Consider the following 71,299-nt stretch of genomic DNA (forward strand, 5'->3'; position numbering starts at 1 on the left):
CATCCAAAACCCAAGTAAATCTTGAAAAATCATCAACTATCACAAGAGGCATAATAGTTCCCTCCAAAACTAGCAATTCTAGAAGGGCCAAATAAGTCCATGTGTAATAGTTGAAGAGGTCTAGTTGTAGAGATTACATTTTTAGATTTGAAAGAGGACTTAGTTTGCTTACCCATTTGACAAGCATCACAAACTTTGTCTTTTTCAAATTTAAATTTGGGAAGACCTCTAACCAAAGAATTCTTGGAAAATTTGAAATTAAATGCATGCTAGCATGTCCTAGTCTTCTTTTCATAACCAAGAATCATTATGCAAAGCCGATAAACTTTATCATTAATAGGTCAATCATTAAAATCAATAGTATAAACATTTTCATCTCTATTTCCAACAAAATATAACTTTTCTATCACTAACATTAATGATGCAATTCTTTTTATCAAACACAACTCTAAAGCCTTTATCACACAATTGACTAATACTGAGTAAATCATGCTTCAAACCATCAACCAAAAGTACAATTTTCAATTAAAATAGAAGATTCATTACCTATACTACCTTTACCAATTATTTCACCTTTCTTGTTGTCACCAAAGGTTACAAGACCTCCATCTTTTTTGGAGAGAGAGACAAACTTGGATGGGTCTCCCGTCATGTGCCTCGAGCAACCACTATCCAAGTACCACTTGTTTTTCTTAAAGGCTTTCAAACAAACCTACAAACACAAATGTTCAAGTTTGATTCTTTGGTACCCACACTTGTTTGGGTCCTAGATGGTTAGCATTGACAAACTTGGAAATCCATTTCATTTTTGCATAGACATATAAGCATTGGATTTAGACAAGTAACAAGAATAAGTTGTATGTCCAAACTTGCCCTTGATGAGAAACAAACAACATTATGCAAAGATTTATCTCTTACAACAAATTTATGCACTCTACTTTTCTTGGAAAAATCATTCCTTGGAGCATTTTGTGAACTTTGCCCTTTGAGAAAATTTCTTATTGGAGAAGTAGTATGAGCATATTTCAATTTAAAACACTTAGTCTAATATGACCTTCAACACCACAATAATGACATATAGGCACAAAATTAGATTTAACATGGACACAACCTTAGGCATATTATGAGATGCTTTAACAAAGATAGTTTTTAGAACTTGAAGAGTAGAACATTCATCAATATAGCCTAAACCTCTTTTATCACCAAAAGGCTTGCCTACTTCAATTATCTTGTCTAATCTTTGAGCACCTATTGTCAACTTTTAATAGATTCTTTAGCCTTATCAAGTTCTTGCAAAGCACTAAATTCCTTTTCTTTGAGTAATTTAATCAAATTATTTTTTTCACAACTATCATGCTCAAGAAATTTAACTTTGTCAAGCAAGGCATTTTTCTTATCACAATCAAAAGCATGCTTGTCGCAAGATATATTCATTTCATCAATATGCATAGCATCATGCTCATTCTCTTTTAAGCAAGCAATTTCTCAAGTAAAAATTTATTTTTACTAGATAAAACATTGTATTTCTTTTTAAGCACAACATATTTAGAACTAAGTTTTTCTAAATTATTTTGCATATTTTCAAAAGCTTCGAACAATTCATTATAAGAAAGAGGTTCTAGAGTTACCTCATCATTTTGTCATCCTCTTTGTCACTATGAGCCATGAAGCAAAAATTGGACACTTCTTCATTATCACTCACACTTTCACTTTCATCACTATCATCCCAAGTAGCTTTCATTGCTTTCTTCTTGGATTTCTTGGATGATTTGAGAAAAAGGACAATCGGTTCTAATATGACCCGGCTTCTTGCATTCATAACATATTACCTCATCTTTTTTTGCTCTTTCATCTTTTGACTCTTTTTTGAGAGATGCTTCTTGAATTGCTTCTTTCTCTTGATGAAGTTCTTATACTTACATGAAAAATAAACAACATCATTTTCATCAAGGTCATCTTCATCTCAGGAGTCAACTTCTAAAGAGATGGTCTTTAAAGTTATACTCTTTTCTTTCTTTTTCTTCTCATTCTCTATGTTTTTCTTGATCTTTATCTCATGCGTCAACAACGAGCCCATGAGTTCATCAATGGAGAGAGATTTTAGATCTTTTGCCTCTTGAATGGCGGTGACTTTAGGCTCCCATTGTTTAGGCAAAGACCACAATAGCTTCTTTATCTTCTCAAGATTTGTAGTACTTTTTCCCAAGTTCTTCTAAAGCATCGACAATGTTAGTAAATCTAATAAACATATCGGAAATAGCTTCATTTTCATCAATTTTAAACATTTCGTATTGATGAACTAACATGTCAATCTTTGTTTCTTTTACTTAACTAGTTCCTTCATGAGTAATTTCTAATTTATCTCATACCTCTTTAGCGGTTTTGCAAATAGACACTCTATTATACTCAACTTCATTCAAAGCACAAAATAAACAATTAATAACTTTGGCATTTAAAAGAGATACTTTATTTTCATTTATTGACCATTCTTCCTTAGGTTTTATAGTGCTAACACCATCAACATCTTTTGTTGAAATTTTAAAACCTTCCTCAACAATATCCCATAAATCATAATCAATAGAAAGCAAGAAAAATCTCATTCTTTTTTTCAATAACTATAATTAGTATCATTAAAGAAAGGAGGCTTTGTAATAGATTGACTATCGGTAAAGGGATAAAACCTAAAGTTGCCATAGCTCAAAAAACAATTAAGTTTATCAAGAAATAAACATTTCAAGAAGAGCAATCCGCTCTGATACCAATTGTTGGATCGATATGGCAACCCTAGAGGGGTGAATAGGGTTTAATTAAACTTTTTTTTTTCTAAATTAGTCCAATTAAACTAATTAATACACTTTTTATAAATAATAAGAAAAATTCAATTTATGCAACAAATAAAATGACAAAAATGTGATAATTTAATTCTATCAAATTTTAGCAAATAAATATGAACAAACTAAAACATACAATAATTGCTTTAATTAATTACAAAAATAAAAATGAAAGAGTTAGAGAAGAGACACCGTAATTTTTATAGTGGTTCGGTAAAACTCGACCTACTTCACTCCCCAAACGCCTCTTGGGAATTTGAATAAAATCTTTCCGACTCTTTCCAAGGATTAGAGCCCAACCGTTACACCACCGCTTCTTTTACGGGTTCAAGAGCAAACCCGATCCTTTCCACGGTTTAGGATCAAACCATTACAAATGTTGGAATTTTTGAAGAACACAATATAACTCTCACTAGAGTGAATTTACAAGTTTAAGTACTCAACAAGTTTATCCTCACAATACAATAACACTCTCTCGAGAATAAGATGAAAAGAAAAAAATTTGGAAACTTAGAGAGAGCAACAATGGAACTTTTTTTTTGGAGAATTATGAAAGGTAAAATTTATTGGTTTAAAATTTGGAGAGGAAGATGATTTATACAGAGATGAAAATTTTTTAGAAACAACAATTAATTTGGACCATTGGATTTTGGAAAAGAAAAATCAATGGTGAGATTTTAAACCAAACTAGTCGTTAGATACAAACAAAATATAATATTAAATTTTTTTTCTTTTGAAATTCTTTTCTTTTTAAAATTAATAAAAAAAAACATACCATGTGTCAAAAAACTAGCCGTTAGACACAAACATAAAATAATATTAAATTCATTTTCCTTTTAATTCATTTTATTTTTAAATTCATTCTCTTTAAAGTCAATCCAAAAATAAAAACATAAAAAACTAGTCGTTAGACACAAACATAAAATAATATTAAATTTATTTTCCTTTTAAATTTCTTTTAAATTTCAATTTTTTATTTTAAATCAATCCAAAATCAAAAGTCATCATATGTTAATCTCTTAATGATCCACCATTCAACCAATATGCTGCCACATGTCTAATGCAAATGGTCTGGTTATGCCACATCATCCACGGTATTTTCTTTATAGACTTGTTTGGTCATATCGTCTTCGTTTTAGTTTCAATTTGAGTGATTCAAGAGGTGTTGGAATCGTTGTTCCGAGCTCTACGCTATGGACATATTAAAACACTAAGATGTTCAATAATTAAAAATTGAGTTTGTTATCATCAAAACATTGATTAATTAATTTGAGATTAAGGGCCAAAAGGCCAAACAGTATCCTATTGAGCGGATAAGAAAAAAAAAAATCATCTTTTATTCAAATTTGGGCATATCCCAAATTTTTCTTAAATCTAAATCAAATTAAATTGGAACAAAACTCAAAATTTTTCGTAAATTTGGCGATATTCCAAATTTATCCCAAATTCAAGTTAAACTTATGTACTAAATTCATAGTTTGACTGACACATCAATTGAGGTCAAATTCAAGAACAAATATATTTGGATTTTGATTCCAAATTATATTTTTCGAGATTCATCCACTCATGTATGTGCATAAATCTCGAAAGGGGGCATTTATTGAATGAGAAATTTTAGACCAATCACAAGTTGCCACGTCATTTACTAAATTAATGATGAAATTCCAAATCATTAAATTTGGGCTCAATTAGGAGTTGACATATGTCCTGAATTGAAGCTGAAGATAAATTTCGATGACGTCACGTGATTTTATCATGACCATTGAATCAAATAAGATTAATTGGACCCAATTTGACATTATTATTTAGGTCAAAGTCCAACTAAGTCCAAAAATATGTTGAATTTGACCCAAATGTCAAATCAGGCCTAAATCCGATTAATTGGGCCCAAAGGCCAACCCCATGGACCAACCAAGCTCAAGTCCAACTAATTGGGCCCAAAGACCAGGCTCATGGATCAACCAAGTCCAAGCCCACCTGTGAACTCTATAAATAGATAAGTTCTCCTCATTTTGAGGGGTCAGCAATTCTATACTTCAGAGAGCTTATAGAGAATTCTTTACAATCAGAAAACTCTTTGACTCCTGAAGCTGACCACATCTGAAGACTGAAGTCCTTCAAAGATACAAGCATCCTGAAGACTAAAGTCCTTTGAAGATACAAGCATCCTGAAGACTGGAGTCCTTTGAAGATGCAAGCATTCTGAAGACTGAAGTCCTTTGAAGATACAAGTAATTCTACATTTAGAGAGTCCAAAGAGAATTCATCAATAAGCAGAAGACTCCCAAGACTCTTAAAGTTGCACTCTTAGAAAATAGAAGACCCTTAAAGACTGAAGTCCTTCGGAGATACAAGTATTCTTCCAAAACTTCAACTCCACGATCATCACGTGCTTCTCTTCCTCAAATCAAACGTACGCATTCAACTGAGAGAAAATCAGAGGATCAAGTACTAGAGATCGAACCACATCGCATCAAATCAACTTCAACATCAACACCAACTCAAGTTCAATTCCATGAAACAAGTTTCTCCGGAAGCCTCGTGTGAACAGATATATTTTTGCTATTAATACACATTCAATTATTAATGTATAACCTTGTTAAAATATTAAGTTCTAGGGCCTCCTTGGTTCTTTTGTTACACTTTTTTTTTTTTTTGTTATAATCTATATACCTTAAAGAAATTAGACATTGTTTTTAACAGAATAAACAAATGTCAAAGAGTTATCAAGAAGAAGAGTAAGAGGGGAGAAAAAATAGAAAAGTATTGGATCATATATTGAAGTAAGAGGGAGAGGTGATGGGGGGAGGGGGAGAAAATTGCACAAAAAACCTATTTTAAGGCCCAAAATGGCAAATTATCCAAATTTTGAAAGAAAAAAAAATGTCAAATGACCTTTTGCTGATGTCATAGACACGTGAAGTTATACATTCGTCCTTTCTTCTTTCCACCTTCCCGGCACACAATTTCCTTCTTCTTCCTCCACAAATCTAGCTTTCGAGAAAACTCCGCCACGATTTTTTCTTCTTATCTACGACCGTGGAGCTCCGACCAACGATACTCCGCCTTGCATCTTCGACGAAATGTGCGACCAGCTTCAACCAATGATGTGTGAGAGAACAAAAGAGAGTGAGAGCTTATCCATGACATTGTAGCTTCGACTAATTGTATGATCAAAGCTAGAGCGAGACGGGCGAGAGAGGGGAAGAAGACGACCCATTGTTCTAATGATGTTCACAAATGGATCATTAGTGAAAGCAAGATGGGCTTTTCCACGTGCGTGAGTTTATTTTGGTAATTTCACTCAAACTTGACGTTAACAAGGGGTCATTTAACATTTTTTTTAGAATCCGGGTCATTTTACATTTTGAACCAAATTGTTGGGTCATCCGTACAAATCCTCGTGATGGGGTGTAGATAAATGGTAAGAGTATTTTTAACTTTTTTTTTTTTTAAGGTAAGAGTACTAATGCAACCTTTGAAAGTTTAGAAGTATTCTTGCAACGAGTTATTAATAATTTCTGTTCATATATTAACAGTAAGGATATTTTTAAACCTTTCTTTAAGTTTCATAATATTTTTTGAACTTTTGAAAGTTCATGAGTATTTTTGAAATAAAACATTGTATCTTCCATCCAAAACTAATAGTATGTGTATTTTTGGACTATTTTTAGAAGTTTAAAGGTATTTTGAAACTTTAGAAAATTCGGGATATTTTTTTTACATAAAGTACAAAGTTCAAGGGTATTTTGTATAATTTAACTTAATTTGACAAACGTCGACTCAATCCTTATATCCATATTGAATCTATAGATATGTGAAAATATCGATGAAAATGTCAATATCGTTGAAGTTTAATCATGGTTGCCCATAAGCTTAAATTAGTTCTTAAATTAAACCTTCCCAATAATTTTTTTCTTGAAAAATAAATATTTTTCAAAGTAATATTTGGGTGTAACTTTGCAACCCTTCGCTAAACAAAGCATAACTCAAATGACATTCCACCAAAAGATTTATGGTTCTAATCTCCCAACCACCTATTGTACTAAAAAAAAAAAAAAAAATGCAACATGGCAAACTATAATTGGACTATCGGTTGGGCTACACAAAAATTGGCATAGCCCAAGATGCACCAAATGTTTTTTTTTTTAATGTTTAAAACCACTCTGAAACAACATTGTATATTAGACAAAATGTACCTTTGATCCTTGTGATTGGAGATTGATATTTATTTGGTACCTAAGATTTCAAAAGTTACATTTTAGTTATTACAGTTCGGAAATAATTCTAAATGATTTTTTAGTCAAGTTGATTGTCAGTTGACTAACAGAAAAATGATGTGACATGTTATGTGTCAGATGAGATAAAGAATTTTAGTAATTATATATTATTTCTTTTAGATTACATGGCATTTATCTCTATGGGTAGCTTGCCAACTCAAGACCCATATGAGTATGGAGAAATGGGCTCCATTAGGTTGTTGGAAACTCAATGGCGACGCTTCTTGAAGTGAGTCAAAAAGCAGACAGGGTATAGGCTGGATTATCCGAGACCCCGTTGGTGCGGTCTTCAAGGTTGTTCATTGAAAATGGCCAATTAAAGTTCTGGAATGTTTGGCAATTCTTGGAAGCGTAAGATGCATAAATGATAGATTTGAAGACTCTACCTCCTTCTAGAGGTTGAATCTTATTCTAAGGAAATCATCAAAATCCTCAACAAGGATTGTTTGGATTTATCGATAAAACGGTGTGTTCTAAGGTGTGAAGTGAGAGAGAAAAGTGGGAGAGAAGGGGTTTTGAATAAGACGAACTTTTCATTTTTCATTTTTTTTTCCATATTGATAAATAGAATTCAAGTTCTGGATACGGGATCCCTTACTCTAGCTCGGGATGTACTGGAAAAAAGGACTCAATTATGTAATGAGAAAATTAAAAAATACTATTTACCAAAAACATATGATCCGTTGTTGAGCGCACCTTACCTCGAGAATTTTTATTATTATTTTTGTTTACCGAACCATGTATCATTTGGTTTGTTTGTGGATTATCCTTATTACTAGTTCTCTGTTTTTAAAAATACTCTTTAAATAAATAAAAAGTGCATTTTGCTGTTTTTGTTAAAGAAAAAAAGTTTTAAGTTCTGTTCAAGTGAGCTCGCCAACCTCACTAATCTGTGTGTTATGGATTTATCTACCGGACTCGCCGGTGGCGTCGGCCGTGGCTGCAATAGCTTCCCTCTGCTCGACGCAAGCCGCCACAGGAGTTCGCCCTGTTGTATGCTCGTTGATGCTGATATCCTGATCTCCCGAGACGCTGGTTCGCATCTTCTAGGGCTTTCTTTATGTATTATTTCGTTAGCGTATTGGATAACTAGTGATCGCTTCAATTCTTTGATTGCTTGTATCTTTATCACCGAAACAATGTGCCCAGAACATTCGTATCTAGATCTATGTTATTGAATTTCATTCAAGGCGACGGCTATAGCAACTACTAATCGCAGTTTTAATTCTACCTCACGGAAGCTTAATTCCTGCTAGATTATTGATATAAATGTAGTGTAGTGTAGGTCCTTATAGATTTCTATGGTTTTGACTTTTGATTCGAGGAAGGAGAGTAGGTTTTAGCATGTGTTGGAAGCCTGTAGAGGGAGGACCTTGGGAATTGTGCCATGATAATAGAGCGAGATTCTCGGAGTTCAGACAAGATAATTTGTACGGCTTACGGCGTGATTCTGTTGGTTTCTGATCTTGAAAATGGAGAGGAATCCATTGATGGGTCGGATAACTCAAGGTAAAGATTAGAAGATGGTTATCAAGCGAGAACATTTGGGAAAGTGTGGTTCTTCTTTATGTACTTGTCTAATTTTTGGAGGCATTCTTATGAACTGAGAACATTTTAGTTCTTTTTCAAAATTTTGAAGTTGATGGGGAAGTGTGGTTCTTCTTTATGTACTTGTCTACAATTTTTGGAGGCATTCTTATGGACTTCCATTGTCGTATGTACGTGTGTCATCAAGCATTTTGTATGTTTTCTTTCAGTACTGGGAACATATTTGAATCCTTCAGCCATATCCTTAAAGGCCGAACCATTACAAAATACTTTCATCAAGTTTTCTTGCTTTTGGTTGCAGCTGAAAACTTTTGATGTTTTGTGCTCTGCGTTCTAACATTTCTTTTGTTGTTTCTGTCTGCTGACTTGTTTCCATTGATAGAACAAATACATTGTGAAGCAAAAGATTGAGTTATTTCTCATTAATAAACATCACTACGTTGAATCCACTGGTTTTGAAACCAGATATTGCAAGACTGATATGATTAGAGTACTTGTTTGGGTCTGATAAAGTTGTTCTGCTTAAGATTTTGGTGTTCATGAGATTTTTCTTTTCCTTTAGACCAAAGCTGACTAGCATGATTTGTGCTAAAACAGCCTTCCCATGTGGACCTAATTGCTCTTTCACCATTATTCTTCTGTAATGAAATCGGCTCCACATCAATTCTGTTGCTTAAGTTTTTTTGTTCTTTAATTGATTGGGATAGTGCATTATTAGGCAGTCCTGAGTACTCTACTGGCTACCTCCACAATTGATCTTTTCCAATTTTCATATCGTTTTGATTCTCATCTACTCAGTTACCTTGTTTTGATCTGTAAACTTGTACAAAATTTTGTTGGTTTCATTTGTAGCTTGTTAAAAATAAACGCATTTGAAAAAGGATACCAATTGAACAAGAAACATCACATCATCACATCACTTATTGCAATTCAAAAGTGATTGTCTACAGCGAAAAAGGCAAGAGGGAGGATAGCAAATTTGCAGGAAATTACACTATGAAGTTCAGAGCTCTGAGAGCAGCCCCCCAAAGGAAAAATAGAAAAGAGAAAGAAAAACAAAAAGGTACATATTTTACAGTCTCCTATTCCTACTTACATCACATCAAATATATTACTGCCTCGTGTTTTTCCTCTCTTTCTTATCCTTTTCTCTCTCTCCTTGGATTTTCCCTTACAGGAATGATAAATGAAGCCTTTTTCAAGCTGCAGGTCACTCCCAACCCACCTAACAGTCATCATGTAACTCCCAACCTTCTACAGCTTCAATGGCAGCTTTTGCTAGAGAGAAAAAGTTTAGGCCTTGGTGGGCAGTCCCACCTATTTGTCTAAAACGAGTTGTGCCACTGCCACCATCTATGGATGCTTGATTGTTACTCACTTATCCACCGAAAGAAGAGTGAATCAATGTAGATTTTGTTGTACGGGCGACAACAATCCATAGGCCAGTATTTACTACCTAGATGCATCTAATACTAGATCTATTTTATGCATCCTACCAAATTGTCCGATAATAAAGTCTATATTTTATTTTTTATTTTTTTTTTGGGATGAAAATCGAATACATAAAGATAAATGCATCATCTTGGGATACACCCATATTTATACATTGGTTAAATTGTAAATTTGGTTATATGGTTTTTGGAAAGTTAAATTTTGGTATCTACAGTGTAGATTATTTATGAGAATTTTATCAAACTACATAGACTATTTATGAGGTTTTATCGTATTGTAAGGTAAAACTATTTTTAGAGTAACTGCTCAAGGCAGAGCATGCTGGATCTTTTTCCTGATTGATAATCTAAGTTGAAATGATTTGCAAAAGTTTAGTGGCTTCTTTTAAGTCCTTGTATTGCCAATCAAATTTTAAAAAGTAAATCTTGTACTTAATGTCGATCATTCCTTCCAAATCTGATGAGAAAAGTCTCTTTTGCTTTCTACTCTTTTCAAGTTTAAGAAACCAATGTAATGCTAAATATGTGGGCAAAGAACATTTGATTGGTGAGTTTAATGGTTAACTTAAAAATCAAATCATTTTGAAAGAAATTTGTGTATTTAACGACCATTTAAAATAGATCTTCAAGTGAATTTTAATCATTTTTTATCAAAAATGTTTAAAGTTTTTTTTAAGAATATATTTTTTCAATGGTCAATCCAAATAGGTCCAAAAAAAATTCCGTTGGTTGACCTCTCTCATATATATTTCAAACTTGGCATATGCTATTAAATATTTGGAAGTAATGTCTTTACTAGTTGAGTTATGTTCAGTCGGAGATGCTTAAATAACTTGTTACTTATTTCCATTATCTTTTATGAATGGTATGTATCATGGCTTAATTGAAGAGATAGGATTTGATTTGATATAAATATTAAAGAAATGGAACTCGTGTTTAAATATACTTGAACTAGTTAATATAAGTTAAACCCTTTTAATCCATGTACTCTTATTGAAATAACAATTTAGTTCTTGAGTTTTTGTATGTCGAAAGTTTTTTTTTTTTTTACTTTTAAATTTGTTATAAATTAGGTCTTATTTGATAATCATTTGGTTTTTTTATTTTTGATTTTTGAAAATTAAAATTTAAGTTGATAAACACTACTTCATGTTTACCTATTGATTTATATGTTTTATTATATATTTGTTGGGAGTGTTTTAAAAAAATAAACCCTAAGTTTGGAAAACTAAATAAAAATAGGGTTTTTTTTAAATAAAGAATTTAGCTAACTATTAAAATGTTTAGTTATAACAATTTAATTTTAAGGTCTTCTATAGTACTTCTGTACACTTGTTGATTTACTCTCTTGTTTGATAAATGTTCTAAAGCTAAATTTTGAAGATTAAAAAAGAATAATATTCTAAAACCTTTTTTGTTTTTTTGCATTTGACCAAAAACTCAAATATTTAGTAAGGAAATGTGAAAAGTATGGTAAAGATGTAGAAAATAAACAAACATAAATTTCATTAAAAAAAAAAAAAAAAAAAGATTATTAAACTACACATAAACTTTTAAAATCATAACAATTTAATCCCTTCGATGAAAAAAAGTAAAAGTGAAGTGTCACGTTTTTATTTTAGTTTTATTTGAATCACCATATGTAACCTACTAAATTTTTACAATAGAGATTAAATTACAACTAATTTAATAGTATAAAGTAGGGGTGCAAGCTAGTTGAGAAATTGAACCGTTGAATGAGAAATTTTAGACCGATCACAAGTTGTCACGTCACTTACTAAATTAATGATGGAATTTCAAATCATTAAATTTGGGTTCAATTAGGAGTTGACATATGTAAGTTGAAAACAAATTTCAATGACGCCACGTGGTTTATCATGACCGTTGATTAATTGGACCTAATTTGATATTATTATTTAAGTCAAAGTCTAACTAAGTCCAAAAATAGACTGAATTTGACCCAAATGTCAAATAAGACCTAAATTCGATTAATTGGGCCCAAAGGCCAATTCCATAGATCAACCAAGCCCAAGTCCAACTAATTGGGCCCAAAGGCCAAGCCCAAGCACACCCGTGAACTCTATAAATATATAAGCTCTCCTCATCTGAAGGGGTCAACAATTATGCACTCTGAAAACTCTTCCAGTGTCTTTTCTTCTTCAAATCAAGCACATTCACCCAACTGAAAGAGAATTAGAGGATCAAGTATTAGAGATCGAACCACATCGCATCAAATCAACACCAACTCAAGTTCAACTCCACGAAACAAATATCTCCGGAAGCCTCGTGTGAACACTGACCAAACCAGTTTGACTTTTTCGAATATAACTATGAGAATAGAGGTTGAACCTTCGATCTTTAGAGAGGAAAACCATCACTTTAGATTTTCCTTTTTTCATCCTCTCTTCTGCGTGCATTTTTTATTAACGAAGTTAAATTTAAAATGTTGCATTACTTCAAATTCAAACCACTTGGAAGTTACCAGACACCTCCTAGCCAACCTGACAAACTCACTCTTTGAAGTTAGAGATGACATTTATTATATTCATAGTATCGATTAGTTTGGTTTTCATTTTTTCCATCAACCTAAACCTGATCGAGACTTTTTCCTTTTTATATTTTTCAACATGAAACCAACCGAATTCAACCCGAACCAACAAGTAGTTTAGGGCGGTTTAAGCATTTTTTTTTTCCAATTTTTCCTTGTACTCCAATATAGAGATTAAAATATCAGATACTAAAGTCAAAGGAATAATTGTTATGAATTTAAAACCAATTAACCACACATACATGCATATATAGGAATAATACTGTTTCTTGTACATGAAATTCAAAAGATAGACCGATGGAAGTAAATCCCTTTAAGTAGCTATCACATGTACATTAAAGGAAAGCCAAATCATGATAGAAAAAAAAAAAAAACTAATACAACTTATACAATTTTGTTATTTTTTTAATTTATATACACTTTTGTTCTTTATTTTATTTTATCTGTAATAACATTATAAATGAAAAGTATATCTGAGATACTCTTTAAAAAGAAAACAAAAAATAAACCGTTGGGATATTTTTAGCCGTCTAATTAGATTTTTTTTAAAAAAATGATTTTTTTTCCAATGATGGTGGGTTCGACTTTTTTTTTTTCTTCATATTTTATTTTAGTTAAACTATATTCAGGTTGATATCTTTTTTATTTTTTAAACAATAAAAAACTCTAAGAGAGTATTTGGCTCACCAACATGGGTTGAGTTGGTATAATATATCAACTTAATATTTGGCTCACAAACTTTAAATGTTAGTGGAGTTGAGTTTAAAATACACCCCAATTCTCCATTCTTCCCCATGTTTTCGATAGCTCCACCCATTGGCTACTGTCACACTCCAAGAATTATCACACTCTGATAACTAACTCCGAGCTCCGACAACCAACTCAGATGACAACTCTGGCGACCAACTCCGGACTCCGACAACCATCTTCGATGACAACTCCGGCGACCGGCTCCGGGCTTTGATAACCACCTCCGTTGACAATTCCGACGACAAAATTTAGACTCTCACAACCATCTTCGATGACAGCTCCGACGACCAACTCCGTGCTCCGAAAAACTTCGCGCGACCAACTCCGACAACCACCTCCGGTAACTCAACTCTGACGACCACCTTCAATTCCGATGACCAATTCTAACAACTACCTTCATAGGCTCTAACAACCACCTCTAACTACAAACTCCGATGAAAATCATATTCGATGATCACCTTTGAGCGAGCAACTCTAATGACCAACTCAAGGCTTCGACAACCAACTCTAATACCACCTTCATGTGACTAACTTTGGGCTCCTAAAGTCACATTCGACTACAATCTCCAACTAAAATCATATTTGATGATTAACTTCGACGACCACTTTCGCTTGCCCAACTCTAGGATTCAAAAACTACTTCCGATGACAAACTTCGACAATCAACTCCAATATACCTTTATGTGACTAACTTCAAGCTCCAACAACCACCTCCCGCTCAAACTCCAGCAAAAATCATATTCGATAATCAACTTCGACAACCACTTAAAGTATATTGTAGGATTGTTGGTTATGAAAAATATTTTTTTGTCTACATTAAATGCAACATCTATATGTAATGAATTCATACATCAAATGAGTGTTGAGAATATTTAGACGAAAAGTACGTATGTAGTTGAAAATTATGCAACATATAACAAAAAAAACCATAAAATGAAAAAAAAAAATCTGGAACATTTTCGAGTAAAAATTAGTGAAAAATAGAGATATGATGCTCCAGATTCAGAGAAAATGAAAGTAAAACTGTTGAATAAATGTGGTGACATTCCATTAGCTTTTACGACGATGAGGGAGATTTAATTAAAAAAAAAAATACATGACATAGTAAAAATATAGAGCAACAGTAAGAAGAAAAATAAAAAGAAGAAGGTCATAATGAAATTCATGAAGAAAAATTGGCTAGAAAGTTTTGATTTCGCTTTAGTTCTCATTTTATTTAACATATTTGTATAAGAAATGTAATGAGTTAATGGTTGTTCAATACCCAGAAAAGAAAGAAATAAATAAAAATTCTAAAAAATTAAAAGAAAAAAATTACAATTTATATTTTATTCAAACAAAGATTGGTAGAATTATTGAATAAAAAAATTCAAAACAAAAATAGTAATCATAAAAGCATATTATTTAGTGTTAAAAAAATTGCATCAGATACCCAAACATATGAACTCAACTCTATACCTCAAACACAAACATATGAACTCAGATTAAATAACTTTGCACACTATACATATGAACTCCAGACATCCTATCTTAACTCAGCTCCAAACAGCCTCTAATTAGTGCTTAAAACATAGTATATTTTTTCACCTTTCGAGATATATTCTTTCAAAAAAAAAATATGAAATTTTAATATGTTATCGACCACATCAAATTTTAATAATAATTAATTTTGTATCAAAATAATTAATTAATTTTAGACCCTAGATTTTTATTTTAGTTTTTATTTAGTTTCTAAATTTTAAAATATTGTATTTTTATTCTTTAGTCTTGTTTTCATTTCGTCCGTTGAGTTTCAAAGTTTACATCTTTACTTTTGATATTTCAAAAAAAAAAAAAAAAAAAAAAAACCTCACTTTCCAACCATGGTATTAATGTCTAATAATTAATTTTAATGAAAGTAATTTTCACTAATATTCTATCACTATTAAAATTAATTTTAAAAAAATTCACCATAATTATTTTTAATCAATTACACAAAAAACCAAAATTAAGCATTAATAGAGACTCGAGGGTAATGTGTAAATATTGAAATCTAGAGACCAACTAAATATTAAACTCAAATTCAAAGGTAAGATTTAAGAATATAACATTTTGAAATCTATGAACCAAATAAAAATATAAATCAAAATTAAAATTGTAACATCTTGAAACTTAGAGACCAAATAAATGCTAGATTCAAAACCCATAAACAAAAATCGTATTTTATCCTTAAAAAAAGTTTAAATAAGAGACATATTATACACAAATATTGAATCTTCGTAAATCTATTAGATATTTTCAAAATTTAGTGACTTGTTAAAAAAAAATTGAAAGTTAATTGACACATTATAAACTTTCTAGATTTAGAGACAACCTATTGAATATAGAGATAGAAGTTTTTTTTAGGCAAAAATGTTTTAATTGAACCTAATCAAACTTTATTACTATTCTTTTGAGGAATAACCTAAATAAACTTTGAATTGGAATTTGGACACATTTATCATAATTTATTTTCTTAAAAGTTAAGTTGGAAGTATTGGAAATCTATAAACCTTGATGTGATGTCTAGACAAGTTAAACTCAATCTTGCAACTTTACAAGTGATGGATGTGAAGGCCAGTTTGGTCTTTTCATTTCTTTTGCTTGTTTAAAGAAAAGAAAGGACTTAAATTTAAGGTTGGTCTTTTGGTTAATTTAATTTTGTCTCTGTCCTAAAAAAATTAGTATCTCTATTTTCAGATTTTTATTTTTTTTTTCTACACACTCCTAATAAAAATCTTAAATTTTGTATCTCCAAATTATTTTAAAAAATAACAAAATGGGTTAAATCAGAATAAGAATTTTCATGTAAAAAAATTATGTTGCAAAGGATAATAGGTAATAAAAAGTTTTAAGAAAAATCAACACAAGCAATATAGACTAAATTTAAGTTTTATTAAAAGTAGAACTCAAATTCGATATTTCAAAGTACATAATTTAACATTCAACGAGTTTCAAAATACAAAAATCAAGGTGATATTTAAATCACAAATTTCTTGGTGGTCAAGAAGTATTTATGCTAGCTATGGTCATTCTGATATGTACAGATTTTTACTTTTCCAATATCAATATATATTTTTGAAAAACAATATCAAATAATCTAAAGCAAATATCAATTTATACTTTGAAGGTTGTATTAATTTAGATCATAAATTAATAATTGTATCAATTAAAACCCGAAATATAAGAGTTGTATTAGTTTAAACCTCAAACTAATAATTACATCAATTTAGACCTATCACTTAAACCCTTCATCATGTTTTATTTGGTTACACTTATGCAATTTCAAGGTTTAAATTGATACACTTGAATGTTCAGAGTTTAAATTTATATAATTATTATTTTATAGTTTAAATTGATAAAACTCCCAAAATTCAAATATATAAATTGATATTTGTGAGCATATTTTTAATAATAAAAAAAAAGTAATATAAAGTAAGCTTCAGGCTAATTATATTATATGCTACAAAGTGAACATAGCTCAATAGTAATGGACATTTTATTTTAATTTATTTATTTTTAGTTCTAACACTAATATCTTAATCCAACAACTTGTAAAAAAAGAAAAAAAGAAATAGAAAATTAGATCCTAATTTAACTAACTAATGCAAAATCTTAAAGTTGTACAACCCAATTTGCTTTCTTTGAAATAAGAGAGAGATTTTACAAACTTGTGAATAATTTTTTTGTAAAAGCAACTATAAAATTTGTGTATAAACTTGTAGATATTTTAAAATCTTAGAGTTGTAGACTACCTGTTCTAAGAGTTAATTATCACACATAGACTTGCTTGAATTTGTCTATAAACCATAGGTACTCCATACACTCTCTCTCAACATTATGTGTATTAATCACATCCCTTATTATCTTTATTCATAAGCTTGTAAAAGCAACTATTGAAATTAACAATCAATAAAAACTTGAAAATTTGATATATTGATCGAGTTAATGATATGTATGTCATAATTGAATAACACTAATAAGATGAATACATATACAATCATAGTTTAAAGGTATCGACACTGTATACAATAATGTTCAAACTCAAAAGTAAGCTAGTCCAAATGGAATGATGCTGGTTATTAATTAAAACAACAAAAAAACCTCAATATCTTGTGAAAATTCAGTAGGTAGTTGAGGCGCGATGACAACAACACTATCCTAAAAACAACTATTTGCTTTGTAAGGGTTGTAAGTCAACTATAATAATCGTCTCAACAGGATATATAGACTAATTCTGGTAGAACAACAACCACAAACTATTCAAATATGAGAAAACTTAAATACTTGTTCTCAAATAAACTTACGATCAAAAGCAAGAAGGAGAGGAGATGTGAACTTTTCAAATTGGTATGTGATGTCCCAAATGAAGAAGTAAGTTCATATTTATAGGCTAGCAAAAGTAATTTTCCAAAACAAAATAAATACAAGATTAAAATATATGTCAAACGTAACTCAATTGAGTTGTGACTTGACCAAATTCAAACATGACTCATCAAATGGAAGAAATTACTAATTTAACATATGCTAAATTTATAAATGAAATGTCATCTATTGTTTTAATCAAATTTGAATGTTAAGAATGAACTATATATATAATCCATCAATTTTTCACGTCATATATAATCCATCCATTCTTCACGTCTTTCACAGTATAGTAATATCCAACAATCTTAAGGTTGACCTGTATTTCTTACTTATAGTATATGGAGGTGTTTGACACACAAACTTCATAAATCGTTAACTCAATTTTACCAACTTTAACAATGTTTTTATTGAAATTTGCACATTAATCGATGAACTCCATATTCTATATTTTTTTCTCTCTAATGTTTCCTAACTTCATACTAAACAACTTTGCACCCTAAATTCAGACTTCCTAACTCTAAATTTCCGAACTCGACTAAGTGAGCCAAATAGCCTCTATGAATTTCAATGTACTTATCATTAAATAACATTTAGCTTAGATTATGTTTGAGTTAGACTATTAGGTGAGTGCAATATATATCTTGAGAGGTCTTTAATCCGACCAACACTTTGAGATGATTCGACGAAACGATGTGACTTGTGACATGCGACAACTTTTATACAAGTACAATATAGCTATTATATCTCAAAAAAAAGAAGAAACATCCTACCTCATGAAACCATTATCAATTCAAGATCTATTAACTCGCGATAGTAATATTTCGACTAAACTTAAGTCTCGACTCACTTTAAATATGTGAATGTATTTAAAAGGTATCATGTTGTATTTGAAAATTTTACTTTTTTAGAAAATTCGATGTCGCATTGTCTATCATATCATTTGGCACAGCTACCCTACTTAGACTAACACTATTAATCATATAAATTTATTATTTATTCAAAAGTCACATAATTGATTGCATGAGTGACCATTAAAGAGAAAAAAAAAGTGAGAAGATAAAACTATACAAATTAAGAGATTCCTTCAACAAAAAATAAAAACTTGTTAAACATCTTACGAGCAAAACATTTGAAGAACAATACAAAATGCTGTGTTCCTTCAATTTACCAAAGAAAACGTTAAAGTTAAAAGACAGTGGAATTGTCCAATTCTCGTCGCCTCCAATAATTTTGACGATACTGTCACTCACGCTTGATATCGTAACCCGACCCACCTATATAATTCCCTCTCTTTCTTCCCTCATCGGCCGCTTCCAACAAATTCTTTTATCATTGTTCTTCAATTTTCAATTCAATCAAATTGCGGCCCCTCTCGCCTGCGCCCCTTTGAACCCTTTACTTTGTTATCAATACGATTTCCAGTTTTAGTTCTTTATTGGGTTTGTTTTTCTTGGGTTTTAATCGATTGATATGGCGGCGAGTGCATCTTGGCATCCCCAGGAAAATGGGTTCAACGAGATCTGCGGCTTGCTGGAGCAGCAAATTTCTCCTTCTTCGAATCCTGACAAGTCCCAGATTTGGCAGCAACTTCAGCAATACTCTCAGTTCCCCGACTTCAATAATTACCTCGCTTTTATTCTTGCACGAGCCGAGGTTCTTCTAGTTCTCTCTTCTTTTGCGGTTTTGTTTGAATGGTCTGGCAATTTCGCTTATTGGGTTTTGATGGGGTTGGTTGGATTGGACTGTGAACTTCTTGAGACTTCTGGGTTTTAATTTGCGGGTTCGGGTTTGACAGAGTTTGTAGAGTTGGGATAAATTGGTTGATCAATTCTTGAGTACTTCTCTTGATGCGACCGGAATGCTTGTTTGCTCCCAAGATATTTGTTGAATGGAAGTTTGATTTTTGAGGATAAAGGGATTTCGTGAGTAAATTCTTGGTTAATCTTTTTACTATCTTTTGTGTATTACTTCCCTATAAATGGAGTCCCTTCTCATGTATTTGATACCACTGGATTCATAATAAATATTCTAAAGCTTGATTCTTGGAGGGTTATCTCCTTTAGTCACTTAGGCTACACCGGGTTTCTTTTAGATTTAGCCTGCTATTCACTTGATTATAGGTTTGGAATTTAGAAATTGAGTTGATATATTGGAGCTTTCTGCAGGGTAAATCAGTTGAGGTTCGACAGGCTGCTGGCTTGCTTTTAAAAAACAACCTCAGAACTGCATACAAGTCGATGACTCCTGCCTTTCAGCAATATATTAAATCCGAATTGTTGCCATGTATGGGAGCTGCAGACAGACATATTAGGTCTACAGTCGGGACCATCATCAGTGTCATTGTTCAACTAGGGGGAATATTGGGGTGGCCTGAGTTGTTGCAAGCACTTGTAAGATGCTTAGACAGTAAAGACCAGAATCACATGGAAGGTGCTATGGATGCTCTGTCCAAGGTTTTATTCTCTATCCTAGAATCTTACCTTGTCTAGTTTTAATAGGTTTAAATGTATGGAACAAAACTCTGGTCATATAATTGTTCAGTCTATATTCTATACAAGCATGGTGAAGTTCGATTAAGATTAGACTGCTCCTTGAGGGAGGGTTGTTTTGTTTGTAAATTGAATAATTTGATTCTGGCAGATTTAAACTTTGTGAGAATAAAATTTGATATTTTGGTCCATGCTAAAAATCATCGACCTCTCTCAATAAAGATCTGCAACATAGTTTTATTTTAAATTTATGTTGAAACAATTTGACATTTATTTATATGTATTTATAAATTTTCGCTTAGATTTGTGAAGATATACCTCAAGTGCTTGACTCAGATGTACCTGGATTGTCTGAACGCCCAATCAACATATTTCTTCCTAGATTATTTCAGGTATGGTCAACTTGTACCCTTCATATCTATTTTTTACTTGTATTTATCATCGACTCAATTGACATTGTAGGCAACTAGATTATCTACCTAGATTTGTTAAGTTTTTTCAGTTTATTTTTCACTTTTACCTGTTAAACCTCTGTTTCCTGATTCTTGCACTTGGGTATCTGTAAACAGTTTTTTCAGTCGCCACATACTGCATTGAGAAAACTTTCCTTGAGTTCTGTGAATCAATACATCATGCTGATGCCAACTGTAAGTAATAAGTATGTGATACACTTTGTCAATACTTATTTTGAACCTTGTTCTGGTCTTTGTATTGATAATGGTTGTTACAATATGTATGATTGCAGGCACTATATATATCCATGGACCAGTATCTTCAAGGTTTATTTGTTCTTGCTAATGACCCTACGCCAGATGTGCGAAAGCTGGTTAGTGCTCTAGTCTAAGTGCGTCTAGAGTTTGTGTTATCATAGCTGCTAAATCATGGAGTGGCCTGTTTTTCCTTTTTCCTCGAAGAGAAATTTAATACGTGGAGATTGATGCATTCTTGTCAATGTGTATATATATCTCTTGGGATAAATGGAAGTGGCTACTTGACCGTTAGTGGGAATTTTCGAGTCAGTTGCATTTTTCTTCTAAATATACAAGCGTATCCTCTCAGAAGGTAATTTAGTTTGAAGGGTATCCATCAAAGATATATTTTTGTTCACTAGGTTTTTAGTTAAATGTATACTTCATACTTGTGATCATGATGAAGCTCGCTGCTGTGGGCTAGGCCTGCTGAGGACAGGGTAATTTGATTACTGTAATGTTCTGTTTTTTTTCCCTGTTAGAAATCAGATAATTTTAATCTGATAGCAAAGGCTTTATGGCCAAACAAGGGAATTCCATCCTTTAGACGAGAGAAAACTCTCCAAAAAACAATGTTCTTCTAGTTCTATATTAAAAAATATTCAAAAGCCCCTATGACAACCTAAAAGTGATAGTTACAAGGAAACTAGACAATCAACTGATTAATCCTAAAATACTAATTAAACACTACTTAATCTAAAATAACAACTAAACAAATATTAAACTCAAATATAATAATTATTTTATAATTCTCCTCATCAAAAAGTCTATAGGGATTTCTGCAAATGTATTTGGTTGGTCTCAGGATGGAGTGGCGTTTGTAAAGTCTTCTGTAATTTTAGTAGCTTTTTGTTCCAGTTTGACTGGTGATGTCTTTTGTGAACTCTCTTGTTGGGATAGACTCCTCTTCCATTGGCATAAGGTTGTTTTCCTTTTCATGTTTCTTCTCCTGTATTACGTAAGTGTTGTAAAGACCATCCTTTCAAGTCAACAAAGAACACACTTTGCATACATCATAAAGGCGGTTATTTGGAAGATTTGGAATGGAAGGAGCTCTGGAATTTTTCAAGACAAGGAAAGATCCCCACAAGATGTCCTCTTGAGGCCTCTCTTTCCAGCTGGCCCTTTAAGCAATTACAACTTTAAATATATTGTCCTTTAAACAACTACGACTTCAACTCTCTCTTATCCAATTGGAAAAGTTTTCTGTAGTCTATTTGGATCAGTGTTCTCTTTTATTTAATTTTATAGATTGTTAGGTCACACATTGCTGACGCTCAGGCTCTCGGAAAAATTTGGTGTGTTTGTTTGTTTGTTTTTTTTTGTTTTTGTTTTTGTGTTTTTTGATGTCTACTCTATTGTCCAATGTCCATCTCTCTAGAGGAAAAGCTTAATGCATGCATGGTGCCATGCAAAAAACCTTGGTTTGAACAAAATTAGAGAATTTTTTAGGATGGGATAAAAACAACTTCTTTTGAAATAGCTAGTTGATTTTGGATCTGGAATATTTTGCATTTTGGGTTAATAATTGAATGTTTTTTTTTTCCCCATAGATCTTAAAGAATTTGGTTCGTCTCTCACCATTTTCCTTCCCCTAGTTTTCTATTCTTTTTAGTTCTGTGCGTGAGTATCTTATCTTCAAATATTTGTGTGTAAATACGTCTCATTGATTAATAAATCCTTTGGTTTCTTATAGAAGAAAGGTAATGAAGCCCTAGGATGTTGCAATAAATCATCTGTTTGGCACCTATAATGTGGGCTTAGAGTAGTTTAGTGTTAAGTATTGATACAACTAAATTTATGTTAATCCATCAGCTTAAGTTTTCGGGTTGATAGGTGATTTTATATGAAATAAGAGTAGAAAGTCATATGTTCTTCTAACCCCTATAATGTTGATTTCCAACCTAATTAATATTGATTTTCACTCGTTGGACCTTTTACAAATTTGTAAGTCTACCAGTGAGGGAGAGTTTTAAAGTATTGTTATAATTGAATTTATCGTAACACATCAATTTAAGCTTTTGGGTTGATTGTTGATTAACAAGTAGTTTTAATTCTTTTCTTTGCTTTGCATCTATGTCGAGCAGGTTTGTCAAGCATTTGTTCAGCTAATTGAAGTACGCCCAACTTTCTTGGAGGTTGGTTTCCTATTTGCTGCTTGTTTGGATTGTGTACCATATCTTAAAAATTTCCTGCCTTTTGTGCCTCGGACACAAAATTTGAGTTGGTTTCTATCTAACTCCTCCATTTTCTTGACTAATAATTTTATCATTCTTTATACTACATCAATATATTTTTTTGCTGCACGTTTTTGAAAAAACTTTTTATCATGTGATTTTGCAGCCACACCTGCGGAATGTAATTGAATACATGTTGCAAGTCAACAAGGATGCTGACGAGGAAGTTTCACTTGAAGCCTGTGAATTTTGGTAATCGTCATCTTGTAAACTATACACCTCTCTATCTGTCTTAACTGGTATATGTCTAGTACTTGTTTATACAACTTTAATTTTGTAGATGAGTTTGGTTATTGTTGTCATTTTTTCTAGTTTCATTTATTCCTTTATTTTCTCTTTAATTGTTTGCTTATTCTGCATAATTTTGGGGAAGGGGAAATTGTATTGATGGGCTTGTTATTACATGATTTTTTTTACTATTGGATATAATTCCATCTTTTATTATAAGAAGCAAATTTCATGATGAATTAAATATATGAATATGAAGGGGGCATACCTTTTAGAACACGAGGAATTGCAAAAGAGGTTTTATGATTAGCCTCTACCGAAGGAGATATAGAATAATTATGAAAAGATTTAGAGAGAGAACTCGAGAGGATGCTACAAATAAGGCAAGATCTAAAACTTCTACCAAGGAAGTCTCCCCTGTTGTAATTTTCTTATTTTGTTTCAAGCCATGCTTCCCGGAAGATGCCCACAATATAGCTAATTGACAACAAAATGCCATTTTCTTTAATATAATTGTATACCTTTTCTATCATTTTGTATTTTACTGTCTGTTATTCTGTGTGTCGTTAGGTTTAAGTTTAATATCATAATCTACATTCTTGGAAGGCTTCTAAACTTTTGAGCTTTGATAAAGCTCATTTCTCGAATGAGTTGAGAATTTGTGTTGTTTGGTTGTGTGCTCAATGCTCATACATGCACCTTTCTTCACTCTTTATTTTCTGTTTTATCTTGATCATGTTTGTTTGTGGTCTTGTCTCAATATCCCTGATTAACAAGTAGTTTTTGGCTTTGAGTTTATATGAAACTGGTTTTCTAGCTATTTTTACATTTTCTTCACTATCAACCCGGAGCAAGAATTCTGGTTTTTTTTCTTTAGAAATTAAGATGCTAAAAAAGAACCATCATGAGTTGGTCTAGTGGTAAATAAGGGAACATCTCATTAAAAAAAGGTTGAAAGAATTCATGGTGGCCACCTGCTTAGGATTTAATATCTTACGAGTTTTCTTAATACCCAAATGTTGTAGAGTCAGACAAATTGTCTATGAAAAAAATTAAGATACTCAAAAAGCATTTATGCCCATGGTATGCCTGTTTTTTGCTAGACTGTTTGAGAATCCATAATTAAGATGATTCAGTACATTGTTTGGTGGCATTGCCTAAGATATGAAAGAGACATTTAAGGTGTTTCCCTCCATTTGTCTTATTCCTCATAATATGTTTTGTGTGGAAAAGGTGGAGAAGAGTTGGACTTCATATTTAGTACGTTTTTGCTATAGATCTGTGGGGATATTTGGTCCAGATCATTACCTCTTTCAGTGAAAGGCCCTTATTATTCGGGAAATTGATTTCTTTCACCCAAGGAAACAACATTATTTATTTTATGGGGAGCATGTAGCACAGATGCTCCCTAACTCTTTAACTTATGTGGTAATATGTCTTCATTATTTTTGTACTGGAATTCAACCTGGGCACTGGAATTCCTCCTTACTGTACTTTCTTCTGGGCTGGAGTCTTTATCCCCTTTCCTTTGTAATTTCATAGCATAAGAGTGTTGCTACTATGTATTTTCTTCCCCTTGATAGGAAACAAAAATCATTTCATTGATTGATGAAAGTAGTTAGAAAAGAATATTCTTTCTATAGGTTGTACAACTGTGTCCTTGAGTTCTAAAGTTAGAAAAGAATATTCTATTATTGGATAATTACAAAAACACCTCCAATGTGAAATGAGGGTAGATAAGCTGTAATTACCAAAAGGAGAAGATATTTTGCTCCATGATAAAGCTTCTTTCCCTTATTGTCATTGGTAAATCATGCCCCTAATGAGTAGTCGTGTTCTTCCGCCCCTGGCCTTTTGAGACTGCTAATGGATGATGACTCTTTTTTAAAATTTTCCCCATCTAACCTGATGAATACTTTTGTTGGTTATTTTCTTTGTTAGATCTGTTTCATTTTAAGTTATGCTTGGCAGGTCAGCATATTGTGATGCCCAATTACCTCCTGAGAACTTAAGAGAGTTCTTGCCACGTTTAATTCCAGTATGGCACATGCTCAGATAAATATTTTCTTCCTTTTGATACCTTGCTGCTGAGATATTTGTAATGCTTTTTATGTGCATGTTTGAACTTCTGTAGGCATTATTATCAAATATGGTTTATGCCGATGACGATGAATCACTTCTTGAGGCTGAGGTGAACTGGCATACTTCAAATTTTTATATCTGTATAATTAGGATAGGATTGCCAATTAGTATGGTTCATGATGTGTCTTCCTTCTACTCGTTTTTACAGGAAGATGGATCTCTTCCAGACCGAGAGCAGGTACAATTATTTTTTCTTCAATGTTGATTTTGGAGAGTTTAAATGGAAAATACCAGCGTTTCACATTCACCACCTTGATGTCCATGATGAATACGTGCTATTTACGTAATAGTATCATATTTATTAATGTTTTGCCTGAATTGTTGCATTCCAGGATCTAAAACCCCGTTTCCATTCATCAAGGTTACATGGGTCAGAAAATGCAGAAGATGATGTACGTTATGTTAATATTTTCATTATTTTTGGTTTATTGGTTTTGATCAACAGATAAAGACATAGTATGTTTTATTTTCCTCTAGGATTAGGAAGTTAAGTTTATTTTCCTCTAATATCAACATCTTTGCATAATTCAGGATGATGACATTGTAAATATATGGAACTTGCGCAAATGCAGTGCTGCAGCTCTTGATATTCTCTCAAATGTGTTTGGGGATGAAATTCTTCCTATGTTGATGCCCATTGTTGAGGTAGGCAAAAGTTTCATACATCAATGAAATTTGTTTACTAGAAAAAAAAGAAAGAAAAGTCCAGGTAAGGCAAATAATTGGGCTAAAGAAGCAGAACCTTTGCTGTGTAATGTTTCACTGTTTTTGTTTCTATTATCTTTCTATTATCAGTCGGTCAGGACATCCACTGTGAACTTTATCTTGTATCTTCCTCTCTTCCAGTTATGTGCCCTTTTATTTATTTTCTTCCCCTCTACAGTTATCGTAGGCATGGTTGCTTTTGTGGTGTGTGCTTGTCCAAAACTGCTTTTGCTTAGCATTTTAGTCCCTTGAATGAATTTTAGATTTTTGTTTATTTACCGAAGTAAAGGTTTGATGTGTATATTCATTAAATGACGTTCTTGATTGATATTAGTCTTTATCTCGCTTCAATGCATCATAAACAATACCTGGTCTAAGGGAATTGTAAGTTTTATAGACTTATTTGGGTTTTATATATTATTGTGCCCAAGAATTCTTCATAGTTTCAATTTCTTTTTTGGTAGATGTTTTATTCTGATATAAAAACTTTGCCTGAGCTTCCTATTAGGTCAATTTGTCCGCTAATGGTGATGAAGCCTGGAAAGAAAGGGAAGCTGCTGTATTGGCTCTTGGTGCCATAGCTGAAGGTTGCATTAGTGGACTTTATCCCCATCTACCTGAGGTGATATGTTATATGATTTTAATCAGGCAATGTTCATGACTTGATTGATATGAGTTTCCATAATTAATCTTTTCAACAAAAGTTTGTTAATCCAATGCTGCTCTTTTTTTTTAGTAGATCCATTTCCCTTGGCAGGTTGTGATATATTATAACTTAATGTTGCTCGTGTTGCTTGCTTTCTCACCTATAAATTTAAATATTCAATAATTTGTGCTTTTTGCAGATTGTTACATTTCTCATTCCTCTTTTAGATGATAAATTTCCTCTAATAAGGAGTATATCTTGTTGGACACTTTCTCGTTTCAGCAAGTTCATTGTGCAGGTATGTGTTCGTGAGTGTTAAGTTTATTTTATTTTGAATATTTATGTAAATTTTGTACAAACTACCGTACTTCTTTGTCTAAATTATGTGGTATTATTAATCCTGTGGTTTGATTATGCCAAAGATAGAGAAGTTATAATAATATTTTTGGGGATGAAGTTGAAATGTTTAGAATGTTTGAGAAAACTTGTGGGGCTGTGGAACTCTGCTGGCGTAGTATACAAGAATGACCAAAACTAGGGCCCCTGAGAATATGAACAGTTTGATTATGTTTTCATGGGACTTTTACGAAGCATGTGTTTGATGTGTCATATTTCACTTTTTCCCCCATCTTAGGGCATTGGAAATCAGAAAGGTTACGAACAATTTGACAAGGTTCTCATGGGACTTTTACGAAGATTATTGGACAATAACAAGAGGGTGCAAGAAGCTGCTTGTTCAGCTTTCGCAACGCTGGAGGAGGTTCTTTTATTGAAACTTCATTTTCCTGCTAATGAATTATTCCCTATATAGTTCATGATGGGGTTTTAGTAACTTGCAGGAAGCTGCCGAGGAGTTGGCACCACATTTGAAAAATATATTGCAGCACCTAATATGTGCTTTTGGAAAATATCAGGTACCCTAATTACCTGCATAATTCCCCCTTTGAATGATTAGATAGAAAAAGAGACGTCTGCTACTGACATTTATTTTATATATGTATATAAAAACAGTAACTCTGTTTCTTTCTGGATTGAAAGATATCTTCGCTTAAAGCTTGTATATGACTTGTATATGTGTTATGCAGAGGCGGAATCTAAGGATAGTGTATGATGCTATTGGAACCTTAGCAGATGCTGTTGGAGGGGAGCTAAATCAGGTTACATATGATGCTTTCACCTCATCATCTCCTTTTCTTTTGATGCATTTATTGATCAACAACTTATTGATTGTACAATAATTTTGATATTCTGCATGTAGTACATATAAACTGATTTAATTTGATTTGTCATGATTGCAGCCTGTTTATCTTGATATTCTCATGCCACCATTAATTGCCAAATGGCAGCAACTTTCGAACTCAGACAAAGATCTTTTTCCACTGTTGGAGTGCTTCACATCTATAGCACAGGTCTCGACTTGTGTTTTGGCTTATTGGCTCTTTGTTTTTTTATGCATAGTCATATTTACTTTCAAGTCCCACAAAGCTCACTGAAGAAATTATTTGAAATGCTTTTAAGAACAGTGGGTAAAGCTGTGAAATACCAATTTATTTTACGAAAGATCTTCTAAGTTTTTCTCTCTCTCTCTCCCAAGAGTTTTGCTTTGTTTTATTGGCTCCTTGTTTTTATGCGTAGTCACATTTACTTTCAAGTCCCACAAAACTCATTTAAAGAAATTATTGAAGTGCTTTTAAGAACAGTGGGTAAAGCTGTGAAATACCAATTTATTTTACCAAAGTTCTTCTAAGTTTTGCTTCTTCTCTCTCAAATGTTCTATTCAGCAGTTAAGATTTTACATAGTTTTGGTGGTTGGTTTCTGTTCGAATGTTTTAGAAATTGTAGACAAACTTTCCAGCGTTTTGGACTAATGGCTTTTGGAATAAAAAAGAAAAGTGAGCTGGGTGATGGATGGTTCCTTAGGTCCTTTAGTTTTCTCTCTCTCTCTACTAGTTTTATGTGCCTACCACTACACGCACAAAACCAACTTACAGGGGTGGGAGAGAGTTTGAATGTCTTAAGCTGGTTACCGGACTTTCAATTTCTGTGCATTGAAATTCAATGGTTATGAATGTATAAATCTTGATTGGAGTTTGGAGGAAATGAGAGGATTCATTGTGTGAGGAAGCTTTGTTTCTTGCAATGTTTGTACTTCATGGATTCAGCCAGGAGTAGGTTTACATATCAGTCATAATAACAATAATTTTGAGAAAATGATTAATTTCCTTTCCATTTTCTAGGCTTTGGGGACTGGATTTGCCCAATTTGCTCAGCCTGTGTATCAGAGATGCATAAGCATCATCCAGACCCAACAAATGGCAAAGGTTTTTCCTGATTATTGATTTTCAATAAATACTTATTTAAATCCCATTAATGTATACTTTAGTTTGCTCTTCGTTTCTTTGTGATCTTTATGCTATAATATTACGAAGGTGGTTAAGCTTTATCTTATATTTGCGCTTAGGGTCAATCTTCTTTATTAATCAACAATATTATAATGTGAAAAACGTCCTCAGTGGTTTCAGAACTGTAAAAAACTTGTCTTCTGTCATACAATTTTTAATTTTAATTTTCTCACCTTTTCTTTTCATTGTTAGAAGTATTGTATGTTTATTTTTTTTAATTTTTTAATTTATTTTTTTGAGAAGAAAAACCTTTCATTGATGATTAGAAGTTTTAAAAAAGAAATTAGAAAGTTACAAATGGGTAAAAGTAAAGACATGAGGACTACATGAGGTCCTCCATAGAAGAAATCAAAGAATCTCTGTAAAAAAAATCCATAACATTACAAAATACCCCTAGCTTGAAGAAACTACGTGCTACATTATATGGTTATAAGAAGAAATACAAAAATGAACTTAAAAGTAGCACAACCAAACAAATATAAGTATATAAGCTTTGGCTCAATCCACCCTTGCTCTCCGCTTCTCTGACCTCCATTCAAGATTAATGGCAATGAACCATAAAAGCTTGGGTTTATTTTTAAATTTCCGTTCCACAAAATAGATATAAAAAATTTCTCCTTTGACCTATTATCTAATACCCAAGAAACACCAAAAATTTTGAATCTCTTTGCAACACTCAACACTATGAAGATTGGAACAGTAGACGTGCTTTGTGCTGCTTTAAAACATTGAAGACTGACTGAAGGATTTAACATCATATTAAGATATTATATCATTTGGATTTAACATCATATTAAGATATTATATCATTTGTAACCCATGCACTGTAACCCAGGTATCCAACTGACCAGCCATGCTAAAATGCGAATGTCTGTCCAAATTTTAAAGATAGAAATTGCTTTTACAAACAATGGAATGAGAAGTTACCACAATGTTCTTCCATCAAAATTATTTTATCAACTCTTGAGGAAAGAGATATATCTTCCAAGAAGTCCAGTAGGCCCCTAAACTCTTAAATTTCTATCTCCATTAGATTTTTTATTGCCAAAATTTTCCAAGATTGATATGTCAAGTCCAAAGCCTCCATAACTGATTTAGGTTTCTGCTGAATCATAGCAAATAACTTTAAATTGGACTAGTAACTTATTGATACTTTTTAGTTATTGAAAGAGATTAGCACCTGTCCCTTCGGGGACATCCGATAAAATTGGAAAGAGATTAGCACCTAAATGGTAGCAGCAAGATATTTGTTAGGGTTTGAATCTTAGTCTTATGAAAAAAAGATATCTCAGTAACAAAAACTATGGGGGCTTTATTAGTGAGATCCAATGGTGATCAGCTGCCCAAAAGAAAAACTGCTTGGAAGTCTGAGGACCTTCTTTTCTTTAGAATAGGACTTGCTATTGTCAGCGTAGGTTGTAGAAACTTTTCAATTTTGATTTGGAAATGACTTGAGTGTGCAATATGTTTGACTCCCGTGTTTGTATTTTCCGTCTTCATGGGTTTGTTCTTTTTTCTCTCTTTCCCACTCTTCTCATGTTACCTTGTACTAAGTTTCTGAAGTCTGGTTGCTCCTCGATGATATGTGCGGTTAAGTTTGAATTATAGCATTGATCACTGCTAGCCTGCTATTCCATTCTTGAATTGTTTTATTTCCTATTGCAGGTCGATCCTGTTTCTGCTGGGGTTCAGTATGATAAAGAGTTCATTGTGTGCTGTCTTGATCTTCTTTCAGGTCTCGCAGAAGGTCTTGGCAGTGGAATTGAGAGTTTGGTAATAAATTCTAAACCAAGCATTTTGCCTTTCTTTTTTTTTATGATCCATGATAATCCATCTATAAGAATTGAAAATGGAATGCTGTCAGATGTTGATACATTTTGTAGGTCTGTTTTATTATTGTTTTATCGTATATTTCTTGATGAAATGTGACTGCTCTCTTCTAGTAGTAATTGAACTACGACAATATATTCTGAACTTCCTTGCATGTGGCATTTCATGGAATTTCCATCAGGTTTCTCAAAGCAATCTGAGGGACTTGCTTTTGCAATGTTGCATGGATGAAGCTTCTGATGTCCGACAGAGTGCCTTTGCATTGCTTGGGGATCTTGGAAGAGTAAGTATTTGGATTGATCTCTTGGATTGTTTTCCCTTTGCTTCTTTATGTTTGATAAGTTATTCAAAATTTTTGACCTCAATGAACTCCTGGGCATCAAGTGTCTGCGTGTGTGTGTATTTTCTGTTGAGAAAGTAATGAATTGTTCTTCAGTAGAGGAGGGAGGTAGCACATGATTTTTACACAAGTCTACGTCGACTACTAGGAACTTTTGTTTCTTTATGTTTTTCTTCTGTGTTTATGGTTTATTTATATTTTGTGGTTAGGTATGCCACATCCATTTGCAACCGCGTTTATCAGAATTTCTTACTGCTGCAGCAAAGCAACTGGTAATTTAAGCTATTTTATGGTTTACATTTCTAATTTGAAGTTATTTTACTAGTCTTATACATTTACTGCACAGGATACTCCTAAGCTGAAGGAAATTGTTTCTGTTGCAAACAATGCCTGCTGGGCAATTGGAGAATTAGCTGTTAAGGTATGTGTAGACTTTTCACACACTCGCAGAGTGCCGGATATTGAGCTTGTCTTTACACATCCCTCTTATTAAGTATGAAATTCATGTATTTTAAAAAAGGTAGCCCCCCATGCAAGTTACTTTCAGTATATGATCTAATGCATCCGATGGTAAAATGTCTTTAACCTGAAAATTCAACACTGTTCCCTATTATAACGATAAAAGAAAGGATTCGTTAAGGAATTATTTCAGAGCAATAGCTTGAAGAAAAGCCAAAACTTCACCCTAACAAAGAGGTTCTTTGACCCTATTTGTAAGTTCTGTTTGCATAATTTCTAGGTTTCTGAATTCTGTTATCATATTATCTTATTGTTTAAGTGTTGATGTAATATTAGATTTACCTTCACTTTTGGGTCAATCAGTGATTTAATATGGTATCAAGGTAGGAGGTCCCGTGTTCAAACCCTTGCAAAGTTATTTCTTCCCCAATTAATACTGATTTTTACCTTTTGAATCTTCTACAAATTTCCAAGCCCACAAGTGAGGGAAAGTGTTAAAATATTTATATAATATTAAATTTACCTTCATCCATTAGCTTAAGCTTTTAGGTCAATCAGTGATTTAATATACTAGTTATTTTCCTTTATGGTGATATAGATTTAAAATTTCTATCACGACACAAACTACGTCAATCTTCTTGGTGGCAGATGGAATTTGTAAACAGTCATTTTACATTATTTGGAATCGTTATTGATTTAGGTGCGCCAAGAAATTTCTCCCGTTGTTATGACAGTGATTTCAAGCTTGGTCCCGATTCTTCAACATGCACAGGTGATGGTCCCTTTTTTTTGCACTAACATAGTAACATGTCTTATCATTTGTGTATTATGGCACCGATAAGCCTCTTGTTCATTAAGAACTAGAAACAGATGAGGGAAGAGGGCTATATATATATATGTATGTATGTATGTATATATAATAGATTCAGTTCGATGAGAGAAAAAGCGAGGTGTGTAAAGAGTGCTCATTGCATCCTGAGGAGGGATGTTGAATGTGTATGTATTTAACAGGATCATTATTATGTAATTTCATTTATTTGTGCTATGCAGGAGCTAAATAAATCTTTGGTAGAAAACAGTGCGATTACACTTGGAAGGATTGCATGGGTTTGTCCTCAGCTAGTGTCACCACATATGGAACATTTCATGCAACCATGGTGCACTGCTTTATCCATGTAAGGTTCTCTACTTTATAAATGTTGTGTTAAAAGGTTAAGGATGCTTATATACAAGATAGAGGATGCTTATATACTAGATATAGTTGCACCTAAGACATGACACCACGCCTCGTTATCAGAAGTCCAAATTTATGTTGGAATATTTTGCAAGTAGAAGTGGCTTATCGTATGCTCACTGCTATAAAGTTATAAACCATGTTTGTTGTGAACTTGGAGGATTGGGCATTCTGATTAATTGCTAGACCAAATTGTTAACTTCTGATTGTTTTTATTGAATCACATCTCTGTATCACTAAGAAAAGCAAAGCAAGTTTATTTATTTATTTTTAATCTTAAATCAGATGTATTTTTTAACATGGGTCGAGGTTTCTATTTTACTGGCAGGATACGTGATGATGTAGAAAAGGAGGATGCTTTCCGAGGTCTTTGTGCTCTGGTAAGTCTTGAGTTTGTAGCAAAAGTACTATATACGTTTTTGATTAATAATTATTATGTCTTCTTTGCTTTCAGGCTAAATCAAATCCTTCAGGGGCAGTAAATTCACTTGCTTATATGTGCAAAGCTATTGCCAGTTGGCATGTAAGCATGGAAACTTTGTTTATTAATTAATATCTATCATTGCTTGATCTTTCTTTTTAAGCTGAGCTTATTACCTGCAGGAAATAAGGAGTCAAGATCTTCATAATGAAGTATGCCAGGTTCTGCATGGTTATAAGCAGGTTTGTAGCTAAATTACTTCTGACCATTCCCCTTCTTCCCCTTTCTAAGGCAAATATTGTTTAAGGTAGTCGGTATCAAAAGAAAGACAGATTCCTGGAGTACATTATAAACTGGTGGAGTTCCTCTGTGATGTAATGTAAGAGTTAAGATGGAAGTGATGGTTTAGGCTGGAAAAGTTAAGCCTGTAGTTAAAATTATGAGGAAAAGAAAGAAGAGAAGAAAATAAGGACCGAATTTCCCATACCATTCCCAAGAAAAACGTCAATTTTTTTTGTACTCCCCATGTTTGGATTGACCCTTTTTGTAGGCTCTTTTGTAGTATTTTTATTGCGTAATTGCAATGGTTGCATTTTTAGGACTAATAATCAACTGCATAGCAACATTTTTAAAGAATTACAAATATAGCAAATCTATCACTGATAGACTCCTCTCTCAGCCATTTAGTCTAACATTGATAGGCTTTGAGAGTTGGATTTAAATTTTGCTATATCTGCAAACTCTTTTGCATGGTGCTACATATGCTAATACTTTGGGCATAATTGCTATATTTACCATTGTCCCTATCTTTATTTGTCTTGATAATTGATATTTTTCCATTAAAAGGGGGAAAAAAAAGCAAGAAAGATGTCAAATAATTACAATGGGTGGGGTCATGAAAGATGGTAATAATTGACAGCTTCTTTGGAGTTTCAGATGCATTGATTAGAGGGGGGNGGGCAAAATCAGATATATCTCTGTCCACCATGATGTTCGTATTAGTCATAAGAATATAGTAGTCCGAATGTAATATATTAATGTTCATATGAATGTCCATTTGGCAGATGCTGGGAAATGGTGGGTGGGACCAGTGTATTTCTTCACTAGAACCATCTGTGAAGGACAAACTGTCAAAATATCAAGTATAGGATGTGATGTTTATCAGTTTACTTCAGCAAGTATTCTTCTCAAACATATGCTTCAAATTCTGTCTCGAAACCAATGGGGTCGTTTTGTGCGTGTCTTGCTCTTATGATTGATTGGAGCAAACATCAAGTTTTAGTTTGTAGTGGCAGAAAAAAATCAAGGTTGCTGAGCTTGAAGATAATTGCACATCCTCAAGATTTTATACAGGTTGACTTGGTTGAGACGGCACTTAAAAATGAAGCCAGCTGAAGTGAGAAAATGCTGTACAGGGGGATTATGTTGAGATAGTGTGGTGCCCTTATAGAGTGTTCCCAATATTTTCCATTCCTTTCCTTTCCTTTCCTTTCATCACGAGTCTGGATTCGTTATATCGATTTTGGGGCGATGGTTTGCTTTACAGGAAGTCATATAGGTAGAGTCTAGTACATTTTTCGTTTCCTTTTTAATTTTATGACTTTGGTCCTATGATTTTTCCATTAATGAATAGGGCGATTACGATAGTTCTTCTTTTTTTAATGAAGGATAGAGGTGAGTTATTCTTGCTACATTTAGCAACTGTGGCGATTTGGGAATTTTTTGTTTTTGTTTTTGGAAGCAAATAAGGAACTGTTATGATGTACTTTAGTCTTATATAATTAAACCATTTGATGTTTGTACTAAAACTTCCACTCTTTGTCTGGGCATTATCTTCACAATCAGCCTGCAAAAGCAAATTATGAATAGTTGTTGAGTGAAGTTTTTGAGAGAATTTGTTGGAGTAAATGGTGAAATGAGAATGAGAATGAGTTTTTAAAGTCTAGAGGATTGATGATGCTGTAAATCTTTGGGCTTTAAATTGATGTTTATTCTTTAACATAATTGTTCATCTTACATTCAGGATTGCATTTTTTCCCCTTTCATATTTTTTCACTCTTGAGGATATTATTGCCATCTCAAATCTACCAAGAATGTTAATGGAACATGAAATGATTTTTGAGATTCCTCAGCCTGAATTAATGAACACTTTTTCACTTGTATATATTTATTCTCAATTAATCATTGAATTGAGTCAACAGAATTGTTCAATAATTAAAACTTCAACTTGTACAAATTACATGAAATTAATGCTGTTATTTAGCATTAAAAATTTAATTATCAATGCTATGGTTAGACTCTACATATTTTTTGTTTTTTTGTTCTTTGAAAATTAAACTTATAAACACTCATCCTAATGGTTACTCACTTTTACCCATCTTTTTAAAATTAAAAGAATGTTTTAAAAAATTTGTTTTTGTTTTTAGAATTTGATATAGCATGAAATTTAAGAGAAAACACGTAAGAACGATAGCATGAAATTTAAGAGAAAATAAGGATAAATTTTAAAAAATTAAAAACAAAATTGTTACTACACAAGGTCTATTACAATCTGTTAATTGGGGTTGCTTTGATTTGTTTAAAGAGATTTTGGTGGAGAGTTTTATGGTAAAGAATTGGATTAATTTCTTGAAGAATGGCATCGACATTGTGTGCCAATTCCTTAACGTTTTCGTTCCAATGACTCCTAATAATGTTTTCTATTCCTCTTATAATTACTGGAAACACTTCTTCCATGGCGGTCGACACCATCGTCACAAATGCTTCGCTATTCCATATGTATAGTGCTCGTTCGGCCACCTGAATTTAAAAGATGCCATTGATGAGGAGCTTATGTTAGTATCAAAGGAAAGGAAAAACTTTAGATTTGATTCATTCAATTTTATTGAAAATTGATTTGAATTGAACTTAATACTACAAGAGAAAAATTTCTGTGATAAAAGACTTAAAAAAGGTAATTGATCTTATAGAGTGACAGCTTTATTGTGATGTCCTAATTTTAGATAAGAAAGGTTGAAAGTGCATTATAAAAGAAAGAAAAATTATAAAGTAAATTATCTATTATGAGAGATGATATAACCAAAGATAATGACATCAATCCAGAGGACAATTGCTCTAAGAAAATATACAAAGTCAATAGTTTTCTGTTTCCAAAAACTGTATTTAGGTTTTCACAATTTCTTAATTGAGTTTACATAATTTCTAGTTAAACATCCAATTCTTTAACTAAATTCTAATTATTATTTTTTTGTTTTTTTAAAAACTAAAAACCAAAAACTAAAGTCCCTTTCGATAATTATTTGGTTTTTAGTGTTACATTACAAAATAAAATGTAGTAGATAACAAAACATAGAAATCAACAAGGAGAAGTAGTGTTCATAAATTTTATTTTAAAAAACAAAAAATGAACTCCATTTGATAACCATTCGAATTTTGAAAATTAAGTTTATAAACACTAGTTTGATTTATTGATTTGTTTGTTTTGTTGTCCATATTTTATGAACATTTTCACAATCTAAGCTAAATTTTGAAAACAAAAAAAATTATAATTTTTTAAACTTATTTTTGTTTTCAAAATCCAGCTAGGATTTCAATTGTTTACTCACAAGAGATAAAAACCATGATTTAAGTAAATGTTAGAAAACAAGCTCGATTCTAAAAAAATCAAAAATAAAAAACTAAGACCTTATTTAAGTAACTATTTGGTTTTTGGTTTGTCAAAATTAAATCAATTCTCTCTCGATTACTTACAATGATTTGCATCTTTCTTAAGTAAATGAGTTGAATTCTTAGTCAAATTCAAAAAACAAAGCTACTTTTTTCCGTTTTCAAATCCTGACATGGTTTTTAAAAATATTCATAAAAGTAGATAACAAAACAAGAAATTTAGAGGTGGAAGAGACGTTTATAGGCTTAAGTTTTACAAACTAAAACTAAAAAAATCAAATAATTACTAAACGGAACCTAAACAGTCATCAAACAAATCTTAAACTTCAAGGGATTCAACCTTACCATGGAGTTCAAACTGTTGAAACATTTTGTCATGTGTGAACAAAAGGGCAAAGCCAAATCTTTATACAGTTTGGGATCCAATTTCTCCACTAAATCCTCCAATTCCTCAATCAACTTTATCTCCTTTTGGCTATTAGCTTGAGGCCAATACTTTATAATCTTTCTCACTACCAACCCACCAAGCTCACTCTCTTTCTCCACAAACTGATAAACACAATAACCCAATTGCTTGTTGAAACTTTGCATCCCTTTAACCTTATGTAAAGGAATCAATATCCTTTTCAAAAAAACTTTGTGTTCTTCCTTCAAAGGAACTGCAAAGCCATTGATTATGCTTCCCCATATCTCAAGCATCTCTGCTATACCATTATGCCTCTCTGTTTCAAAAATATACTCCAAAAGCACACCACTCATTGCTTTTCTCATGAATGATCTATACTTGGTGAGTTTGCAATATATTTGGTGGAAAATATTCTTCAAGCATTCTCGTTCTCTCGGTTCCTCCGAATCGAAGAGCGAAAGAAGTCCGAGAAGAAAAGTGTTATCTATATGTTTCTCAAGTGTTTGAGTATCAAGGTTGATTAGTAGCCACAAGAGGATATCATAAACAATTTCAAGTTGTAGCCAATTTAGAGAAGGAATGGTAGCTACGACGACTTCGTTTTCTTCAGCAAATGTCGATGTGATTGGAAGAGCAAGGGAAGGGGGAGGGAGTGGACGAAAGAGATTGACGGATAATAACGACATCAACGACATTAAAATGTCGTCATGTAACGGTTTCTTTGATGTTTTGATGACGGACAAAAGATGGGTGAGTTTGAATCTCTTCAATTCAGGAGAAGTTGGCAGTGTCATGGAAGAGCAAAAGGAAACGATAGAAAGAACTTCATCTTGAAGAACATTTTTGGTGAAGCCAAAGGGTTTATTGGTGAATGGATCGTGGTCAAAGAGATGTTTTAAAGTTGGAAGAGATTTAGGATGATTTGAGGAGGATCTTAGAGAGTTGGTTTGAGCACCCATCGATTGATTTTGAAAGAATTTTGTGGTTATAACTTCATTTGGTGTAGGTTTTTTCAAGATGAACAGAGGGAGAAATTTTGAATTTTAATTGCTTGTATTTATAGTTTGATGATACGGATTTTACTAAAGAATTCTTGTTGATTTGATCAAATTTGAAAGCTACTTCAAACGGCTTGCATTGTTTTATTCGTAGGGAACTTATGATTCTCTTACAAAAACTAGGGATTATTTGCTTCGTTTTTGGTTTTATAATCCATTTCTAACTTTTTTTAAAAAAAATAAATAAATAAATAAATATTATCTTTTTTTCCCCTTTCTCTCTCTAAATCATCCACCCTCTGTTTTCACACTCTTATTTTTCTAGATTTATTATTATTATTTCTTTTTATTTTCTCTTCTAACATTTTTTCTTTAATTTTTTTCGTATCGTTTCTAACCTATTTTCTCTCTAAAATTATTATGTTTCTCTATTTTTTTTTAATCCCTTTAAATAATTTATCCTTTTTTTTTACTAAATATTTGTCCCTATAAAATTTTGTTTTCGTCGTGTCATTTTCTTATTAATTTTTTATATCTTTCCAATATATCATCAAAGTTACGATGGATTCATTGCATTCTAACAAACCTTTCAATCTAATATTGGTCTCAAAATATACTTAAGAAAATTAAGATCAAATTTAATAAATAAGAACAACACATGGTAAATTTCTCCCATGCGCTATATGACCATATTAAGTTAAAAATTGACGAAGAAAATAGAATTTTGAAGGAAAGTAAAAGAACATGTTTGTGAAGAACTTTTTGAATTTTCCTGCATTTCAATAAACTTCAATAGAAAACTTGAAAACCATTTGAAAGAATGTAACAACAATGAATCACTATGTAATACTACCACAAAACTCCGATACTCCATAGAAAAGTACATGTGTTATAATTCTTAAGTTACAAAGAATTAGGCGACAATGAAGCCAAACATCAAAGTGAAGAGGTTCATGAAAGCAATATGCGAAAATACGTCAATGCATCAATCACTTTAGGTGATTTAATCTGTATTTTCTTATAAAGATACGTTTGGTAGTTATTTCAAATTTTATTTTATGGTCTTTCAAATTTTCATATAACTTTTATAATTTAATACATGAATCGTACCCAGGCACGAATGTATATCAGTTTGATGTGTAATCACCTCCATCTCAACAAGTATGTCCTATCAACATCAAAAATACCTATTAGACTTAAAAGATACTTACATTCGAATAGTCGCATCCTATCAACAAAGTGCAAAATAGCATAGAAAACACGTACACTCAAACAGCTGCATCTAAAAGAAAGGAAAGGAAACAATGTATATATTATAAGAGTATAGATTAAATGTTGGTGCAAATTTTTTGTCCTTCAGTCTTGGTTTCTCTGGTATCAAACGTGCACTTGGTTACCAACCAACCAAAATTTTGATAAAATGTATTAGCTAGGGAGAAATTTTATTATTCTATATTAGTTAAAATTTCAAAAGGAAAAAAATTGTTTAGATAAATAATCTTGTTTAAAAAAAATTAAAATTATCAAATAAATTTTATGTTGTTTTTTTAAAAAAAAATATTTACTTACATTTCAAAATGAATAATAAAAAAACAATGATATCATATGTTTTTAAAATTAAGAGAATAAAATAAATGGGAATGGTTTAGATACAAAATCTTATTTTATTAGCTGAATTGAATATTTATATAATTAAATTCGGAGGAAGAACTCTAAATAGTTAATGATAAATGATTATATCTTCTTAAATTATTTACCAACATAAACTTGTTTTCAAGATTTAAAAATAATAAACCGTGAAAATTCAATAAAAAAACAAAACAAAACTTTGGGCAAAAATTGAAAAGAATAAATAAAAAAAATATTGCAACCAAATACTGATTTGTTTTTAGAATAACATTTTTTAGAAGAAAACATTCTTAAAAAAAGTAATAAACATATCAAAAATTAAACTTATCACATGACCTAATATATATATATATAAATATATATAATATTTTCGATGGAATAATTTTGTTGATGATTTTTTTTCACTATCAAAATGTTAAAAAAAGAAGGCCTAAAACAATATCAAAATAAAAATGACTTTTTTTAATTAAAAAAAGTAGAATGGTTTAGATATAGAACCTTGATTTCAAGATTTGAATGTTCAGAAAAGATAAAAAAAATAAAAATAAAAATATTCAACTAACTCAATTAAAATTTGAATATAGTACCAAAAATAAAACCCTTTGACTATAACTTGTTCACTCAAGTCTTAAAAAAATATTAAAGAAAGACTCATATAGAGATAAGCACAGCAAGAATTTTGGTATCTATCGACACAAAAAACTGTCAACAGATCTTAAGAAAAGCGTGGACAAAGCTTATGGCGACATTTTTTTGTGTGGATAGACAGTGTGGACAGAAGCATGTGGGCAGAGCTCCTGACCACGAACTTTGACAATGCGTCGACAGAAATGCCGCAAGTAAATGTGTGTGTAAATCTTCATTGCTGCTCACAAAACTGGCGTCGAGAGAAAAGACTTTTTGCCCACGAAATTTTGTCTCGTGGGCAAAACTTACATTTCTACTCACACTTTTTGCATGGGCAGAAACTTTTTCTGCCAACGTAACGATTTATGTCGGCAAAAATCAATTTCTTCCCATGTATGATTCGTTGGTAGAAATGAAGATTTGCCCACGTAAAAGCCTTCTTGGACAAAAATTGCATTTTTATCCACGCATGATACGTCAGCAGATAATGTTTACTTTAATTTTGTCCATGCACAAAACATCACTAGAGCTTTACAACTGTCAACATATACAATACGTAGCCATCATATATTTCTAGCAATACAAAAAAAAAAAAAAAAAAAAAAAATACGTTGGCAGAAACTATTTTAGTTTGTTCCAGATTTATTATTATATTATTATATGCTTCAAGATCAATATTCAAATAAAAAAATAAATTTCCTGTAATAAAATATATTCAACATCACAACAACAAATTTAGAAAAGGAAACGTATTCGATCATTAATTCTTTAACCAAAATATATTATCCCAACAATAATTCTTTGGGATCTATTTGTTACATGAGCTATTAGATCTCATTTTGGCATACAAAATAAATATAAAAAAAAAACACAAAAAATGGTTAGCTCAGTCAATTGGTCTTTACAAAAAAGGTCATTTCCGGCGTCTTCAAAATGCATAAACCTGAAAAAGGTATATTAAAGTCAAATAAGAATAACATGCTCAATCTTATTTGTTTGAAATGAATCATGTATCAAAATTAATAACGTAAATTCATTTGCATGAATTTCAAGTCCCATATGATATATACCCACCTGACACCTATCAAAAGTATCCAAAACATGCATATTGGAAGTGCATGTCCTTGAAAGAATAAGCAAAATTTTAAAAAACTTTTTAAAAGGTGCCAAATGTATTTTAAAGCCTAAAAGTGACATAATTCCATGATTGTCAAGCCCCATATACTCTAAACCATCCCAAAACCTATAAAATTGTCATAAATATGCATGTTAAAGTGAAAGTCCTCAAAAAAAAAAAAAAAAAAACAAGGTTTAAACAACCTAAAAATGTTTAAGTGTAACTTTCACTCCAATAAAATCTAAAAACTACCTAAAAAATGTCTAAGTGGCATTTTCACTCTCAAACGCAACCTAAAAAGTATCTACAAAGTTTTCAAGAGATAATTTAACTTCCAAAACAACATTTCACATTCATAAGAGTCACTTTGATTATAAAAACGAACTATAAAGTTTTTAAGTCAACCTCTAATTCTCAAAATAACAAAAAAAAAAAAATGTCCAAGTGCCTAAAAACCAACATAAACAGTTTCTAAAAACTGTGTGACACTTTGATAATCCAAACAACCTAGAAATGCTTAAGTGCAACTTTAGATACATGGAGCAGAAGGTCAAACATTCATTCACACTAAATGCTTCTGCTATGAAACCCTTAGGATGAGCTTTGTTCCGTACGTATTGTTTCAATGTTTGCAAACTTCTCTCTATGGGGTACATCTAATTATAGTTTAATAGACCCATAATCTTCGTCTCATAGGGTAAATGAACGGTAATGTATCCTAGAATTTCGAAATGAGGAAGCGGGACCATACTCGATTCTCGTGAATCGATTATCTAAATGTAAGGCGTTCAACTTCCATAGGGATTTGATCCCTTCAATTGGTATTAGAGTCAATATTTTCTTGAATTTTGATATTCTGTTTTTTGAAACAAAATTCAATTCATGAGGTGGGTTATTTTTATACATTTTTCTTGAAAATGTATGAGATTTGACTTAATAGATATTTTTGGTATTTCACACATCGACTCGTTTTACTTGACTTGATAATGTAAGGGCATGTTGTCTTTGGGCATTTTACTATAAATCGAGTCTTAAGTCTGTCTCGTTTGTGACAAAAAGTTGGCGTGAAAAGAACTCGAGAAAACAAAGGCGGAACAAGAAAAAATAGAGAGAAATAGTGCAGTCCAGTTTTTCAGGGATAACATTCACTAATTTGTCGATCGTCGAATTTCTAACCGTTGGATCGAGCTAAAATTTGGTCAGCATGTTCAGAACATCTAGGGTTTGTTTTGAATGGTTGGATCATCATTTTGAGCTCTGGTTTATCTACTGTCGTCACCGAACATAAGTAGTTTTTTTTTTTAATTTAGAATTTTCTAAAATATAAGGTTTTAGATTTTATTTTTTTGTAATTAAATTAGTATAATTCGATTATATTAATTTAATTATTTAATTAGGATGCCAAATATCAATTTATTAATGTTTTTTATATAATTAAATGTGCATGAGATGTATGTTTAAATTGTATGATTTATATGTTGCATATTGTGTGCCATATAGATTTAAAATTGTACCTTAGGATAAACATGTTCATGCATCATATCTAAATATAAATGTTATATTTCTAGATGCATGATTAATATAAGCATGCTCATGCATTATAATATAATTATTATATTATTGGAATGCATGCTTTGAGTAAGCATATTCATGCATCATAAATGTTATAATGTATGATGAATATGCATGTTTATTTTTCATGAATGATAATTACAACTATTATAATTGTTGGGTTTTATGTCCTAAAAACTCGCAGTTTGTAAAATGATAAACATTTTCTATAATCAATATACTTGTTATTGATCTCATAAATTGTATGAAAGTCTAAATCCAATAAACTAAGACCGATGACTATTGTATGAGTACTTGAACTTTATGTGGAGACATAAGAGTTGATCGGTTTCGAGTAAATAGTCAAAATGATCTATGGTACATGAATTAGGTTGGGTACCTTATTGTGTTAACACCATTGGATGCGGCCTTCTCTGTAGTTGTTACAAAGAGTTGTAAAGTGCTACATATAATGTGATCCTAATTCGTACATGTTATGACATGAGGAGTGGGGGCGTCCTATGCAATGAGTTTGCATAAGATCAGAACCAAGAAATAAGTCATTCTTACTTTATAACGCTGTTTATTGTTTAAGACTGACTATTTCACCTAGATGACTTGGGTAACTCGTCTTAATCCTGAGCTAACTATGAACTCCTGTTTATTTGAGATTGCCCTTAGATTTGCATAGTTGAGGGTTGGCTCAACAGCGCCGGCTCAATAAGACTCCCATTTCAGGGGTAAAACCAGATAGATAGCTGGGGATATAGGGTACAAGACGGAGTTCACGCCTACCCGATTTAAGGATAGAAGAAAGGTTGTTCTCTCAAGTACTGAATCCAGGTCTTGAATAAGGAGCCTCACCCTCTCACTGGGCTGAGAGAGTTTGGTTTAGTGATTGGATCATAAATTAGTTGTTCATTAGAGGATCAATAGGGATTTGAGGAATAAGACATAATCTCGGGGGTAAAACAGATATTTGACCCAACCGTTATTATGAACAACCTGTGAAGGGTCGACTTGCTGATTATGGTTAAATCATGTGGACATAATATATCTACAGTGAGGGAAGTGGAACTATGGGCTTTAGTGGAGTGACCCATTAGTTAACGAATGGAGATTAATTTGGTCTAATGAGTTTAGCCAATTAATCTTGAATCGTTGGAGCCCATGATCTGTAGGTCTGTGAGGTCCCTCTACTAGCTCATAACGGACTAGCTCTATAAGTTAATTTGAATCGTTCAAATTAGAATTAAGGGTATTAGTAATTATATGAAATATAATTACATGTTTAATTTGAGAATTAAACGAAATAGGAGAATTTATATATATATAATTTAAATATATATAGATGGATATGTGTTAAAATTAATTTAATATTTGATATTAAATTAATTAAGTTTTATTTAATAATTAATTTATGAAATTAATTAAAATATATTTTATAAAATCAAATTTTGATTTTTGAGATAAAATTTGAAAATTAGAAAACAAAACACTTAAATGGAAAATGAAGATTTTCCATTATCCATCTTTGAAGTAGCTCACACATAATGCATCTTCTTGGCCTTGTCTTCTCCAAACATGAGCTGCAACTCATGCAAGTCTCTCCATTGCATGTTGATCTGCAATATAATGAAGAGATTGAAGTGAAAATCAATGAAGCAATCTATAGAGATTTTGAGAGAAAATTTGGTTTGAAGAAAGAGTTCTTCAGCTAATTTTCTGCAGTGAGCATTTCTCCTTCTTCCCTTGATTCAAGCTTGTTTTGAGTCCCACAACTCAATCTAGAGTACTAAGAGAATAGTGGAGAAGATTTTGAGGTGGTCTACAACAATATTTGGAGAAGATAGCAGCAACTGCAAGGAGCTTCAAAGAAGTTCTACATGAGGTATGTCTTGAAACTCACTTGTTTTTCTGCAAGAGCATGCTTTATATTTTGCCAAAATTAGTGAATTTGAGTGCTTAGATGATCCTTGTGCTTCCGCTGTTGCTGATACAATCCTACAATAATTAGATGAAAAATGAAGTTTACATTGAATTGAGCATGAAATTACTTAGATTAATATAAACGTTATATTAATCAAAGTCATCCTAATGGAAACAAAAAAGGTTTTCGAAAAATTCATTATTTTATAAAGGTTAAAAGTTCAATGAATTAGAATTAAAATTGATAATCAAGAGTTGCATGTAAACATAGGTCATAATTATTTTTAAATGGTTTAAAATTAATTCACCCAGACTTATGTTGAACGGGTTTATAATGAGATTAGAAATAGGAGGATCTTTTAATTCATTTTAATAGGATTAAAATGATTTTTGTTAAAATATTAAATTTATAAAATAATTGCCTATAAGGGACCTTTGTCTAAGGAACGTTCTGTCTAGACTAAGGTATTTAAGCTGATAGAAATGAAACACCTCTACCTAAGAACGAACCTAGAAGGTGCATTGGGCAAATATTTTATAAGCATGCAATAAGTGATCAATTTTGTTAGAGTTTAATGAATGAGATCACATATTGTTAAATATTTAATATAAGCGTTATATTGAGCAAATTAACAAAGAGCTTAGTTGAAAATTGATTAGCCGAATTTTACTAAGTTAATAAACCTAAAAGGTAGAACACTTAGTGGGAGGAAAAAGATGTGTATGATATGTCGTTTTTCAACCGACATTCTCCTTAAAAGTTCACAGGGTGAGATTTATACTCGGCCTTATGGTGCCCTGGGCGCATCCTCCCTTGGGAAGATATTTGCATGAGTCAATATCAAGATGAATGGAGAAAGTGTTTATAGTAAGTGGGAGAAGGATGTGTGACAACATATCCTGCGGTCTCCTTCATTAGTTTGTAATGCTTCTTTCATGCTCAGCCTCATGGTGCCTGGGCGCACCTTCCCTTAGGAAGGTATTTGCATGGAAGAAGGATATTACAAACTCCAGAAATGGATAAGATCGCTATAATCAATTGTTTCAATCATGTTTTTCCCTAAGGTAGACTGGTTGGAGTGGGGTTATAGGGTTGAAAATGAAGGGTTACACTTACAATAAAGCATTAAGGTAGTTGATGTTTTATCGACCAAATGAATGGTAATTAAATATTATGTGAATAAGGAGTTATTTTGGGATAATTTATTGAGAGTGTCTCACATCAGTGATAGGAATAACTGTACACCCTGAGGTGACGTTTATTCCAAATCACTGAATTTATCATTGCAAAATAAATAATGTTGGGTTCATAATTAGTTGTTTTTGCTAAACTGGTTGGATTAAAATGGAAAAAAAATGATTTTTTTTTTTGCACAAGTGTCTAATATAAGTAATTTGTGTTGTATCAGCATGTCCAGCTCAATCGTTACTTTGCTTGGCGCCGAAAAAATTAATTGGGAAAAATTATACAACATGGAAAAATAGGATGAATATAGTTTTTGTAGTGGATGAACTCAAATTCGTTCTCATGAAGGAATGTCCTCCAGCCTCTAGGCTTAACGCATCATGAAGTATTCGTGATGCTTATGAGAGATGAACTGAGGCCAATGACAAGGCAAAGGTCTATATTTTGGCAGACTTATCTGAAGTCTTGATCAAAGAGCATGAGATTGTGATCATTGCACGCCATATCATGGACTCATTGCGCGACATGTTTGGAAAACCTTCCTCATAAGCCATGCATGATGCTTTTACGTTCATCTTCACTGCACGGATAAATGAAGGATTTTCTATTAGGGAACATGTCCTTAACATGATGAACTATTTCAACATCACTGAGATGAATGGAAGTCTCATAAATGAACCCAGTTAGGTGAGATTTATCATGCAATCACTGTTGGACAACTTTTTGCAATTCCGTAGCAATCGTGTTATGAACAAAATTGACTACAACCTCACCACCCTCCTTAACAAGCTACAGACTTTTGAGTCTTTGATGAAAGCCAAAAGAAATAATGGAGAGGCAAATGTTGCTTTCTCCAAAAATAAAAAGTTCAACAGAGGTTCGACCTCATGAACTAAATCTGTGCCTCTATCTTCATCTGGTGTGAAGAAATGGAAAAAAAAAGAAGGGTGGAGAGGAAAATAAAGTCACCACTACTGCTGCTGCCCAAAAAGGCAAGAAGGTCAAGGTTGCAAAAAGAACCTATTTTCACCGCAACCAAGATGGGCATTGGAAAAGGAATTGCCCAAAATATTTGGTAAAGAAAAATAAAGAAAAAGAGGTAAATATGATTTACCGGTTCTAGAAACGTGTTTAGTGGAAAATGGTAACCATGCTTAGATACTTGATTCAAGAGCCATTAACCACGTTTGTACTTCTTTGCAGGAAACTAGTTCTTGGAGATAATTGGTAGTGGGAGAGATGACTCTATGGGATGGAACAGGAGAGGTTGTCTCAATGGTTACAGTTGAGAGTTTGAAGTTGTTTTTTGAATCAAAGCTTATGTTGTTAGACAATGTTTACTATGTTCCTAATTTCTAAAGGAACTTGATTTCAGTTTCATGTTTGTTGGAACAATGTATCTTTTATTCGGGATAAAGTGTTTCTTTCGAAAAATGGTATTGGTATTTGTTCTACAACAAACGAAATCAACCTATTTGTACTAAGACCATTAGTATAAAAAAGGCTCCACAATATTGAAATATTCAACACTCCAACAACTAAAACTAAGAAAAGAAAAATTTCTCCTAAAGAAAATGCTCATCTTCGGTATCTAAAACAAGGTTATATTAGCCTCAATAGGATTGAGAGGTTGGTTAAGAACAGACTTCTAAATGAGTTAGAAGAAAATTCTTTACCTGTATGTGAATCTTGTTTAGAAAGAAAAATGACAAAACGACCTCTTACTGAAAAAGGTTATAGAGCCAAAGAACCCTTGAAGCTTATACACTCAAATCTTTGTGGTCTGGTGAGTGTATAAGCTAGAGGAGGGTTTGAATATTTTTTCACTTTTACGGACAATTATTTAAGATATGGGCATATTTACTTGATGTAACATATGAAGGAAATCGGAACTGAGATTTCCATGAGCAGTGGAACAAGATTATTCTAAATCACAATCAGCAACCTCGAACGCTCGAACTACACGAGCGCAACACCACAACGAACACAACACGAACACTTCGCACTCGTCCTCAACGATCACCTCGGTCACGATCTCCTCCGTAACACGAACGACCTCCACAGCACCACGAACAGCCTTCAGAAAACCTCGACGGTTTCGAGTTGAGTATGACACCACCAACGAGGCTACCTTAGTATTCTCAGTATGAGAATCTAGAGGGTGGACTCTGTTCGGACTTCGTATGAGACAGACGGAGGAGGAAACACCGATCGTATACACGACTGGGCAAGTGGGAGATGGCGGAGACCTATCGTATAGGTCGATGCCCAATCGTTTAGATACAAGTAAGTGATCGTCTAGCAAAAGGTATGAAATCATTTAGCTTGGTCTTGATGGAAAAGTAGGCATGCGCAGTGGAATTGAGGATCAATTTTACTCTAATTGCATAAATTAAACATACAACCCTAAATTAATTAATTAGGTTTTTTTTGAAATCTTACCTTTGAAGCTCCCGAAACTCTTCTATCTCTGCTCGAACACGAACTGGACAACCACTAGAGCTTATCTACTATCCTCTGGACTCAGAACCGAGTTATGGGACTTGGTGGATGAAGAACCCGAGAGAGAGAAAGAGATAGAAATAGAAGAATGAATTTTGGGTTGGGTTTGGGTTTTTTTTCAGCCCAATTTTAGAAACTAATTTTTACAAAATGTTAAAAAGTTTTTAATCCAAATTGAAAGCCTATATTTATAGAAAAGAACCATGTAAAAATTACATGAAACCAATTCATAAAAACCCAACACCTAGAATCCACTATCTAAGTGGGTTTAATGTCTCCACTATAAGCCAACACCTAGCCCACTATTTTGTTAGTGAAATTATCTAACAAAAGTTTGAATTTTTCCACTAACTTTAGTCAAAGAGCAAAATGGTCACTTTGTCAAAGTCAAATTTTGACCAAAAAGTCAACATTTTGACTTTTTATGATTTTTTTCTGTATTGACTAATTTTGACCTCCCGAGCATGAATCCACGTTCATTTTCTCGAAATTCAAATCACATTTGAATATAAAGTCGGTCAAAGTTTGACTTTTCAAAGTCAAAAGTCAACTCTTTGACTTTTTACATCTTTGACCATTTCCATTATTTTCGAGCTTCCGAATATGAACGTATTCATATTCTTGATATTTAAATCACATTTAAACATTAAAGTTGTATCTCTAGACTGAAAAACCGACCACTATATCACATATACTTGTCAGTTTCTCTCTCTTCACCTAATTCGAACAATTCGAATTATTCTATCATACTGTTCTAAGTTATTCCATATGAGCTAGTAGGGAAACCTAATGAACCTATAGATCATGGGCTCCAACGATCCGAGATTAGCTGGCTAAACTCTTTAGATGGAGCTAATCAACATTCGTTAACTCACGGGTCATTCCACTATAGTCTCGTAGTTGCACTCCCCTCACTATAGATATATTTGTGTCCATATGATATAACCATGATTAATAAGCTAATCCTTCACAGGTTGTTCGTAATCTTGGCTGGGTCATAAAAATTGTTTTACCTCCGAGACTACATCTTATTCCTTAAGTTCCATTGATCCTCTAATGAATAATTGGTTTAAGGTCCAACCTATAAGCCGAACCCCTCTCGGCCCAAGGAGAGGGTAGGGCCCCTTGTTCAAGACCTAAATTCAGTACTAAAGGGAACAACCTATCTACTATCCCTATAACGGGTAGGACTGAATTCCGTCTTGCATCCTATGTTCCCAGCTATCCACCTGATCTTACCCTTGAAATGGAAGGCTTATTGGGCCAGCGATAATGAGCTGCCCTCACCTATGCAGATCTAAGGATAATTCCGAGTGAACAGGAGTTCATAGTTAGCTCAGGATTAAGATTAAGTTACTTAGGTCATTAATTAATGAAATAGTCAATTTTATACATTAAACGGTATTTAGAACGTAAAAAGTAACCATTTCATGGTTCAGTCTTATGTAAATTCTTTACATAGGATGCCCCAATTTTCATGTCTTCACATGAACGGTTTAGGATCACATCGTTTGTACTAACTACAAAATGGGCCGCATCCATAGTGTCCGCAGAATAAGGTGTCCAACCTTATTCATATACTATAGACCATTTTGGCTATATATTTGAACTTGGTCCACATTTATGTCACTACATAAGTTCAAAACTTAAACTTAATAGCCCTCGGATCTTTAGTTTATTGGATTCATGAATATAGAATTTAAAATTTACTAAAGATTTTTAATAACAACTTATTGAACAAGAATATGATATTACAAACTACGAGTTTATGACATAAAATCCAACAGGTCTGTTTGCCTACAGACTCTACACGATTCGTTTACTTAGGGCAAACGATCGTCTAGCAAAACTATTCGATCGTTTAGTAAATATTGCACGATCGTTTAGCTAGCCACTGCATGGTCGTTTAACTCGCCCTATCGTCGTTTAGTAAATCCGAATTTACTTACGACACTGTGAGTTTCTTTGCGCCGAGAGAAAAAACTCAAAACCTTTTTCAATCGTTTGTAAAAAAACCTTTTTTAAAAAAAAAATATGAAAACCACTTTCCTTTTAAACTCACGATTACCATGAATCCAATAATCACCCACTAATTTTGTTATTAAAGAAAAAGAATTAATTATCTAAATAATTATATTATAATAAATATAAATGATAACCAACTTATCATACTATATTTATAACTTATAGTTTTAATATTTCATCTCATGAAACATATAAACCATAGTCCTTTTCTATTCCATGGAATATATAAACATATGAAACATAGAAACATATGAACATATAAACCATAATCTCATTTACATCAATCCTCACACTAGATGTATCTCATATATCATACCGATTATATCATATATAATTAAAATACCTTTTGTCAATTTGAACATTTCAAAATCAACACCAAGAAACTAATTCTCAACTGAATCCATTGAGTACAAGAGGACCTCGTGAACTTATAGCTCGAAGCTCCAACGGTACGTGAATAACTGACTAAACTCTTTAGTCATGGGATCCACCTCCCGTTAACTGTCAGGCACTCTACTAAAGACCGACAGCTAAACTCTTCTTACCACATATATATTATGTGTCTATCTTAACCAATGAGCAGTGCGACTACCCTTCACAGATCGCTCGTAAGTACAACTGAGCCATTAACCATTATGCCCATATAGTTACGTCTGTCTCTTTAAGTACCACTGATCTCTCTAATGAACATAAGTCATAGTTCTACTATGACTGAGTCTTTTCTTCCAAAGAGAAGCTGTGGCCACTATGTTCAAGCCCCGGAATCAACCCTTAAGGGAGCAATCTCTCTATTTATCCCTACTTGGGGAAAATAGTGAATACCATCTTATGGATTGAGTTCTCAGCTCCCAGATCAGACAAGTCCCCAAAAAGGTAGGCATGTTAAGTTGGCAATTTGCCCCTTCTTACCCATACTAATCAAAAGATCGCCCTTAAAGGCAGGAGTTCCTAATACACTCAGGGTTGAGGTCGTGTCACCTATGGTCGTTTAGCTGAGATGTAAGTCTCTAGTATCAACAACATTATATACAGAGTCTAGTCATCTCGTGGTCCAGATCTTATACAAATTCTTTGTATAGGACACCCCCACTTGCACGTCTTTACATGAATGGTCAGGATCTACCATCTATAATAGTTTACAACACTTGCAAACCTCTACAAAGCGGGCCGTATCCGTAGTGTCACCAGGATCAGGTATCCCACCTTAATTCTTATACTACAAACCTATTTAGGTTATCACTTAAGGCATGATCCACTTGTATATCACATATACATGCTTAAGTTCACATAAGATAACCAAGGAGCTTTTTTTATTGGATATGCGTAAATGCCAGAATTAAATAACACTTATTTTATTCATTAAACAATGTATATCTTTACAAAACAACGAGACTCTGGGAGAATTAGGACACCAATCCTAACAACATAAGTCTGACACACTTGAAAAGTTTAAGGAGTATAAGGCTGAAATTGAAAATTTATTAGGTAAAAAGATTAAAACGCTTCGATCAGATCGAGTTAGAGAGTATATGGATATTGAATTCTAGAACTATTTGATAGAACATGGAATCACATATCAACTCTCAATACCTAGTACACTTCAACAAAACAGTGTATCAGAAAGAAGAAATAAAACCCTATTAGACATGGTTCGTTATATGATGAGCTATGCTTCTCTACCTATCTTGTTCTGGGTTTATGTAGTGGAGACTGCAACTTACCTCTTAAACCAGGTCTCATCAAAGAGTGTTACTGAAACACTTTTTGAATTATAGAGAGGTTGTAAAAGTAGTTTACAACATCTAAGGATTTAAGAATGTCCAACACATGTGCTTGTTGCAAATCCAAAGAAATTGGAACCACGCTCAACATTATGCTTATTTGTAGATTATTTTAAAGAACGAGAGGTGGTTTGTTCTTCGATCAAAAAGAACAAAGTATTTGTATCGACAAATGCTACTTTCCTAGAAAAAATACCACATGAGAGAACATAAGCCAAGGAGCCAAATCGTATTAAATGAAATTTTCAAAGAAACTACTAAAACTTCAACAAGAATTGTTGAAGAGGCGAGCACTTCACAAGAGTTGATGTTGCTTCATCTAGTCAACAACATCCTTCTTAAGTGTTGAGGGAGCCTCAACATAGTGGAAGGATTGTAACCTAACCTACTCGCTATTTGGGTTTAACAGAAACTCAAATCGTCATATTAGATGATAAGGTTGAGGGTCCATCGTCTTACAAGAAGGCAATGGTCGATGTTGACAAAGATGAATGGATTAAAGTCATGGATCAAGACATGGAATCTATGCACTCCAACTTGTAGATCAACCTGATGAAGTAAAATCCATAGGTTGCAAATGGATTTACAAGAGGAAACTAGGTATAGATGGAAAAGTGCAAATCTTTAACGCTAGACTAGTGGGAAAGGGTTATACCCAGGTTGAGAGAGTAGACTATGAAGAAACTTTCTCATCTGTTGCTATGATTAAGTCTATCCAGATTCTTTGATCCATTGCCACATATTATAACTATGAGATATGACAAATGGATGTCAAGAATGCGTTTTTGAATAGTAATCTTGACGAAACCATCTACATGATCCAACCAGAGGAATTCATCGAACAAGGTCAAGAGCAAAAATTTTGCAAGCTTAATCGGTCCTTTTATGGATTGAAACAAGCATCTCGATCTTAGAATAGAAGGTTTGATACTGCAGTCAAATTTTATAGCTTTGATCAAAATATTGATGAGCCTTGTGTTTACAAGAAGATCATCAACAATTCAGTAGCTTTTCTTGTGTTGTAAGTGGACGATATCCTACTCATTGGAAATGATGTAGGTTACCTGAATACCATTAAAGAATGACTAGCTGCTCAATTCCAAATGAAAGATTAGAGTGAAGCATAATTTGTTCTAGGGATCCAAATTATAAGGGATCGAAAGAACAAATCACTAGACTTATCTCATAATCTTATATTGACAATGTGTTTATCAGATATTCAATGCAAAATTCCAATAAGGGTTTGTACCTTTCAAGCATAGAATAGCCTTGACTAAGGAATAATGTCCTAAGACACCTTAAGAGGTTGAAGAGATGAGATAGATTCCCCATGCATCTGCAGTGGGTAGCCTAATGCATGTCATGTTGTGTACTAGGCCTGACATCTGTCATGTAATGGGAGTAGTCAGTAGATATCAATTCAATCCAGGATTTGATCACTAGACAACAGTTAAAGCTATTCTCAAGTATCTTAGGAGAACGAGAAGCTATATACTTGTGTATGGGGCTAAGAATTTGATCTTTACAAGATACACTAACTCTGATTTTCAAACTAATAAGGATTCAAGGAAATCTACATAAGGATCAGTGTTCACTCTGAATGGAAGAGCTATAGCATGGCGCAGCATTAAACAAGGTTGTATCGCAGATTTCACCATGGAGGTTGAATATGTAGTTGCATGCGAAGCTGCTAAAGAAATCGTTTGGCTCATAAAATTTCTCATAGATTTGGAAGTTATTCCAAATATGTTCTTGCTCATCACACCTTATTGTGATAACAGTGGTGCTGTAGAAAACTCCAAGGAGCCTCATAGCCACAAACGTGGAAAGCATATAGAGCGCAAGTATCATCTTATTAGAGAGATTGTGCAACGGAGAGATGTGATCATCATAGCCTTTAAGCACAATATTGTTAATCTATTTACAAAGGCTCTCACGACTAAAGTATTTGAGGGTCACCTGGAGGGTCTGGGTTTATAAGATATGAGTCACCTAAGCTAGGGCAAGTGGGGGATTTTATTGGGTATATTGTATGCCTCAATTTATTGTATTATCTATTGATATTTTACTTTACAATGTATATTCATACTTTACTTTCCCATTCGTCTTTTATTATATATTGATACATTCAACTAGCTTTAGACAAGTGGGAGATTGTTGGGATTGATGCCCTAAATTCAGTGTATCTCGTGGTTTGTAGTTTTGTTAACACAAATTATTTATCTAATAAAATCAGAGGTATTTTATTTGACATTTGGACAACATTAATTCTAATAAACTAAGATCCAAGGTTATATGATATCACTTGAACAGTATGTAGTTGATATACAGATGATTCATGTTCAAGTAATAACATAAAAGATCTGCAGTAAATGTATAAATGTTAGGTGCCTTATCCTGGTAACATTGCGGATACAACCCAATTTGTAATTGTTATATGAGATATAAGTGTTACAAACAATATGAACCATATTGTTCATGTAAAAACATATGAGTGGGGGTATCCTGTATAAAAGGGTTTATACATAGACCAGACCACGAAATAATTAGTTTCTCTTTATAACACTGTTCTTTGAAGAAACTAATATTTCACTAGGATGACTATAGAAGACTTGACCTTAATCTCGAGTGAGTTGTGAACTTCTGTTTATGACAACAGTCCTTCGATCTGTATGGGTGAGAGTGGCCATGATAGCCGACTCAACAAACCAGACAGACCTTTTTACTTAGGGTTTAATGTGGAGTTCATGGATTGAACTGCATATTCGTGGACTGATATTGCAAAGGGAAAGAAAAAGGGCCTTTTGGATCATGGATATAGACTGAACAATGGCTATTCATTGTCATTGGCTTTTTGAACTTTTTGTATGAGCAAAAAATATATTTTGTTATATTTGCAATTCTTTTATATTTTTTTCTACATTAGCAATTAGTTTGAGTCATATCAATATATTTGCAACCAATCCCTATCTCATAAATATGGTATCATAGCCCATAGAACCTAACTGGTCATTCGGTAAAAAAAAAAAAAAAAAAAAAAAAAAGATCTCAAGTTCATTTTGAGGAGTATGCTAAGGTATCTTAGAAAAATCAAGAGACCCCACAATCTTTATAAAATACATGGACTACTCCTCTAATTGCTAATCCATTTCCTTTCTTTTATTTCAAAAACACAAACTAAACGGTTATTAAACATGGTCTAATGCGTTGACTTTAGATAAAGTATTAATAGAATAACAAGCTAAAAGGGTACTTAAAAAATTTAAATGACAAGTCCTAAAAGAAAAATAAAATCAACTTAGATTACGATTGGAAAGCCAAATATAAATCACATTAATCACGAGTTGAAAATTCCATACATGGAAATATGTGTTTTAAAAGCAACTAAAAACCTTTGCGGTATGTGATATTTTCCGGTCGTTAATTATATTTATTATTTTTTTCATTTTATCTGTCTATTAATTAAATAAATAGTAGTTATATCTATCGATAAATACTGTCTTGAACTATCAACAATGATTTTTCATTAGAATTTGACAACTTGATCGATCCACTTACTTGCATTAAATGGTATTTTTATAAGAATGAATATTTAATCTATGCCTAAAATCCTACCAATAATAAATAAGTTTATGTTTATGTTAGGACAAATTTAAAATTAAAGCAAAGAAAAATTTCAATAAAAAGTTGTCAAAGGTTTGGGTTGGGCTCATTTCTTGTAAGTGGAGCCCAACTCTACCTTAAGACAAAGTATTGATTGCTCTGTTTTGGCTATATGTGGCTTACTTATGTAGTAGTCCATTCTCTTTTGTTCACCCACTCAAAAATCTAAACACAGTGTTCTTGTGAGGTATTAGTTGGATTCTTCACTCCTATAATTCTTCAAACTAAGTTTTTTTTTATTAATTAAATGGTTAAAAAAAAGTAAATATCGATTTATACCTTCGAACTTTATGTGTTTTATCAATTTAAATCTTAAACTAATAATTGTATCAATTTAAACTTTAAACTTTGGGAGTGATATCAATTTAAACTTCAAATTAATAATTGTATCGATTTAAACCTTAAACTTTTATAAGTGTATTAATTTAAACCCTTAACTTTCATAATTGTATCAACTTAAACTCTTTGTTATGTTTTATTCGTATACATTTATGAAAGTTCAGAGTTTAAATTAGTACACTCATGAAAGTTAGAGTTTAAATTGATACAATTATTAGTTTGAGGTTTAAATTTATACGACTCCTTCAAGGTTAAAATTGATACAACACTCAAAGTTTAGGGTTTAAATCAATATAATCTTAGTTTAAGGTTTAAATTGATACAACCCCTAAGTTTAGGGGTATGAATTGATATTTACCCACCTCTAAGTTTTGGGTCTAGTTTCTATTTGGTCTCTAAACTTCAAAATGTTACACATTTAGTCCTTAATTAAGCTTTGAGTTTAGTTTCAATTTAGTCTCTAGATTTTAAGATTTTACTCTTGATATTTGAATTTTGTTTCAATTTGGTCCATAGATTTCAAGATTTACATTTCTAACATTTATTTTTCACCGAATACTTGCCTAGTCTTTAATGTTTATGCCAATTTATTAGTTAATTTTGAAGTGAAATTTCAAATTTAATTTTAATAGCTATGAACAATAATGAAACTTAATTAACCATAATTCTTGTAAATTAATTAATAGACATTAACACTAAAATTGAAAAGTAATTATTTAATAAAAAATCAAAGTTAAAAGGGTAAATCTTGAAATCTAAAAATCATATTGAAACAAAATTCAAATCTCAAATAACATTTTGAAACTTAGAGACTAAACTGAAACCAAAGTATCGAAATTAGGGACTAAATATATAATATTTTGAAATCTAAGGACCAAATATATGAAAACTAAACTTAAAATCTAAAAGATAAAAAGATGTTTTTCTTTTAAAGAAAATAATGATCAAACTACACCCATTAAGAATATTAGAAAAGAAGGGTACTTTTTTTTTCTTTTTTATATTTTATTAGCCTTTTAATGTTTTCAAAGTTGTGTCAAATCAACTTCATGAATTATGTTAAGAAGATTTTCGTATGAATGGCCCATTTTTAGAGTCCTTTAGATTAATGACCCGTTTCTCATAAATATATAAATTCTAATTTTTTGCATATGTCATAACACAATATGTCACATTAAGGATGGTCAAGAAGTCTATCATAGTCCTAACGCGATGGTCATCTCTGTCGCAATAAAATTTTGTTTACAATGAACCGTCAGAAAAATGGGAAAAACACAACAAACTTACGCATTTTATAACATAACCCATTAGGGATGACCATGTCTAGTCTTACCATGATGATTGTCTCTATCACGATCTCTCTTTTCCTCAACAAATTGTGAGAAAAATAGAAAAAAACACAATAGAAAAATTTTATCGCGATAGTGATGACATAGTGTTAGGGTTGTCATAGACTTGGTCATCCCTAACGCGATATGTTATAAAATGTGGTAATGCGCTATGACGAAAGCAGAAGGTTATCATTCATACATTTGTGAGGGCGGGTCATCAATCATAGATGCGTTTATGAATGGGTCATCCGTATAAAAACTCTATATTAAGGATTGTTTTTAAATATAGGAAAATGAGTCAATTTATTTACAAATATAGCAAAATGTCACTGTCCAACAGTGATAGACACAGATGGATATTTATCATTGTCTATCATTGATAGATAGTTACATTTTGCTATATTTAAAAACATTTTCAATAATTTTGTTATTTAAAATAATTATCCTTGTGTTAAACTATTTTCCACATCTTTTCGATTAAGATCCTATTTTATAGCAAATTTGAATATATTAAGCTTGATTTCTCATATATTTTTTCACCTTCTTAAAAATGCATTTCATTTTTTGAAATTTTACAAAATATGATTTAAAATCTCTAAAGAAAAGATGGAGGCCTAAGTTATGGGTTATGGAGTCACGAAGCTCAACGATCAACATCAAATACCTAAAATGTAATAAAATAAAGGTTAAAAAAAACATTTTGGTTTATAAACTTCTATGAAAATAACAATTTAGACTCTAGATATAATATCTAACAATTTGGTCCAAATAATTTTAATTTTATTGCAACTTAAATGGTTGAAGTTTAGATTTTACCCAAAAAACACTAAAGTTTAGTTGTAACTATTTAGGCCACGTTTACCCTACTGAAAACGTAATAGATCAATGGGAATAAAAAAAAAAAAAAAAAAAGTGGACCATATTTGATTACTTTTGATGTTGTTTACTTGTGTTCTGCATTTGTGCTAACACATGGGTCTCATATCAAATCTGTAGTGAAATAATGAACATAATCAATGAATAAAGAATACTCAATCCGATTGCACCTAAGAATTACATCTTATTGTTATTGTTACCGTTATAGTTATCATTATGGCTACTATTATTGTTACTGTTATAGCTGAAAAATTATCAATTTTGACATCTTTACTGTTGCCATTACCGTTACCATTGTCACTTGACCCTCAGAGGTAGAGGTAGAGGTAGAGGTAACGATAACAGTAAATTTGACACAATTCATAATTTTAAGTCATTGCGATCAAAATCAATCCAATTACTTCTGCAATTCAAGCTCATTACAATTAATCTATCAATTAAATTTTATTATGATTACACTAATTTTCATTACAGTTTGGTAAATGTGACCTTAATCTCAATACAATTTGAAACCTTTTAATTCTTACCATTCTATCAAAATTAATTGTCAATGTTTATTAAGGAACTACTTAATCTTTGTAGTTTATAACCACATTTAGTATCTGATTAGTTTATAGATTTATAATATGTTACACATTCTTAAGTATAGGAACTAAATTGATATATATTAAAGTTTATGGATTTGAATTATTAAAAAATTGAAAGTACATGGACTAAATTGTTATAAGCTAAACTACAATATAAAGACTATATTATTACTTTTATAAAAGTTTAGGGACAAGTAATTTTTAACCAAAATGAAACCCAAATCTTCATGTCACTGTAATATAAAATGGAAAAACATGTATTTTAGGTCTTGTTTGATAACGATTTGGGTTTTTGAAAATTAAACTATAAACACTGCTTCCAGTCTTTTAGATTTCATGTTGACAATATTTTTTAAGGATGTTGTGGCAATTATCCCTTGAGATGTTTGTCATCTGTCTCTTGGATTGTCCCTCAAGATGTCACTACAAATGTTGTTCAAGAAAATATACTTTCCTTATCTAGAAAATTATGGGTGATTTTTCTTAAGGTTTGTTTCCTTTTCTCGACTCTACATATTATGTTTTGGGTTTGGCTCTCCTTGTTTATTGTGCATATTTAAGTAGATGTTATACTATTTTGAGAGTTGCCATTTTGAAGATTTTTCGAGCCATTATCTTGTGTTTGTGTCGTAAACGCAAGTGTGTCAATCCATGTGATTGTGAAGATTTTGCTACTATCAGTCTTGAGTGGTTTTCTAGACCTCGAAACGTTCTATTGTATCTTGAGAAGGGATTCTCACAAACACAAGTTTTAACAAGCAAAGTGGTCTTCATTTGAAGGTGAAAAGATAAAAGTTTTTGTGAGAGTGAATCTAAGTGATCATTCACTAAGTTAGGTTATTCGTGTGTCTCAATAACTGCCATTTATTTACTTTATTTTAGTGAAATTATCTTTCTTACGCACACTCCCCAAGACGTAGGTGGTACTACACAGAACTGAGTTACCAACCAAATCTTGTGTTCCATCTTTTGATATTTTTATTTGTGTTTTACTTATTATATTTGGGATTGTTGTAACATTATATGTAACATTTTACATTCTGTATTAGATAATCCTTCTTCCACACTCATACATTTTTGGCTATATATTGTTATACAATTTCTACTAATATTTTTAAAAACAAAGTAAAAGTTTTAAAAACTAAAGAATGTAATTTCTAAAAATTTGTTTGAAAGAAACAAACCGAAATTTCAAAAACATAAAACTAAACACAAAATCGTATTACCAATTTTTGTTTTGAAAATTGTGCTTATTTTCTCATAAAATTTTATATCATAGCTTTCATTATTTTTAACTAAATATTTGAATTTTTAATCAAATTTCAAAATTAAATTCACTGACTAACTTTTTTTTAATTTCTAAAATTAGGGTTGAATTTTAAAAAAAGTAGAATATTTAAAAAAAAAAAAAAAAAAAAAAAAAAAACCAAAGTTTGAAAATAGCGTGTTTGTAATGTTGATTTTTAAAACTCAGAAATTATATTTTAAAAAAAAACTAACGATTTATCAAAGGTGACTTAATTTTTATTTCAGCCTCATTCAAAAACGTGTAAAATGGTGACCTAAGGAATTTTAAATACTGATCTATAACCCCAAATTACAAATATACACGTGTTTATTAATATATTCTTCACCAAGTAAAACATTTTATTATTTAATATGCAGCTTAATTAAATAACTTTTTTTATTCAAACAAAAAAAATATATCTCTTCAAATTTCTTCCTTGATCTTTCAACCCAAAAAAAAAAAAAATCCTTTGATTCATTAGTTTACAATATTAATGAAATCGGTGAAAACACTTGTCCAAACATTATTGATGCATATAAAAACCTATGATCACAATAATGGTTTATTAATAATTTTATGTGACAAAATATATTTAATTAAAAAGTCAAAATAAACCCATATAAATTTTCATTTTCTAACTTAGAAAGTGACAAATATATTATGGTTAATTAGAAGAATACTGTAGTTTTTAAAAAATATTACTGAAAATGGATACATTTCAAATTATTTAGGAAAAGATGGGTTTTTTTTTTTTTTACTAACTAAGATGTGTCTTTTCAAAAAACGCACTCATCTCGAAAATTATGCCACGCTTAAAAATATTAAAAAACATAACGAAAGTTAGATGGAGTTAAAATAAATTATAACATAAAAGTCAAATATGTCCATGTATGTGTATAAGTGAAACAGATGAAAATGAATATTACAACATAAAATATAGTATTAGCACAATGTTTGGTTGTATTAAACAATTATACCAAAATAAAACGAAATCCAACTTTATAGTATTTGTTTTAAACATGTCATTAAACAAATATAATTACATCTTGATCTAAAAACTTATAGTAGAGCACTTCTTATCTAAACATGTATCAAATATCCAACTTTTTACATAAAAAATATTGAAAATAATACATGCATATACAAATTAGACTAAACAAGATTAAAAGTTTAGCCACCCACTCCTCTATAAATTTACATTATAAGAGTCTTATCGACCGATATTAATATTTTTGGGCATAAAAACTCACCAAACATGACATGTGTTAATATTAAGATTAACCACTTGTTTAAAGGATGTTAGATATGTAGTAATGAGCATGGAAAGTTGGATAATACGTTTTAAAATATAGAAAGATTATGATGAGTTTCAATGCTTTGTAAAGTATATTATTGGTAGTTACTCCTATACGCTTCAAATTCTTAATAAAGTGTTATTGTATAAAAGAAAAGTGTCAAATATTTATTTAAGTTTGTGCATGAAACTTGGATTATTGTCATCTATATGACAAACAGGCAATGTTATAAGGAACCAAAATGACAATGTGATCAAAGCAATTTGAACTTTGATACAACTTCTCAAAAAATGAGAAGAGATTTAAAAATAGTACATTTCATTTTGTTCTCAAATTTGAACAATTTTTTATCATTGAACTTTTAACTTAACTATTTGACATCAATAGTAAAATAGCTTGTTAATTTGTTAAATAAAATAAGCGAAGCCATACTAGAAAATTCCAATTTAAAATGTATTTAATAAATATTTTGTCTAATATATATCGATTTTTTGGCATGTCCACCATTAAAAAAAAAAGGCTTAGCCTATTGATCTATTGTTCTATGTTCTGTTGATGGCAAAAATTTGAAATAAAAGCTCACTTAACCTTCACGTGTCATCAATGATAGATTTACAATTTGAAAGGAGAAGAGAGATCACTGACAAAACAATAAAAGTAAAACACCAATATGGTACCTAACATAGAAACTCCGATGCCAAAGTTATTAGTAAATAGTCAAAGAAAGATTTTTTTAGAAACTTAATGTTCATGGTGTTTATAGGGAAATAAACCCTAAGGTTCCTCTTGACCTATTCTAAATAAAACTCTAGGAGAGATTGGTTCAGGCTCCGTCATGTAAACCAAGGCTATGGTCCATGGAAAGAGGGCCTCCCTAAAGGGGAGGAATTGGCCTTGACCTCAGCCTGTAAGGTAAGTTCATTAGGCCTCTCGATCCAATTTCTTCTTTTTTCACTTGTTTGCTCTTCTATGAACTCATTTCCTACACTCTTTGGATCTTCATATAGTTGTTATATTTTGAATCGAGCTTGTTACTCTCGATCCAAAATAAGCCATAACATATCTATTTGACACGATTATATAAAAGAAAGAATCATCATTTTCAAGCGACAACAAATATGTTTAAGATTATTTAACACAAAATTTAAAGTTGAAAGACTTGTTAGATGCAAAATTAGACACATTTAAAAGTTATAAGCGATGTTCAATTTTAACCGAAAACGAAAACAAATAAGAAATCCAGCAAAAATAACAGTAAGGACCCCAAAAAAAACTCAAGGGAAGATGAAATTGAGTGAAATGAACTTATGTAGGTTTTCAATGGCGTCCAAAATGATGCTCTTATGCATCTTGTTTGCACACAGAGAAAATGGGAGAAAAGAAAAAGAAAAGAAAAGGTATGACCCAAACTTTATTGCAGAGTTTAGTTAACACCCTCAATTGTAATGGAGCTTAACTTACATTATTTTATTCTCATTCCTGGAATACCATTGCAAACAAGTAAAACATTAGCCTTAAATATAATCATGATATTAAATTTTCATCGATAAGTCGATATGTTCAACATTATCTCCAATATTTTATAGGTTAAACATCGTCGTGAAGAGTGGATCAACACTTTTATTATATCCTTAAAAAAAATAAACATGAAAATATAAGTCACACAGAATTAGCAATGTGCCTTAAAAATATCAGTAATGTGAATATAATATAAATAGTGAACCTTCTACATAATTTAAAAATGTAATATATCTGTTTATTAATTTAAGTATATTATTGGGTAATTATTTTAAATGGTAAAATTGCTGAAAATATTTTCAAGTATAACAAAATGTCACCGACTATTAGCGATAGACATCTATCACAGAGTGATAGAACGTGATAGATAACTATCAGATACTGGTGGATGTCTATTGCGATTTATCACTAATAGAAAGTGACATTTTACTATATTTATAAATAAGTTGGTTTATTTTTCTCTATTTGAAAAAATGTTATATTTTTTTTATTCTTTTTATTTTTATATATTTTTAAAAAAAATATATCCATATTTTCATCCTTTTTAAAAGTGGATGACTGTAATTTAGATTGGCATTTGTTGGTAATCAACTCCGACGCTCCTAAAAAGCGCGTGGTTGCACGCTCCAAAACTCCATCAAATTGCCCTTCACTCCTCACAACACCACTTCTCCCACCATTATTTGTACAACCAAATCACACACGGTCTCTCTGTCTCTCCAAATCTTCAGTTTTAATTCCATCAAAATCCCTACTGATTTCAGTGTTTTTCTTTTTTTTCAATTTTCTGTCATCAGATGTTCGCTATGGAAGATTCTTCACCTCCCGCTTTCCTCTCTCTCAACCGTCCTCTTAGCTCCTCCGAATTAGAACTCTCCGACATCGAAATGACCCCTCTTCAATCCTACACCAGCCTCAAAGACCTCCTCCCGGACTCCCCCTCGCCGGCCCCCTCCGCCGCCTCCCCCGCCTGGGACCAGCTCCCGATCAAGAATCCACTCGTCAAACACGCCGCCTTGGCCTACCTTCAGCCCATGCTCACGCCGCCCACTCCCGGCGACCGCACTTTTTTCCGCAACCTCAAGAAGCACGGATTCGGATGCGTTGAGTGGCTCGCCGCTGTCGTTGCTGGAGTCCGCCGGTGGTAATCGTCGACGGAGAATTTGAGATTCCGTTGAAGCTTCCAGTTGACTGGCGGATAGATACAGAAACTTTGCTTTTTTTTTTTACAAAAACAAAATATTGTTTTTTTATAAAAAAAAAATATTTATGTAATTTTCCCAGTATTTTCGTTGGGGGTGATCAGTGTAGTGATGTGTAATTAAAACTGAGATTTATTTATAATATTATATATAATATTATGATTTGTGGATGCATATGATTGGTTCAAAATTTATTCCACTTTGTTTGTTGAAATATTTATAATGTTTTTGTTTAGTGACACGTCAACATTTTCGAATGGTCCAACCTAGACATTCTGACCATTTAAAAAATAAAAAAATAAAAAAAGGAAAGGAAAGAAATGGTCGAGTAGGGATTTAACTTTGTGGTGGCATTTTCTTTTTTATTGATTAATTCAATAGGTAAATATCTTTAAAAATAAAGTGATGTGATTTATGGCATTAAGTTGAAATTTCTTAAATAAATATTTGTACTTGTTTTTTTTAAAAGTTTACGTTGCTATATAAATTGTCTTTGTTCTTTTTTTTTTTTTTTTTTTTTTTTTTTTTTTTGTCTTTTTAACGAGAAAAAGACTTCCAATCTAATAAAAGAATTAAACTAAAAGATAATACCAAAAGCATGTTTAAATTTTAAAAGTAGAATTATGATCATATGTAATACAAGAACTCACTAGTCAGATTGAAATTTTAGAGCATTATTTTAGAGACTTAATTGGAAACGGTTTATTAGTTCCATTTTCATAAAAGAAAAAAAAAAATAAATGACCATCTAAGTCTATTTTTGGATAAATTATATAAAATACCGCTAAACTTTGCATTCTATGTCAAAAATATCTTTAAACTTTCAAAAATTTTAAAAATACTCTTAAATTGCTTAAATTTTAAAAAACTTTCATAAATACTCTTACGATCAATATATGAACACGAAGCATTAATATTCTCTTACTTTTCTATTTTTCCTTCTTTTTTTCTCTCTTCTCTTCCTCAATGCTCTCCTATTCCTCTCGTTAGTTGTTTGATATTTTGTTTATCTAAAAATAAATAATAAAAAGAATTATCTACTTCAGTTAGGGTCTGTAAAATTTTTAATAAAATTATACTTTAGTAGTTAAGAGAATCTAAATAAATAAAATAAAATAAAAAAAGAGATATCAATATAATTTGTTTTAAAATTGATTATTTTCAAACTTGAGAAAACTTCAAACAAATTGATCATTATACTAACGATGGGATTGTCAAAGTGAGCATAGCTCAAATGTTAGCAACCAATACGTCTGTGGTTTGAATCCTTTTGTCCCTTATTGCACTAAAAAAATGGTATGAACATTTTTTTTTTAAATTTTAGAGTTATTTTTGCACCTAGATAGCACAGATTTTTTACCATCTACTAATAGTAAGGATATTTTATTTTCCTTTTTTAAGGATATTTTTTATACTTTTGAAAGTTCAGTGGTATTTTTTAAACACAATACTAACGGTTTCAATCCAAAACTAATGGTAAAAGGTACTTTTTAACTCTTTTTGAAAGTTTATGGTTATTTTGAAGTTCATGGGTATATCTGACACAAAATACAAGGTTGAAGGGTTTTTTTTTTTAATATAATTTCTACATATGTATTAAAGAACTAAATTTTAATTTAAATCTAAAACTTACGTAATGTATTTGTGCTAGAAATTAGAAAATGTATAGTTTACCGTATAAAAACTTTTTTCGACATACTTTTTGTACATTATCAACTATATCAATAATATTTAATAATACAGTAGAGTTGCTAACTCGAGCCTAATTTGATAGATAAGACTCCATCTAAATTTTTTTTTTTTTTTTGAGAAAACCAATTATTATGAGTTTAGTACTTAATAAATAGTAGAAAATCTAACATTTTATTTAATAAAGTTATTATTTTAAGATTTAATAAAGGGTATAAATTGACTGCTTCTTTTTTTTTTTAAAGAAAATAATATAATATATTAATTAATAATGTGTATGAAACTACTGGAACAGATTTGATACAAGTGTCAAAGTGTGTTTCTGGCAAAAAATAGAAAAATCAGCAAGAAAGGGGCCCACCAGAAATGCCAGGTGGACGGTGAACAGTGGTGGCAAATTTTATGGTCAAGGGAGGCGCGTGAGGCGTGGACCCGAATATTCACGTTTACATAAACGGCAATTAGTTTCGCGTTTTAAAGATAAACGGCAGCTTGTTTTGTTATTTTGATAAACGGCAGTTAGTTTAGTTGAAAGTTTTAACGGCCAGCAGATGATACACGCTGTAAGATCGATTGCTGTCACGCGCCACGTGTACACGTATGATCCTTGGACTCATTGTCAGAGTGAGACAAAGTTTGGCACGTGTGGCTGATTCTTGTCATTAGAGAATTAAAAGAATAAAAGTTAATACTTTCTTAATGAAGCTTTATTACTTTTTTTTTCTTACGGAATATTTATTATTATTATTTTGAATTATAAAAGTGATGTATGAAGTTGGTATATTCCAAATATCACATAGCTAAACTCATATTGACGTCAAGGTATTTAGTTACTAGCACATAACACCATTTTTTTACTCATGGTTGAATTATGTTTTAGGTTTTAGGTTCGTGAGTTCAATGCACTTTGTTTGATATCAAAATTTAGATAGAAAAAAGAGTCTGATCTTCACATGACAGTAACGGTGAATTTATTTAGAAGAGGAAAAAACGAGACTACTTTACAAAAGAAAGAAAAACCTACACATCAATGTAGTAGCCACATGCACTCCAATGCTTAAGTTGGAGAGTGAAAGAGTGTAGAAGATTTAGGTGAAAGTTGACTTACTTCTCTTGGAGTCATAATGATGGGTCTATAGAAAAAGTTTGGCCCGAGCTAATCAAATTATGGTTTAGTAATCAGATCACACTGAATGTCAAGTCGCATTGGACATCCCCTATTGATCAAAATGGGAGCGTCAACTTTGACTTATGGAAATTGGGGTATTTGGCCTCAACGTATGGTTTTAACTTATATCTCACCATTTTTCTAGTCCAGTTGCTTTTTGAATCTCGTGAAATATTGATTATGTTCTTTGATCTAAAATCCCCTATAACACGTTTGGCATATGCATTCTTTAACATTATTCTTAAATTTTGTGATTCAAATAGTATAAATTTTAAAATCAATGTAGTATTTCATGGTATTATATTAAAAAATTTAAAATGAAGAATTGTATTAAAAAAAGATTTAAAAAAAAAAAAAAAAACTTTAACTAATAAATACTATACTTCCATATTATAAATTCAATTTTTTTTAAACATAAAATATGTATTATAAATTTATAGATAATTTATAGTGATAGTTTTACACATTCTTAATACAAAATTATTTCACAAACAATTAATAATATTATATTCAACATAAGATTTAGTGATACAACTAATTTTATGGTTATAAATATATTAGCACACATTTTGAACAATTTTTTAATCTCTACCAGAAAATAAAATATTCATGAAAAATTTTTTAGTAGTGCAAATAAAGTCTCATAATTAGTTAGAGAATGGAATGGTAATGGATATATATATATATATATATATATATATATAAATGAGAATAATTAGTTTCACTGATATCAGACCTTTTGTGTGGCTCCAAAATGAAAGCCATGAAACTTTATGCCCAAAGTGGACATATCATACTACTGTAGAGATAGTAAATGTTGCATTGTCCTTACCAATTGGTATCCACACTGTCCTTATCAATTGGTACCCAAATCATGGCCTAAACCTAACTATATGTGAATGAGAGGAATAAATCTTTGTTTAAAGGAGGAGATTAAGAGTGCGACAGGTGATTGACATCGAGTGAATTCCACAAAAAGTGATTTACGGTGTGCTCTTTCTGACTCCGCAATTGGACTTCGATAAAGTACAAACTCTCGTAAGTAATCACAGTTGGACGAATGAAAGAAAACTCCAAAGATGATACTTTGTTCGAGTATAAAATTGTTAGGAGGGAAACAAAATTTTATAGTATAGTAGTAGAAATTTTGCATTTAAACAAGTTCTTGTGACCAACTTTGGAGCTTGACTCAATTTTTATTCTTAAAATAACAAAAGTATAGTTTATTCTTAAAAGAAAAAGGTTTCGAAAGGGGTTTTTATTTAATAAACCATTTAATCCTGTAATGGCAAAACGAACGCGGAAATGACGTACTTAGATTTGGAAATCAAAATGGGCCCACTTTAATGGAAAAACCCATTGGATCCAAAGGTTGAGGCTTCGCCGACAATGGGTCCCATCATCTCTTATTGCAATACCACAAATTACAATCATACTACTGAACTTCGGAGTTATGTCGCCAAAGCCAGCATAAAAAGTGTTAAGGGCCTAATGAAATTGACTTATAACGTAATATAATTTAAACTTACTCTTTGGATTCTGCGTTTTGGGTCTAATTTATAATACTAATCTTGTTTCGTTTACGGTTTTCAATTCAATCCTTTTTTTCATCTTTTTCACACTTCATGATCTCATTTTTGTTCCGTCTTTGATTCCTCACCCATTCTAACACTTCTCATATTACTAGATTACATATTCTAGCCTTCCAAACAACTCCTTATTGATTACAAGGTCTGTTAGTCAAATATGAAATACTTAAAACTTAATTATCAAATTTGAGACAAAACTCAAATCTTAAGGGTAAAATTGTAACATTTTGAAATTTATGGACTAAATTAAAACCACCTCGAAACATAAGAACTGACTATGCAATCTTTTAAAACCTAAGGACCGGACAAAAACTATAATAAAAATCTAGGAACCAAATAGATTTTTTTTTTCCCTTATATCAAATAAACTCCCAAGTGTAGGAGGTGTTTAGCCCATTTGTTATGATTTTGTTTTAAAACCACATATGGGCTTTGAGACGCTAAGTTGAGTGCTAGCGTTTGAACTTAATATGGTTGTGGTGTTGGAAGTCTATGTTTGGAGTTATTAAGTTAGGGAATTTTGTGCAATTTTTTAAAATTTAAAAAAGTACGATTTTTTCATAGTTATTTTTGTTTGCTTAACTTTTATGTAATCCTTCAGTTGCTCACATATTTTTCGAAGTTTCTAACACTCAAGTGAGATGTCAACTTAAAACTTTCATATATATTTTAAATTTTTTTATATATAATCATTGTACTTGAGGTAGACAAAATACTCTTTGTTTCATTCAAACAACAAAATTACAATATATTTTCACATTAGTGAAATGTGTAATTATTCACCAAAAAAAAAGTGGGACATCAATGAGTTTAGGACTTTTTATGGCATCTTATGTCAAATTGCAGGTTAAGGGTTATTATGCATGTATATTGGTGTTAGGAATGTGATCAAAGTTCCACATTGGCTTAGATAAGAGGATGATCATAGGTATATAAAGGAGGACAATTTTTACCTATGGTATAAGATTTTTTGAGTGATTCCAAAAGTAAAGTAATGATATATTACCATCGTGGAAATACAACTAAAGTCAAAAAAAATATTTTTCAAAAAGTCAGTTGCAATGAAGTAATTATTGATAGCATTGTGGTCAGAGTTGGTCACCAGATGTGATCATTGAAGTTAGCCATCGGCGGTGGTCATTGGAGATGATTGCTAGAGATGATCTTCGTCAAAGGTAGCTATCATGGTAGGTGGTTGTTGGATTTGGCAATCGGAGGTGGTCGTCGGAGCACGTCACCAAAGTGTGGCGATAGTAGTCATCAACGGTGGTTGTTGCTGGAGTTAGGTGCTAGAGGTGTTTGTTAGCATTGAAGCCGAAATTGGTAGTTGACAATGGTTAGCCAATGAAGTAATTGGAAACACCGGAGAATTGTTTGGGGGATGAATAAAATTAGTTATGCCCCGTTTGGTAACCATTTTGTTTTTTAAAATTACGCCTATGGCCACTACTTCCACCTTCAAATTTCTTCTTTTGTTATCTACTTTTTACGAATAGTTTAAAAAACCAAGCCAAAATTTGAAAACTAAAAAAAGTAGCTTTCAAAAGATTGATTTTGTTTTTGGAATTTGGCTAAGAATTCAACCAACGTACTTAAGAAATATGTAAATTATTGTAAGAAATGTGAATGAAATAGGCTTAATTTTCAAAAAAAAAAAAAAA

At 31.7% G+C, this 71,299-nt stretch overlaps 3 protein-coding genes across 7 annotated transcripts; 2 read left to right on the forward strand and 1 right to left on the reverse strand.

The window, feature by feature from the left end:
• Positions 1-7,924: 7,924 nt before the first annotated feature.
• On the forward strand, positions 7,925-10,265 carry LOC120089458. 4 transcript variants are annotated; one of them, XR_005485177.1, is made up of 3 exons: positions 7,925-8,620; positions 9,512-9,722; positions 9,837-10,265. XR_005485177.1 is itself a non-coding variant. In XM_039046937.1 (3 exons), exons 1-3 carry the CDS (start codon positions 8,499-8,501, stop codon positions 9,986-9,988), a joined length of 387 nt encoding a protein of 128 aa, XP_038902865.1. In that variant the 5' UTR covers positions 7,926-8,498; the 3' UTR covers positions 9,989-10,265. The 4 variants fall into 4 exon arrangements, 1 of the variants encoding a protein (XP_038902865.1); XR_005485178.1 differs by having other exon boundaries at positions 7,926-8,146; XR_005485179.1 differs by having other exon boundaries at positions 7,926-8,146; positions 9,610-9,722.
• Positions 10,266-19,029: 8,764 nt separating this feature from the next.
• LOC120087935 (transportin-1) lies at positions 19,030-35,616 on the forward strand. 2 transcript variants are annotated; one of them, XM_039044947.1, is made up of 29 exons: positions 19,030-19,447; positions 19,960-20,247; positions 20,586-20,675; positions 20,853-20,930; positions 21,029-21,109; positions 23,120-23,170; positions 23,376-23,461; positions 25,469-25,535; positions 25,632-25,688; positions 25,788-25,817; positions 25,972-26,031; positions 26,171-26,284; positions 26,853-26,966; positions 27,190-27,288; positions 27,625-27,750; positions 27,830-27,904; positions 28,076-28,147; positions 28,289-28,399; positions 29,228-29,311; positions 31,058-31,165; positions 31,404-31,505; positions 31,772-31,834; positions 31,909-31,983; positions 32,722-32,793; positions 33,072-33,196; positions 33,584-33,635; positions 33,710-33,778; positions 33,859-33,918; positions 34,741-35,616. In XM_039044947.1, exons 1-29 carry the CDS (start codon positions 19,265-19,267, stop codon positions 34,822-34,824), a joined length of 2,676 nt encoding a protein of 891 aa, XP_038900875.1. In that variant the 5' UTR covers positions 19,030-19,264; the 3' UTR covers positions 34,825-35,616. The 2 variants fall into 2 exon arrangements, with proteins under 2 accessions (XP_038900875.1, XP_038900876.1); XM_039044948.1 differs by lacking the exon at positions 19,030-19,447 and adding an exon at positions 19,556-19,716.
• A 604-nt stretch (positions 35,617-36,220) lies between these two features.
• On the reverse strand, positions 36,221-38,707 carry LOC120089106 (serine/threonine protein phosphatase 2A 57 kDa regulatory subunit B' theta isoform-like). The gene is made up of 2 exons (XM_039046529.1): positions 37,688-38,707; positions 36,221-36,475 (listed from the first exon to the last, which is right to left on the reverse strand). The coding sequence occupies exons 1-2, from the start codon at positions 38,705-38,707 to the stop codon at positions 36,221-36,223; spliced, it is 1,275 nt and encodes a 424-aa protein (XP_038902457.1).
• Between the last annotated feature and the right edge of the window lie 32,592 nt (positions 38,708-71,299).

This window comes from Benincasa hispida, chromosome 10 (assembly GCF_009727055.1).
Source record: "Benincasa hispida cultivar B227 chromosome 10, ASM972705v1, whole genome shotgun sequence".
NCBI classification, from domain to species: Eukaryota; Viridiplantae; Streptophyta; class Magnoliopsida; order Cucurbitales; family Cucurbitaceae; genus Benincasa; species Benincasa hispida.

Excerpts from the sequence above, each read along its gene's own strand:
- LOC120089458 (XM_039046937.1), top strand. The coding sequence starts at position 8,499 with ATGATAATAGAGCGAGATTCTCGGAGTTCAGACAAGATAATTTGTACG. Across the intron at positions 8,621-9,609 it reads GATGGGTCGGATAACTCAAG|CGAAAAAGGCAAGAGGGAGG; the intron begins GTAAAGATTAGA and ends GATTGTCTACAG. Across the intron at positions 9,723-9,836 it reads AGAGAAAGAAAAACAAAAAG|GAATGATAAATGAAGCCTTT; the intron begins GTACATATTTTA and ends TTTCCCTTACAG.
- LOC120087935 (XM_039044947.1), top strand. The coding sequence starts at position 19,265 with ATGGCGGCGAGTGCATCTTGGCATCCCCAGGAAAATGGGTTCAACGAG. Across the intron at positions 29,312-31,057 it reads AGACCCAACAAATGGCAAAG|GTCGATCCTGTTTCTGCTGG; the intron begins GTTTTTCCTGAT and ends TTCCTATTGCAG. Across the intron at positions 31,984-32,721 it reads TTGGAGAATTAGCTGTTAAG|GTGCGCCAAGAAATTTCTCC; the intron begins GTATGTGTAGAC and ends TTATTGATTTAG.
- LOC120089106 (XM_039046529.1), bottom strand. The coding sequence starts at position 38,707 with ATGGGTGCTCAAACCAACTCTCTAAGATCCTCCTCAAATCATCCTAAA. Across the intron at positions 36,476-37,687 it reads TCAACAGTTTGAACTCCATG|GTGGCCGAACGAGCACTATA; the intron begins GTAAGGTTGAAT and ends TTTTAAATTCAG.